Source organism: Aethalodelphis obliquidens, unplaced genomic scaffold, assembly GCF_003676395.1.
Source record: "Aethalodelphis obliquidens isolate GAN/ISIS:26980383/991018 unplaced genomic scaffold, ASM367639v1 scaffold38, whole genome shotgun sequence".
In the NCBI taxonomy this organism is placed as follows: domain Eukaryota; kingdom Metazoa; phylum Chordata; class Mammalia; order Artiodactyla; family Delphinidae; genus Aethalodelphis; species Aethalodelphis obliquidens.
The window spans coordinates 11,063,937-11,131,737 of record NW_020837982.1 but is presented as its reverse complement, the minus strand read 5'-3'; the positions used below and the strand labels follow the sequence as shown (position 1 = coordinate 11,131,737).

The 67,801-nt window shown below is 53.3% G+C and overlaps 4 protein-coding genes and 4 non-coding genes across 11 annotated transcripts in view; 3 read left to right on the top strand and 5 right to left on the bottom strand.

Moving 5' to 3' along the window:
• HES7 (hes family bHLH transcription factor 7) overlaps window positions 1-1,232 on the top strand; it is a 1,728-nt gene extending 496 nt beyond the window's left edge. Inside the window, 3 exon segments of the mRNA XM_027130270.1 lie at window positions 357-439; window positions 754-1,090; window positions 1,092-1,232. Coding sequence (XP_026986071.1) covers window positions 357-439; window positions 754-1,090; window positions 1,092-1,229 — 558 coding nt within the window. The 3' untranslated portion in view covers window positions 1,230-1,232.
• Window positions 1,233-1,797: 565 nt separating this feature from the next.
• Window positions 1,798-1,884, bottom strand: TRNAR-UCU (transfer RNA arginine (anticodon UCU)). The gene is given in 2 exon segments: window positions 1,798-1,833; window positions 1,848-1,884. It is a non-coding gene; the product is annotated as a tRNA-Arg (tRNA).
• A 511-nt stretch (window positions 1,885-2,395) lies between these two features.
• TRNAL-UAG (transfer RNA leucine (anticodon UAG)) lies at window positions 2,396-2,477 on the top strand. Its single transcript has one exon. It is a non-coding gene; the product is annotated as a tRNA-Leu (tRNA).
• A 433-nt stretch (window positions 2,478-2,910) lies between these two features.
• TRNAQ-CUG (transfer RNA glutamine (anticodon CUG)) lies at window positions 2,911-2,982 on the bottom strand. The gene has a single exon. It is a non-coding gene; the product is annotated as a tRNA-Gln (tRNA).
• Window positions 2,983-3,559: 577 nt separating this feature from the next.
• Window positions 3,560-3,632, bottom strand: TRNAK-UUU (transfer RNA lysine (anticodon UUU)). Its single transcript has one exon. It is a non-coding gene; the product is annotated as a tRNA-Lys (tRNA).
• A 297-nt stretch (window positions 3,633-3,929) lies between these two features.
• On the top strand, window positions 3,930-24,925 carry ALOXE3 (arachidonate epidermal lipoxygenase 3). The gene is given in 21 exon segments (XM_027130746.1): window positions 3,930-4,162; window positions 4,484-4,526; window positions 4,528-4,609; window positions 4,715-4,952; window positions 5,559-5,771; window positions 6,841-6,918; window positions 7,461-7,476; window positions 7,478-7,584; window positions 7,886-8,011; window positions 10,588-10,691; window positions 11,229-11,401; window positions 12,126-12,192; window positions 12,195-12,262; window positions 12,392-12,595; window positions 12,689-12,738; window positions 12,740-12,773; window positions 13,188-13,357; window positions 13,913-14,034; window positions 18,633-18,733; window positions 19,306-19,476; window positions 23,989-24,925. Coding segments are annotated over 21 exon segments (2,598 nt in total). The 3' UTR covers window positions 24,187-24,925.
• A 4,876-nt stretch (window positions 24,926-29,801) lies between these two features.
• LOC113633041 (arachidonate 15-lipoxygenase B-like) lies at window positions 29,802-40,241 on the bottom strand. Of its 3 annotated transcripts, none has more exons than XM_027130973.1 (14): window positions 39,526-40,239; window positions 39,223-39,466; window positions 38,882-38,963; window positions 35,560-35,682; window positions 35,160-35,263; window positions 33,698-33,870; window positions 33,314-33,460; window positions 33,010-33,213; window positions 31,890-31,976; window positions 31,343-31,512; window positions 31,033-31,154; window positions 30,835-30,935; window positions 30,587-30,757; window positions 29,802-30,176 (listed from the first exon to the last, which is right to left on the bottom strand). In XM_027130973.1, exons 1-14 carry the CDS (start codon window positions 39,670-39,672, stop codon window positions 29,997-29,999), a joined length of 2,055 nt encoding a protein of 684 aa, XP_026986774.1. In that variant the 5' UTR covers window positions 39,673-40,239; the 3' UTR covers window positions 29,802-29,996. The 3 variants fall into 3 exon arrangements, with proteins under 3 accessions (XP_026986774.1, XP_026986775.1, XP_026986776.1); XM_027130974.1 differs by having other exon boundaries at window positions 39,223-39,445; window positions 39,526-39,923; XM_027130975.1 differs by lacking the exon at window positions 33,314-33,460 and having other exon boundaries at window positions 39,526-40,241.
• A 5,393-nt stretch (window positions 40,242-45,634) lies between these two features.
• Window positions 45,635-59,963, bottom strand: GUCY2D (guanylate cyclase 2D, retinal). Of its 2 annotated transcripts, XM_027130972.1 has the most exons (19): window positions 59,192-59,963; window positions 58,805-59,109; window positions 56,541-56,892; window positions 55,873-55,957; window positions 55,504-55,606; window positions 55,000-55,101; window positions 53,361-53,441; window positions 51,786-51,992; window positions 51,531-51,687; window positions 50,840-50,989; window positions 50,089-50,237; window positions 49,416-49,579; window positions 49,128-49,320; window positions 48,718-48,892; window positions 48,320-48,418; window positions 48,127-48,221; window positions 47,928-48,013; window positions 47,683-47,794; window positions 45,635-47,357 (listed from the first exon to the last, which is right to left on the bottom strand). In XM_027130972.1, exons 1-18 carry the CDS (start codon window positions 59,946-59,948, stop codon window positions 47,701-47,703), a joined length of 3,354 nt encoding a protein of 1,117 aa, XP_026986773.1. In that variant the 5' UTR covers window positions 59,949-59,963; the 3' UTR covers window positions 45,635-47,357; window positions 47,683-47,700. The 2 variants fall into 2 exon arrangements, with proteins under 2 accessions (XP_026986773.1, XP_026986772.1); XM_027130971.1 differs by having other exon boundaries at window positions 45,635-47,794.
• Window positions 59,964-67,801: the final 7,838 nt, after the last annotated feature.

Below are 67,801 nucleotides of genomic sequence, written 5' to 3'. Positions count from 1 at the left end.
ATTCCCGGGGGTCAGTTTCAACCTTTGGGTCTGTAAATTCTCCCTCCTCCTCCCCCACACTCTCCGAGATAGCCAGCAAGGTGGTTAATTTCATTCCCCGGGTTTTCTGTTCAAATCCGCTCCTCACACTGTGGGTTGGTTTCATCTCCTCGGGTTGGACAGTTTCGTCTCAGGGTGGGCCAGGACCATTCTTGGTCATCTCCACTCCACATTCGGTAGCGCGCTCTGTGGTCCGCGCACAAACGCGATCCAGGGGCACCCCCAGCTCCCGCATCCCCCCTCCCTTCTTCCCCCTGCCACTTTCCCCCTCTCTCCCCACCCCTTTCTGTCTCTGCGCCCTCCCCTCCCATCTGTAGAACCTCCGGAACCCGAAGCTGGAGAAAGCAGAGATACTGGAGTTCGCCGTGGGCTACTTGAGGGAGCGAAGCCGGGTGGAGCCCCCGGGTACAGCGCGGGGGTGGGGCAGCGGAGGGAGGGAGGGGAGAATTCACTGGGGCCCGGGCCGGGGTAGATGGGGCGGACCCTGTGGTGGACGGTGGGCTTGGGGTGTGGCATGCTCCGCTCCGAGGCGAGGTTAATAATAACACCCGCGCGTGTCTGTCTCTGTCTCCCCCTCATTTTCTCCCTCTGTCGGTCCATCTGGCTTCCTGACTCTGTCTGTGCGCCTGTCCGGCCTCGGTATCTCTGCGCCCCGCCCCTTCCCCCCCCCCTTCTGGGACCCCTGCCCTGCCCTCCCGTCCTCCCGCCGGCCGTACCCGCTGCCGCGGCTTCAGGTGTTCCCCGGTCCCCAGCCCAGGACGCCGAGGCGCTCGCCAGCTGCTACTTGTCCGGCTTCCGCGAGTGCCTGCTTCGCCTGGCGGCCTTCGCGCACGACGCCAGCCCGGCCGCCCGAGCCCAGCTCTTCTCCGCGCTGCAAGGTTACCTGCGCCCCAAGCCGCCCCGGCCGGAACCGGTAGATCCGAGGCCCCAAGCGCCGCGCCCACCGCTGGACCCCGCCGCCCCAGCGCCCGGCCCCGCGCTGCACCAGCGCCCCCCAGTGCACAAGGGCCTCCCTAGCCCGCGCTGCGCATGGTCCCCGTCCCCCTGCTCCCCCCCGAGCCAGGGATTCCGGCGCGCCGGCCCCCCTCACCGGACTGCTGCCGCCGCCGCCGCCGCCGCCTCACAGACAAGACGGGGCGCCCAAGGCCCCGCCGCCCCCGCCGCCCGCTTTCTGGAGACCTTGGCCCTGAGCTTTGGGGGGGTGGGGGTGGGGACGGGGGCTGGGGGGTTGGGGTAGAGACTCCAGCCCGAGCGCAGCAGAGGGACCCGGGCGTTGGGGTGAGGAGGTGTTGGGGAGGGCGGCGGGGCGCGCGTTCGCAGCGCGCGGGTGAGATGTGGTCTATATTAGAGTATCTATATAAATATATATTTCCCTGGTTCCTGTCCCTTCTCCCTGCCCCCTTTGCGTCTAGGATTGTACCCTCTCTGCCCCCGGCCCAGCCCCAGTCCCTTCCCCAGTCCCTAGTGCATGGAATAAAGTGGTTATTAAATCCCCGTGTGTCCCCGAGCCAGGGGCCTGCCTTTATCTCGGCGTCCACGCCCACTTTCCCTCCCATTCTGTCTCCCGCCCCCCCCCCCAAGTCCTGCTCTCCTTGGCCCAAGACCCGGGGCAGACAGGTAAGTAAAGAAGAGCAGAGCGGAGGCTGAGGTTGGAACTGAAACCAGATGGAAAACAGATAGGATGGGGGAGAAGGGATGGGAGCCTTTAAGAAAAAGCCGGATAAAGAGGAAAGGGAAAAAAATAAAATAAAATAAAATCGACTCTGGTGGGATTCGAACCCACAACCTTTGAATCGCTCTTTCGTCACTAGAAGTCCAATGCGCTATCCATTGCGCCACAGAGCCACCTGGCGGGCGGCGGCGTCCGACGGCTTACGGGTACTAGAATGGGAAAGGGGCGGGGGGAGGGGGAGGGTTGTGAGGGAATTGGGCGGGGCGTGTGACAGAAGCGCGTGGTTTGGACCTCAGAGGCTTGCCTGGAAGAGGTAGCGTGCGCAAAGCACGTGAGCCAGGTGGGAGTGCGGGAGCATAGGGGTGGAAGAAACTGGGAGACAGCGCAACTGAATATGAGCGAGCGAGTACAGAGCTCCAGCTGCCCTCTTGGGGGATGCTTCCAGTCCAGGCGCATCCCACTCCCAGATGTGGCCCCACCCATAAGAATAAACTTGTTTTGTTGGAAATTTTCTGTGTCTCTCTGTTTCTTCTGGTCTCTCTGCCTTCCCATCTGCTGCTCCGCTCTCCGAAGGAATCTCGATAGTTGCCAAAGAAGACCAGCCAATTTAGCAGAACTATTTGTAGCTCCACTCCTCCTTTCTAGTCTCTTAGGAAGACTGCGAGGAAAGGTTTCCCCCACGCAGGTAGCGTGGCCGAGCGGTCTAAGGCGCTGGATTTAGGCTCCAGTCTCTTCGGAGGCGTGGGTTCGAATCCCACCGCTGCCAGACCAGAGTTTTTCTCGAGGCTTAAGCACTCTTTAATTCATAAAGTAAATTACTTACTTTTATGAGAACTCCTGGTAGCGGTCTCACCAACGTGTATTCCAGACAGAACTTAGGTCTGCCTCCCAGCCCCAAACCAATACATAATGGAAACTGCCAAAGAAACCTCGGACCTTCATAATCGATCTCCACTTTAACATGTCGTCAAATAACATTCCTATCAAAATTAGTGCAACTTGCTATATATTTAAGTGACTTACTGTATGTTCTCCTGACGGTGTGCTACAGGCTCGAATTACCTAGCCTGAAAAGCTCAGAAGGTAAGACCCTAGTTTAATTTTCTTTCCAGATCCTTTCAGAACATAAGAGAATATCATACATGAAGCTAATGAATAATATAATAGAACATTGGTATTGAGTGAAAACGAAAAAGGAAAGGTTCCACCGAGATTTGAACTCGGATCGCTGGATTCAGAGTCCAGAGTGCTAACCATTACACCATGGAACCCATTCCCTAAGAAAAGCTTCTGACAGTATATATATTATTGTACTTCCTATTCTGTGCCTTTACGTACTTCGCCATTCATAGAAGACAAAAAAGAGTTGTCGGATTAGGGTGGATACCGCTATCGAGCACCTGAAATATGAATTTAAATGTGCTGTAAGTATAAAATACACACTGTAATTAGTACAAAAAATGGTTAAAATTTCATTAATAATTTAAAAATATTGATTACATGATAAAATAAGATTTAGGATATAATGGGTTAAGTAAAGTGTTATTAAAATTAATTTCAAAAAAATTTCACCTATTTCTTTGTACTCTTTTTAATGTGTGGCTCCTAGAAAATTTAAATTCGCATGTATGGCTCGCATATGCACTGCTCTAAAACATCTCCGCTCTCCCTCCACTGTCATTCGTTCTGCCTTCTGAAAAATACCCTGACGCACTTAATACCGTTTCCTCTTAACACCAGGCAGCAATATTTGCGTTACTCTTTTCCTCTGTTATGTTTGAATGAATACAATTATTTACTCAAAAATATTCTAAAGATTTTCATGTACCGGTGGAGAAAAAGGGCAGACGCCCGAACAGGGACTTGAACCCTGGACCCTCAGATTAAAAGTCTGATGCTCTACCGACTGAGCTATCCGGGCTCTGCTACACAAGCGCTTCTACTTCCTATAAGAGTTTCGCATTTACGAAAATGCTGAGGATAAGCGGTATCCTATGCACGCGCGCAGGAGACTACAGAACGCACCTCGAGGAAGCCGGTGAAGCTAATGGCGGATGATTGCGCTTTATCGGACCCCCCTCCGTACAGCGGCCGCACCTGTTAGGACGCTGGGGGCTGGAGCGCCGCGGAGGCTAGGTGGGTGCGGTGTCGGTATCGGCAGCACGGGGGCGCTGCCGGCCGCGGGCTTCCCTCGAGGAGAGGTTTCCTCCCAGTCCGGATGACCGAGACCCCAGGCACCCCACGCACCTGGGCTCTCCCGCCTACCGCCCCAAGGCCAAGGGCGGCCCGGAGCGGAAAGAAGGCCACATGGGGCCTTCAGATGCTGTGCGCCCGGAGACCACTTCGGTCCCCAGACCGGCCCTATTCCAAGCGAGAGACTGAGATCGGGCGTGCCAAGGACCGGGGACACAAGAGGGCCGGGCTTGCGGGTGGTGGTGCCGAGTTTAGGAGGTGACAGGAGGGCTGTTTCTGACCCCTGTGCAGTGTGCAGAGATGCGTGTCCGACTCGCGTGTGGCTGTAGTCACGTGTGATTTACGGCTCACTTGTGTATAGTGATTCACATGGATGATTCACAAGTAGGAATGCGGGTGCCCTGTGGCCAGTTCTGGCTGAGAGGGAGGATGAAAGAGTCTTGGGGGAAGTTGGGGAGTGGGTGGACAAGGGCCCCAGGGCATCAGTCGGCCCCTGACCAGGAGCAGATCAGTGTCCCAGTCATACAGGCATCACCTAATCCCTGTCTCCCTCTCGGCATCTGGTCCTTCCCTTCCCAGTGGGACCCGGGCTCCTGACAATCATCTGGGTGAACCTGGTCCTGCCAGTCAGAGGGACCGGCTGTGCCAGATGCAAACAAACAACTATTAGGGCGAAAGGCTGTGGGCGGGAAGAGGGAGCCCTCAGCTAGCAGCAACAGAGAGCTTCTGGAGCCAGCGAGCCAGCGAGTGAGCCCTAGAGCATCCCAGAGACAGCTGGACTTTTCCTCAAAGGCCTATCCTGACCCCCAGGCTCTGACACAGCGGCTCAGCAGCCCAGCCATGCCTGGCCTGCGGCTCACCTCCTCCAGGCCGGCTGCCAGGGGCATCCTTCCTTCCCTCCCATCAGGGCCGTGTACCGCGTGTGTGTGGGCACTGCTCCCTACCTGATGGCCGGCACACTGGACAACATTTTTGTCACACTGGTGGGCACATGTGGTGAGAGCCCCAAGCAGCGGCTGGATCGCATGGGCAGTGGCTTCGCCCCTGGAGAGAGGGAGGAGCCACCCCGAGGAGCAGAGCGGACAGGGGACCCTGAAGGAGGAGAGGGTCTTTCCTCCAGAGCTCATCAAATCCTGCAGAACTCAGGATGCCGGTCCTGACCTCATCACTACCCCTATTCTGGTCTTGTCTTTTCTGGGGATCATAAACCCTATCCAGGCAGGGCTGTGGAGAAGAAGCCCTGGGCAGTGGCTCCGGAGAATTCCACTGGCTTCCTAGCTCCTCCTCCAGTAACTGAAGGTGGGCTTTGGGGAAGGCGCTTGCCCTCTTTGAGCCTGGGTTTCCTCTTCTCTGGAAGGGGTCCACCTGCCTCTGCCAGGCCCCAGGATTGTTTGCTGCTGGCCTACATAAGGTGAGGGCTCCACGGAGGCTAGGGAGATCCAGAATCCACTCTGCTCACACAGGACTCCTGCAGCGCCGTGGCTGCTACTGCCTGGATGAAGGATGCCTTTTTCTAATTCATGCAAAGGCACCACATGGGTTACTGTCAGCTCGGGTTTATATGTCAGACTAGGTGTCGGTGTAGTCGCACTTTTCAAGGTGCAAGGATGACGTTGGCAGTTCCTTGCCTCTCAACTGCTTGCTCTCTTGCCCCCCAGGTGCAGAAGTACAAGGTACGCTGCTCAGAGGAGCTGGGTGAGCTCTTGCTGCTGCGGCTCCACAAGGAGCGCTACGCTTTCTTCCCCAAGGACTCCTGGTACTGCAGCCGTATCTCCATCACTACCCCTGGTGGTACTCTTTGCCACTTTCCCTGCTATCAGTGGATTGAGGGCTACTGCACCATAGAGCTTCGACAAGGAACAGGCGGGCCAGAGGCAGGGGCTGGCCTGGGCTGCAGAAGACATCTGCTGGGATCAGGGGGAGCTCTCACAAGAGCCCAGGGTGTAGGGAATAGGGCTGGAATTAGGGTAACTGGAACTCAGGGCTCCCAAGTAGGTGCTTTCTGAAAATATAAGCCTCTAACGCCCTGAAATGCAGGGGCTTTCTGGGCAGTATTTACCCACCACCCCCCAGACACACAGAGACTAGGCACACACACACTTACATACACTCACACCACTCAGAAACACACACACAAACACACAGATATGTGTGCTCACCACTGACACCCTCTGCCCTTCCCCAGAGCCAATTCCTCTGAGAGGAATTAACCTGCAAGCTGAGTTACTGAATTTCAACAGGGGGAGAAGCCCTGAATGTTTAGAGAATTTAGCTGGAGAGGCCCTGGCCACTACCACTGGCTTTTCTGGTATGGATGAAGTCCCTGTGAGGGGCTGTTCAGATTCTTTCTTGAATTTGGGGGACGTTTCAAGGTTGCTGGGCTGAAGGTCCTTCAGCCCCTGGACCCCCATATCTCCTGAGCAGCTCTCTCATCTGCAGAGGCAAGACTAAGGCGAGTCCGAGCGTGGAGATGAGTCTTAGGCATGAGAGATGATGTTCTAGGTCAAGGTGAAGCGAGTGAACATCACCCTTGCTAGTACTGTGAGTTACTCATAGACTTCACTCTGAATCCCCATCTGTCATCACAGCACATCCACCCATCACTTCACAAAATATACTCGTTCATCAGTCCTTTGTCAAGTGCATATTATATGCACGGTGCCAGGCACCATGCTGGATGCTGGGAATACACAAAATGAATACGACGTGTCTTCTGCCCCCAAGGAGCCAAACATGCAAACAACTAGGAAGATTGTTCTAATCTGGGGGTGAGGTTGTCCTGAATCCCTTCTACTGATGAATGCACAAAGAATGTGGGACATCCATGTCACTGAGGGATGGGGTTCAAGGGTTGGGGGGTTCAGGACAGGCATGCTGGAGGAGGTGTCATTTGACAAGAGACTTACCAATGAGTAATTTTCATTTCTCACGGCAAGAACTATTTGTCAGGACTCCCTTCCCCTCCTTCTGGATCACAGGAAATGGGAACTCCAGGCCCGACAGGAATGCTACCGGTGAGGGTGGCCTAATTTGACCTCTTTGCTATCTTAATCTGACCTCATCCTTAATCAGACTGGTACTAACTCTAAACTCAATTCCAACTTTGGCGGCCCAGCTCTGATCACGACCCTCATTTAAACCTAACCTTAATCTAATATTGACCCTGAGCCCAGACCCAAAATGCCAGTACTGACAATTGTCCCAACAACATCAATGAACCCACACTCAACCCCAGCTGTCCTGATGTGACCCAGATACCAGACATGACCCTAGGATTGACCAACTTCAGCCCATCCTCAGCCTCACCCCCAAACCAGCCATGATCTTGATCTCAACACAAACCCAACTCTAAACCAGTGTGGACATTCATGTCATCCTCAAATGCTACCCTGATCTGAAGCTTAGTGCCTTCAGGAAAAAAAAACAAACTTTAATTCTTTGTCATCTACCCAGAAAATGGGTGGTTTCTGGGAGTTTTAAAGTCATATCTTTGAAAGCTAAGGTTCCTGTTTACCCTAAGCTTCACTTGCCACCTCTGACCTCTTTCCCCTGGAAGCTGGAAAGTCTACGCCTGCCCCTGGCTTCCCGGGCATTGTAGACGTCAGCAGCTTTGAGGAGGTGGAGTCAGATAAGAAATTTGCTTTGATCAAGAGGGTGCCTTGTGCAGACCAGGGCGACAGGTGAGGGTGAACTGAGATTTGGGGAAGAAGCTGGAGGGGAGTGAAGGGTCTGTTGTGAGGACTGGGTGGGCGGCCTGGAAAGCAGCATCGGTGACAAACGCAGTTTAATTCAAGTGTCTGGAGAAGAATGGGTGGGGATGGTCCCTGGGGTCTGGCAGAGAGGAGGGGAGAGGGCAGGGGAGGAGCCTGGAGTGAGGGGAGGCCTGGGGATTCTGGGGGAGGAGAGAGGAGAGGAATTAAGGGGAGTGGGCTGCAGGTCCCTCTGACTGGTTTCTGTCTTTCTGCTCCCTCCACTCCCCAGCAGTGGGAATAGGTACCTGCCTGGCTTTCCCATGAAAACTGATATCCCGTCCTTGCTGTCCATGGAACCCAATATTCGCTACTCGGCCACCAAGACAAGCTCGCTGCTCTTCAACGCCATCCCTGCGTGAGGCCACTGCCCTCTCCGCACTCCTGCTCACTCTTCCTTCAGCCTCTGTCCCTTTGATGCACATCCATGTCTCTGCCCCCAGTCTCCCATCTCCCTGTCTCCAGTCTCCCCTCTCCTTGTCCCCAGTCTCCCCTCTCCCTGTCCCACCACCCCGTCTCCGCTCTCTCTTTAAGCAACTCCATTCTCTAGCTCCCCATCACCACCTCTTTGCTCTTAATTATCCCTTCTCTTTCCATTCCTCAAATCAATAGAATTAATTGAGCACCTACTCAGAGCAGAGCATGGTCCCAGGCACTGTTGGTGGGACCATGTTGAGTAGGACCAGAGAGGCCCAGCCCTTAAGATTTAAGGAGGTGGTCAGGCCACCTCAGGTTCAATTTCCAGACCAAAACTTTCTAGCTTTATGACCTTGATTTTCACTTAGCCTCTAAACCGTTTTCTCATTTGTAAAATGAAAATAATATTCATATCTACCTCATAGGTGTGGGGGAGACTTTAATGTGCTAACATCCAGCACAAAATAATCTCTCAATAGAGGTTACTGAGTAGTATTAGGATAGAGTTTTGGCCAGGAGGAACTCACAGTCTCCCTCGGGAGACGTGCAGCACAGTTAATCAGCAATCGGAGGGGTCACAAGCAGCTCAAGTCTGAGGCTGTGAGTGTGATGTGGCTGGAGGGGGTACAGCTGACATCTAGTGCACAGAGGAGGCGGGTCAGCGGGGCTCAGGAGGTGGTTGCTGGGGAGACACGTGGGATTGAAGCTTTGGGCGGGGGGCGGGGGGGGGGGGGATCAGTGAGGGGAGAGCGGGTGGGCTCTGGGCAGACCCAGGTCAGTATGGCAGGAGGAGTGCAGGGCTCGGCCATCTGCGCAGGGGCTGCATTAGGAGGCCCAGAGGCGGCCAGGGCGAGGAGCCGGATCCTCGTGTTCTGGGCTTTGGTGCCAGAACGGTTCTTCTGGAGAAGCACTAGTGGGAGGGGATGCAGAGGTGAGGCGGAGTGTGGAGCTTGAGTGTGTCCACAGTGGATTGGGGTGCACAGGCAGACACGGGGGCTCAGGCTTCAGGACAAGGACCCGCTGAGAGGCCCTGGCAGGGCTAAGGGACCAGGGGAGCATCCCGGAAGGTAGAGTCACCTGAGTTGGTCCCCGGATGGATATGCGGGTCTAGGCAAGGGAGGGCCCAGGAGACCACGTGGACAGCCTGTGTGAGGCTCAGAGAAGGGCCCATGGGAAGAGGAGCTGGCGTTTGGCAGCCATGTGGTCATTTACAGAGGGGAGGGAGTCACTGGGTTTTAGTGTGAGGTGACTGCAGGGTGTCCTGAAGGACATGTGTGGCAGGCCTTGGAAAAGGAAGGCCTGTTCTTTCTTCTCTCTTGCCTCCTCAGCCTCTGCTTTAATGACCAAGCTCCCATCCAGTTTTTCCCATCCCCAGGTCCTGAGCGGGCAGGCGCTCAGCAAAGACCCATGGAAGGAGGAGTGAGCGGCTTAATGAGCACGTAGGAAGCTGCCCTTGGGCTTGTCAGGTTACTAAGGCCCCTGCGCCCTCTCCAGGTGCCCACACTCTTCATGGCACATCAGCATCCTTCCACAGCCTACCTTACTGACCAACTGCCATAACCTCCTAACCTATGTTCCATTCCCTTCCACTTGACTTGGCCTAGCTAGTGAGCAATTATTATGAACTGGGTATGTCAGGCATACACAGCCCAGTCCTGGCCCTAAGGAGCCCACAGTATACTAGGAGCTGATTTGAGTACACTGTAGGATAATAAAGGGAGTGATGTACTTAAGGGTTTACGATGGAACGAAGGAAGTCATGGGTACTTTGTGAAAGACACACACAAGGCGTGTGTTTGGGGGGCCATCAGGCCATGCTTCATGAAGGACTTTGCATCTAAGATGCACACAGAAGAACAGATAGGTTTGATACTAGGTGGAGATGTAGCAGAAGGTTTTCTAGAAGAGGCACAGCTTGAACAAAGCCCTGGACAGGGGAGAAAGCTGACTTCATTTCAAGCATTTTTTTCTGATTATAAAATAGTACATGCTCATTGTAAAATAATTAAAACAGTACCGACATCCACAAAGTGAAAAGTGCCGGCCCGTAGGTTGGCAAGCCCACTTTTACTGGTTCAGTGTACAAAGTACATCTCTGGCTATGTTTAGCAAGAAGGCTGTGACTGGATTGGTTAGTGCAAAGGGTGGGAGAAAAAGCTAGAAAGGTTGTAGAAATCAGCTGGTGGGGAGCTTCCTAGGCAGCCTGAGCAGTTGGGGCTTTGTCATGTGGGTGGAGGGGGACCAGGGAAGGTCTGTGACAAGCTGAGAGCTTGGAGAAAGCAGGACGAAACACCAACGAGGAGACTTGTCTGCACCCTGCACGCCACCTTTGCACACACATGTGGAGTCACCCCTACAAAGCCTCAAGTAGTCTCTAGACTTTTCTCCCATGTGGACTGTTAGGTACCTCTTCTCTGGGCACTGACCTCGTCAGATCCCTCCAGGCCTCTAGGCTGGGGGCACAGTGCAGTTGGCAGCCCCTAGCCCCCCTGCCCACCCCCACTTCCCCTCCCACAGGTCCCTGGGCATGAAGGTTCTGGGTCTGCTGGACCGTAAGGGCTCCTGGAGGAAGCTGGATGACATCCGGAATATCATGTGTTGCCACAAGACCTTCACCTCAGGTGTGCAGAGCCAGGCAGAGATGTCCATCCTCCACCCTACCCCATACTCAGACCCCTCCGCCCCATCCTGGGAAAGGGCCTTCTTCTGGCCCTCTCAGGGGGACTGCTGGATCCCAGAGGGAGGGGCTCCTGGCTTCACTGGTGGCAATCTCCCAGATTCCCCTCAGGAACCAATCTCTCCTCCCTCTGGGAGGGGACAAGAATAAGTGAGTGGGGACAGAGAGAGGGTCACGGGTCACTTAGGAGTCCTGATCCTGATCAGATGCACTTGCCTTTCTTCCCCTACCCCTGCCACCAAGAGTTCTGGGCTTTGGGGCCAGACTTTGGTTCAAATTCCTGCTCTGCCACCCAACTGAGCAAGTCACTCTACCTCTTGGAATTTCGGTGTCCAGTGTTAAACTGAAGATATAATTATACCTACTCTCATAGGATTGTTGGAAGGAAAGGCTAAACCACGGTGATGAGCAAAGGGCTGGGTTGAGCATGATCTAGTGAAGCAGTTTCCAGCTCAACTGGCCCCCCTCTGTTGTCCCCTAGAGTACGTCACTGAGCACTGATGTGAAGACCACTTCTTCAGATACCAGTACCTGAACGGTGTCAATCCTGTCATGCTCCACTGCCTCTCCAGCTTGCCCAGCAAGCTGCCTGTCACCAGTGACATGGTGGCCCCCTCGCTGGGACCAGGCACCTGCCCGCAGACAGAGCTAGAGGTGGATGAGTTGTCAGTAGGGAGAAGGGATGGGTATGGAGGGTAAGGGTGGGATGGCTGCATCCAGCCTGCAGGCCTCGTCCCCCAGCCCTGCGCCTTTAAGTAGAGCAGATATGGGTGAGAGCCAGATGGGGCTCAGGCTTGAGGCGTGAGATGGGGCCTGCTGAAGTGGTATGAGTGAGCATGACAGCCTGGAGGAGGAGGCCCTGTCCCTGTTCTGGGGCCTCCAAGATCCCAGGTGCTGAGGCCTGAAGAAGGCTGTTTTAGGACAGGCCAAAGGCAGCACCACTAGAGGAGCAAGAATGATCCTTGAGAACTAGAAACTCCGAGGGTGTGGGAGGAGATGACGGCCCAGTCAAGCCCTCAGGCATCCTCCAGGAGGCTGGAGATGGGGTTGGTGGATTCCCCTCCTGTGTTGATTTTGCTGATACTGGATACAATGAAGTCATCTCACTTGAGAGAATAGGAAGGACCAGGTATGGGGAAAGGGGGAGAGGATGCCAGCTTGTCCAAGCTGCTGGGAAGCCAGGTGAGAGGCTGCACAACGAAGGACTCAGCTGGACCTCATTCCGGACATTTTGGGAAGGGTGGGGTACCCAACACTAGCCTTTAGTGCAGGCACCAATAATTACTGAGACCCAGGCTGGAGTGGGAGCGGCCAGAGAACGGAGGGAAGCAGAACGCGGGTGGGGAGAGCACTCTAAGGCTCCGTGCAACTTCCCCAGAGGGGGCACATCTTCCTAGCGGACTACTGGATCCCGGCAGAGGTCCCCATCCCCTGCATAAACGGCCGCGCGCAGCCTCCCCACTCTGCCTGTTGTGGCTCAACCCCCAGGGGACGCTGGTGCCCTTGGCCATCCAGGTGAGCCTGGGGCCGGGCTCTGGGGGGTTGCGGGGGGGGGGGGGGGGGCGCGGCGAGGCTGCGGGGGCGGGGCCTCAAGGGGCACACTAGCAGTCTAGAGCCTCAGCCCCTTATTATTCCTGGACGCAGCTCAGCCAGACCTCCGGGCCAGGCAGCCCCATTTTTCTGCCCACTGACTCCGACTGGGACTGGCTGCTGGCCAAGACGTGGGTGCGCAACTCGGAGTTCCTGGTGCACGAGAACAACACGCACTTTTTGTGCACGCATTTGCTGTGCGAGGCCTTCGCCGTGGCCACGCTGCGTCAGCTACCGCGCTGCCACCCCATCTACAAGGTCTGGGTGACCCCCGGGCGGGGCCAGAGGGAGCGGGGCCGGGGCAGCCTTCTCCCCTGACCTTCGGCTCCTGTGATCTCAACCCGCTCGCAGCTCCTGCTTCCGCACACTCGCTACACGCTGCAGGTGAACACCGTCGCACGCCACGCTGCTCAAACCAGAGGGCCTTGTGGACAAGGTGCGGCCTCCCGGCTCCCCGCCCGCCCCTTCCAAGGGGCTCCTTCCCGAGGGCACCTTGCCCCGCCCACAAACCCTGTCTCCCTCCCTTCGATCCCACCCACCGGCCCCACCTCCTCGGGCTCGGGTTCCAAAGGCTCCTAGAGTTGCACGAGGCACCCCGGCCTGAGCACCGGCCTGCCCGGCCTTCAGTTATTCTTCTAGTTCCCACGTACCTAAGGATTACCGCCTACGCACGTAGTAAGGCCGCAACCTGCGCAGCCCATGTCGTGCTCTCATGGGTGTTTGATCCTTGGTCTTGGACTGCTCGATTAACTAAAAAATGCCCTCTGCTGAGTCACTAGACCAATCTCATCCCCAGGCACTGGGGTGGGGCATGGGCCGGTCCGGGAGCCCACCTGTGTTCTGTCCTCAGGTCACGTCCATCGGGAGGCAAGTCCTCCTCTACCTCATGAGCACCGATCTGGCCCACTTTACCTACACCAATTTCTGCCTTCCAGACAGCCTGCGAGCCCGCGGCATCCTGGATACCCCCAACTACCATCACCGAGACGACGGCCTGAAGGTCTGGGCGGCCATTGAGAGGTGTGGGCCCGGGACCTGCAGCCAATCTGACCCAGGGGCAGGGTGGACCCGTGTACTCGTGCAGGCTGGGGCACTTGATGCTGGGGGTTTCAGGTGTCCTCAGGCCCAGCGTGGGGCACCTCAAGGGTGAGAGTTGCGGTTGGGGTTCCTTATGAAATGGCAGGTAGCCATGGGCTGAGGAGGGGCTGGGCTGTGTGTGAATGAGCAGAGGACCGGAAGGACGGGCCGTCCAGAGGAGCCAGGGCAGCAGCAACAGCTAGGTGTGGGCTGGGGCCTTTAGGTGGGCAGGTCTTCCCTGCTCCTGGGTGCTGAGTGGCGAGGGGACACAGCATGTCAGGCTCTCCTCGGTGGCCTCTCTGGAGTGGGGGTGAGACTTGAGGCAAGCCTGGGCACTGGGGTTCCAACTGAATCTGGGGGTCCCCACTGAACCCCCATGGACTCTCAGTGGAATCTGGGCAGCTGGCTCTCCCTGGCCTGAGCAGCACTGGGCCTTGGTTTTCAGGCGAGGCCGGAGCCCAAGGTCACTGCCGTAGCAGGGACATCTCTTTCCTACAGTTTTGTCTCAGAAATCATGGCCTACTATTACCCCAGTGATGCATCTGTGCAGCAGGATTCGGAGCTGCAGGCCTGGGTTGGAGAGATCTCTGCTCAGGAGTTCCTGGGCCAGGAAAGCTCAGGTATCCCCTCCCCATCCTCCAAACCCACCGTCCCCCTTGGCCCTACCATGACCCAGTTCTTATTCATTGACAAGCCTTGGAAGTACATGCTGTTGTTAGCCCCACCAGGCAGATAAGGAACAGGCACAGAAGGCTGCACAGGTAGTAAGTGGCAGAGGCAGGATCCAGAGCCAGCGCCCAACATCTCCAAAGCCCTTGCTTTCAGCCACTACATGGTGCCTGTCTAGTCCCTGCTCGACCTTTACCACCCATTCACCTCCGCTTGCTGAGGTCTGAGGATGAGTCACATCATGTGGTAGGAGCCATCTCCAGCTGCAAGTACTAAGGACTCTGGACTCCTCTCTCATACCCTCTTACGCCCGTCCTGCCGGGTGGCCCCTCCAGCCCAACCTCTCTCACTTTTGGCTTCATGGAGTAGCTTGGTACTGCTGTTGCCTGATTCCTCCTTATTTACACCTGTCACTGGCCCCTAACTCTCCCCTCTCTTCTGACACTGCCAGAGTGGCCTCTGAGACCCACCAACACCAGTGGCCCCCTCTCAGGCCTCCTTTGCTTAGTCCTCCCTTCCTTAAAGTCTTCCCTTTGCTCCACGGAGGACGTGTCCTTCAGAACCTCCCACTTCTTTCAGGCCTTCTGCCGCCTCCCCATCCCAGCCCTGGCCGGAGGGTGGAAGACTGTCACTGCCTGGGATGTCTTCTCTTGGCAGGGATGTGACTTTTAGCTGACTTAGCACTTTTGATGGTCACCCAGAGGAATTCCCGTCGGGAGAGACCCAGGAAGGAGGCGTGGTCTCAGGTCACCAGGAAACAGAATGAACGGCTGGTGTAGCCCTACCTGTAATGGGCTCCAAAGGTTTTTTTGTGTTTTTTGTTTTGGCCACTCTGTGCAGCCTGTGGGGATCTTAGCTCCCCGACCAGGGATTAAACCTGCACTCCCTGCATTGGAAGAACAGAGTCTTAACCACTGGACCATCAGGGAAGTCCCGGCTGTTTTTTTTTTTTTTAAACAAAATTTTGAACATACAGAAAAGTATAGGATATGATGTAATGAACACCCATTTACCCACCACCTAGACACAGTTCCTAACATCTTGCCATATTTGATTAAGCTGTTGCTTTTGCTTATTGCTGAAGTCTTTTAAGGTAAATTACATACATTTCATATTTTACCCCTAATTGCTATGCATCTCAAAAAAAAAACCCAAACAAACCCACGATGCCGCTTTTCTACACAACCGCAATGCTGCCATCATATTTAACAAAATTGACAATAATCTCCAACATCACCCTCTTACCAGTCCATATTCAAATTTCCTCACTTGTCCCATTCTCCCTCAGCTGATCCTGCTGATTCTGGAGCCAGTCAAGGACCACATGACACCTTTGTTTGTTTTGACTCTAAAGCCTCTCTCACTTTAGCACAGGCCCCTCCACCCTTTCTGAAATCACATGACATCTCACAAGGGCTACTGAAAAGCTAGGACTAGTTGTTCTGCAGAATGTCTCACCTTCCAAATTTATCTAATTGCTTCCTCATGATGTCATTCCTCTACCCTCTGTGTATTTTGTCAACCGGAAGCAATACCTAAAGGTTAAATGTTTTGGGCAAGAGTATTTCTCCAGTGATGCTGTGTTCTCTGCATCGCATCATATTGGGAGGCATGTGACGTCAGGCTGTCTCACTATGAGTGATGCCAAGTGTGACTTCTGGGTTAAGGTGGTGACAGCCAGGTCTCTTTTGGATCTTTTAAAGGGCAGCCCCTCCCTGTGCTTTGCACCCCTACTATTAATCAGGGGCGTCCTGATCCTGACTGCTTCTCCTCCAGGGACAGCTATTTTTCTCTTTGGGGTTATCTGTTTCCTATTCAAGACCCAGAGCGGGATCAACTCTCTGATCTTTCTTTATTCAACTTGTCTCTGATTTAATACATCAGGACATCCTTCAGATAGACAAACATCTCTTCCAAACAGCCCAAAGTAATTCTAGACTCATGTTTTAAGGTAAAACACATTCATTCATTAACCTCAGTCAGCATGCCTCTTGCTTCCATATTTCAAAGGGAAAAAACAAACAATATGCACTACAGAAAAATGCCCGTAGACGGTCTGTCTTTGCTTTTTTATTCTAGCCACCATGAACAGAACATTCAGAAAATTCCCACACACTCCCAGGCAGACAGACACCTGGTCCTTCCTCCAAGCCTCTCTGCTCTGTTGCATCAGCCTCTTTCCTGTCATCCTGACTCCAAACCCTGGAGCCATCTTGACTCATGTTCCCCGATGTCTTCCTCTCTCCCTACATCCAGTAGGGTGGCTAATCCTATTGTCCCCATCATTTTCTACTGTCACCGTCCGAGTCCCAGTCCTCTCACTACTCGTGCGTTGTGGCAGCCGCCTCTCAACCCGTCCCACCCCTCCCAGCCTCTCGCTGCTCGCCTGCCAATTCAATTACTGGGGCCACTGCCCCAGTAATCCTCTGAAACACTGCCCAGAAACTACCCTGCCTGGCACACTGCTGCAGCCTCACCTCCAATTAAGTCTGCTCCTTTTCCCTCACGTTGTTTATGCCTCCGTGCCTTCCCACTCTGGCTTCCTACCCTCTCACGCTTTCACTTCATTCATTAAGTACTGTTAATATTTATTAAGTATTGTTCGAGGTGCTGGGGTTCAGCAGTGAACGTGACAGACAAAAATCCTGGCCTTCATGAAGCTTAACATTCTTGTGGGGAGATACAGATAATAAACTAGCAAATATGTCAGGTGGTTATGAATACTAAGGAGAACAAAAGAGCATCAGGGGATATAGTGGGTCGAGGTAGGGGGGATTATTTCAGGTAGGTGGTCAGGGAAGGCCTCTCTGAGGAGGTGATTTTTTTTAAAAATAAATTTATATATTTATTTATTTTTGGCTGTGTTGGTTCTTTGTTGCTGCTCACAGGCTTTCTCTAGTTGCAGAGAGCACGGGGCTCTAGGTGTGTGGGCTTCAGTAGTTGTGGCACGTGGGCTCAGTAGTTGTGGCTCGCAGGCTCTAGAGCACAGGCTCAGTAGTTGTGGCATATGGGTTTACTTGCTCTGCAGCATATGGGATCTTCCCCAACCAAGGCTCGAACCCATGTTCCCTGCATTGGCAGGCAGATTCTTACCCACTGCGCCACCAGGGAAGTCTCTGAGGAGGTGATGTTTGACAGAGATGTGAAGGAAGGGAGAGAGCTAGTTCTGTGGATAACCGGGGCAAGAGTGTACAGGCAGAGATGGAGTCAGTGCAAAGGCCCTGAGGTGGGAGTGTGCTGGTGTGTTTGAGGAATCAGAAGACCCATGTGGCTGAGTAGAGTCAGAGGGAGAAAAGTAGGGAAGGAAATTAAGTTGGAGAAGGAATGAGAGCCAGATCAAGCAGGGCCATGGCGAGGCAAGTGAGGTGGGAAGCCCTTAGTGGGCTTTAGCTAGGGGTGACCTAATTGGATTTATGATTCTAAAGGATCACTCACTCCAGCTGTCACGTGAAGAACAGGCTATCAGGGGCAAAGGCGGAAGCAGTCAGATTCATCCAGGAGCGAGATGCTGGAGACAGGGTGGCATGGAGACTGGAGGTGATGGGACGAGATTGGTTTCTGCAAGAATTTGCTGACTTGTGCGGTATGAGATAAAGAGAGGAGCCAGCGCACGGATTTTGGCGGGAGCACCTGGACAGAGAGCACCGAAGTGGGACCACTGGTGGGGGAGGGGGAGATGGGTTTGGGGAGCGTGCGGGGTAGGGAGTTAAGCATTAGGCTTGGCAGGTGTCAAGTCTGAGATGCCTCATAGACACTCAGGCAGAGGTATCAGGTAGTAGCTGACACCCACTGCTGAGTCCAGAGTTCAGCGGCCAGGAGGAGGAGAGATGTGAATCTGGGAATCCGCAGCCAGTGGGAGGTGCTTCAAGCCACAGTCTTGAATGAGACCACTAAGGTACAGAGAAAAAAGGACCAAGGGCTGAGCTTGAAAATGCCTTCCTCTGTCTTCTTTTCTCCATTCAAAGCTCACCCATTCTTCTACCCAGGGAGGCCCTTCTCTTCCTCCAGGAAAGTCACCCCTAACCACGCCAGCCCCAGTGCCGAGCCTGCCCTGCCTGCCCTCTCCTCAAAGAGCCAAGCCCTGGCCTTAAAGCTTCCCTCTGCTTCTACCACTGCAAGCTTATAAGTAGCACCCTCTCTGGCCATCTGTCTCTGCCACTAAACCCAGCAGTGGAGGATCTGCTCCTGAGCGCTCAGACAAATCGTGGTGAGCTGGGCAGAATTAAGTCATTAAGCACTACTATGGGCGGCAGAAAGAAGTGCCTTGGTGTTCAAGGAGGGGCAGCTTGGCTGTCACGCTGAATCCACTGGGCTCTTCGGTTGTGAGCTCTGCCAACTGGGCATTTTCTGGTCCCGTCCCAGTACCCCCTTCAGAGACCACACCTTGGTGAAGACCATCCCTAACCTCAGCCCAACCCTAATCCTTGTCTAAAGACAGTGGTGGCCACATGTTCAGTACGCACGGCTCACTCTCTGCCTGCGGTGAACCCCAGCCCTGGGGAATCTGGTCCCCTCCATCTGCACCCTCTTCCCTTCCTCCCACACGCAGGCTTCCCATGCAGGCTGTGCACCCCGGGAGAGCTGGTGAAGCTCCTCACTGCAGTCATCTTCAACTGCTCCGCCCAGCACGCCGCCGTCAACAGTGGGCAGGTGAGGCTGCGGAGGGCGGGCCTGGGGGGCACTGGGTCACGCGACATTAGGCCCAGCAATGGACATGAGGCCAGAGTTCGGGTTGAGAGCATGGGAGGGTCAGAGCTGTGATGGGTTTATGAATAGGGCTGGGCACTGGGGCTGGATGATGACTGGAGTGGAGCTGGGTCCAAGCTTGTAATGGTGACTCGAGTTGGGTTGTGGAGGGAGTGGAACTTAGGGGCTGCTGTCTCGGATGGGCCGCGGCCAAGTGGAGTAGCAGCCTGCTCTGTGTGTGGGGCCAATGCAAGACCCGTTTCTCGGATGACCTCTACTCTGGGTCTTCCTCCCTCCTAGGTGACTCACTCCACCCAGTCCTGGAACATTGGGTGGGGAGTGACAAGGGGTGACCCAGGCTCCTGCCACCCTTCTGGAACTTTCAACCTTATACCCTTCCCTCTCTTCCCTCTCCATGACCCCCTTATTTCCCAACTGCAAAATCTGGGGTGGCACGTGCAGGAACAGGGATGTTGAGGAGGGAGAGGGTCCTCTTCCTCTGGCCAACCAACTCCACTGGGGTGGGGTCTCCACAGCATGACTTTGGGGCCTGGATGCCCAGTGCCCCATAATTCATGAGGCAGCCCCCACCGCAGACCAAGGGGACCACCACCCTGAAAAGTTACCTAGACACCCTCCCGGAAGTGAACACCACCTGTAGCAACATTCTCCTCTTCTGGTTGGCCAGCCAAGAGCCCAAGGATCAGGTGTGTTGGGGGGTGTCTAGGGGTGGGGGGAGTCTGCAGGGCCTGGGCAGTGGAGGTGGTGGCAGCTCTCCCAGGGAGTTTGGGAGCCGATAGCTGGCATTTATGCTCACTGCTGAGCTGCCTTGGGTTCTTCAGTTTCTTCAGGAAATGACAGTTGGTCCCCAAAGACATACACCGAAGCAAATACCAGTTTAGTGGCCGGGGCACAACTTCCATCTAATTCACCAGTTTACCAATCTATCCACCTATCCATCCGTCTATCCAACCACTTACTCGTCCGTCAACCACTCATCCATTCACCCAGATATCCAGCGCACATCTGCTGGATCCCTCCCATGTGTCAACGCAGTGCTGGGCGCCAGGCTCATAAAGCTGGGTGAGAACGTCCTGCCTTCAAGAATCCTGTGGCCAGGTTGAGGAGACACACAGGAAAATGGAAAAGGGCACCACCGTCTTGTAGGAATTATTCATGAACCCCTCCATTCAATCAGGACTTCCTGAGAACCTGCAATGTGCCAGACACTGGTGGACAGTTATGAACCTTGATGTCATAAGCTTACAGTCTAGTGACAGAGGTGAGAATGGGGCCCCAGACTTGGGAACCTGACCAAGTCTGGGCGAACCTGGGACAGCTTCTTGGAGGAAGTGACATCTCAGATGAAACCTCTGGGATAGGGAGGGGTTTGGCAGACAAAAGAGGGGCAGGATTAGTTTCTAGGCAGAGGGAAGGACTCTACCAAGTGAAGCCAAGTGAAGGTGAGTTTGTCGGTGGGTTTGCAGGACCATAAACGGCTCAGTGTGGGTGCGGTATTTGTTCACAGGACAGAGGGGAACCATTGAAGAGTTTAAGCCTGGGGGTGACGTGGCTAAATTTGTGTTTTAGCGAGGGTGCTTCTGTGGCTGTGCGGATGGATGGGAGCGGCAATTCTGGAGGCAGGAAGGACGGCAAGGAGGCTGTGAGTGAGGCTGGGCCAGGGGAGCAGCCCTTTAATCACCAATTACTATCACCTCCATTTACACACCACGTTACCAGTCATGTCTCTGCCCTCCAGGTCGTGTCCCCAAGCTTTCTGACATTACGTGATATCCTCATCTCTCCCGCTTGCCTCCATTTGGCACAGAGGGTTTATCTCTCTAACAAGTTTTAACTTATCTCATGCCCGGGAATGCAGGAACTTGTCCCTGGAGGCTGCTTCTCTCTGGTCCCACCTCCCAAGGATCTGGAGACACCCATTTCTGTCCTTATAAAGGAAAAGCTCTCTCTGCTTTTTGTCTACTCACAGAACACTCTGTGGGTACTCTCGATACTCTCAACTCGATTTTTCCAGCCAGAAAATGTGTGTGAGTGCTTCCCACCACCCCAAGCAGTTCTCCGAAACCAGCTGGGTGTCCCATGACTTAACTCGGTTCTGACACTGTCCACCTGGAGATAGTGTCAGATCCCACAGGTCAAGGGCTCAGTCCCACAAGACTGCTCCTCCACTCCACCACCCTCACCCCCTTCAGGTGCCAATCGCAAGTCCAGCTTGTCATCTGAGCTTCTGACCAACCAGCTATAAGAGGTTTCTATGACCCCCTCCTCAGTTTTGATCATTTGCCAGAACAGCTCACAGAACTCAAGCCAAGTTTACTGACTAGATGACGGGCTTATGCTAAAAGGATACAACTCAGGAACAGCCCGATGGAGGAGCTTCACAGAGCGTGGTGCTGGGGAAGAGGCGCGGAGCTCCCCTGCCCTCTCTGGGTCCACCACCCTCCCAGCACATCCACGTGTGCAGCAACCTGAAAGCTCTCCAAACTTGTACGTGAGGGATTTTTATGGAGGCAGCCTTACCTAGGCATGATTGATTAAATTATTGGCCATTGGGGATTCATTCAACCTTCAGTCCCTCTCCTCTCCCCTGAGGCTGCAAGGGTGAAACAAAGTTCTCACCCTCTAATCACAAGGTTGATTCTCCCGGCAACCGGCCACCCCAGGGGCTTTCCAGAAGTCACCTCATTAACATAAGCTCCGGTGGGGTTGAAAAGGGCTTATTATGAATAACAAAAGACACCTTTAACATTTCATCACTTAATGAAATTATAAGGGTTTTAAGAGCTCTGTGCTAGGCACAGGAAGACCAAATATACATTTCTTATTATAAATCACAATGTCACAGTACAGAGAGAAGGGTATACAAGATGATGAGAGTGGAGAGTTCCCTTTCTCATAAGCCAGTGGGAAGTTCAACCCAGAAAGTTCTAACAACAACAACAACAATAATAATAGCACCTATCACTTTCTGAGGATCTACCATGCCTCCGTCATTAAATCAGGTATCTTGTGTACACTATTTCAAAACACAAAATAAATAAGTAGCTATATTTAAAATGCTTAAGACAGTGACTGGCATATAAGCGTTCCATAAATGGCAGCTCCATTTTACAGGGGAGAAAACTGAGATTCAAAGGCACCAAGCAGTCTGTCCAAGGTCACAGCTAGTAAGTAGGCTTTGAACCCAGTCTATCATATTTCTGTGTTCTGCTTTATCAGTAGTGACACTATAGTTTTGGAAATTAGATGTCAATCTGGTAAGTAAGACGTAAAGCTGATTCTTTGAGAAGACCGATAAAATAAAGAAACCAGAAACAATTCAAATCAAGAAAAAAAAAACCCCATAAATGTACAACATCAGGAATGTAAAAGGCATATAGCCACATATTCGAGAAGACTGAAAAAATTTAAAAAAAATTAAAAAGGAGAAGAAAATACTTAGTTTTATGCAAATAAATTTGGAAACCTAAATGAAATAAGTGATTTTTTTAAGAAAACCTAAAAAACAAAAAAACCAGAAGAGGTGAAAACCATACATAAATGAAAAAGGTTGTGAAAGATCTGATCCCTCTCCTTGTAAATGGACATTCTATTAAACCTTCAAAGAACAAATAATTCCTAAATCATTCAAACTGCTTGAAAGTGCAGAAAAAAGTAGAAGCTTCCCAAATCATTTTACTGGGAACCCTGATACCAGCACCTGGCAAAGGCAGTGCTCCTGAGAAGTGAGTCTCAGGTAGAGGGTTCTAGTCCCAGATCCACATTTCCCACCTATGTGACCTTGGATATGTAATCGGGCTCTCTAAGCCTCAGTTTCTTTATCTGTAAAGTGGGAATGATAAGAGTACCTGTCTTATAGAATTGTTGTGCCGTTGTGATGGTCCATGTAAAGCCCTTGCAACATCACCTGTAATTAAGAAAATAAAATTACAAACTCATTCCACTTAGCTACAACAATCTTAAAAATATATCAGTAGTCCGTGAAGGCCAACAGTAAATAGTAAAACAATAATACATCATGATGAAATCTAGTTTAATTTAGGAATGAAAGGTTGATTCAACCTTATGCAACCTAACAATACACTTCCTTACATCAATAAAGAAACACCATATAATCATCTCAGTATACGCTGAAAAAACGTTTGATAAATGAGAACAGCCATTACTAATAAAAACTCAGTATAAGATGAAACTTCCGGGACTTCTCTGGTGGTCCAGTGGTTAGGACTTTGCCTTCCACTGCAGGGGGTGCGGGTTCGATCCCTGGTAGGGGAGCTGGGATCCCACATGCCTCACTGCCAAAAAAAAACCCAAAAGCGTAAAGTAGAAGCAATATTGTACCAAATTCAATGGAGACTTTGAAAATGGTCCATATCAAAAAAAAAAAAATCTTAAAAAAGATGAAACTCCCTTATGGAGTTTTGATAAAATATATTTCGGAAAACATTGTCCTCATGGTGAAACCATAGAGGTCGTTAAAGTCAGGGACAAGAAAACAAAGCTGTGATTTAACAGTGTTTTGCGAGGCTTCACTGGCGCAATAAAACAAGACAAAGAATATTTTAAACAACAGGATTGTTGGCAACAGTTGTATTGTATGAGCAGTGTGTGCAGGTTCGGAGACTGGCCACAGGAACCGTGATGGCGAACTGGTTGTGCACTGCGGTCAAGCCCAGATGGGCAGTTCTGCTCCGCCACAGGATGGCACTGACTGAAGTTCACTGCGCTGTTTCTTGACTGTGATTGGCTACGCTGTAAAGCACGAGTGTATGGTGATGCTGCTCATGCTGGCAACATTGGTTGACTGGGAGATGCCTCAGACCTGGTTGTCTTCAGGGGTTTCCATCTGTGAAACTGTGAGGTAACAGGTGTATCCTTGGGCATAATTGCTCGGGCGTGTTTACGTTTGATTTCAGGTGTGTTCTGAATGTGGTTGTATTTAGTTCATAGAGCGGTGGCCCAGGGACAGGAAGGGACCTTTTTAGGGCCCCGTGGGCTGCGGGTGTCCAGGCTGCTCTGCGCAGGTCGCTGGAGTGGTGGTTTGGAGGTTTGAAGGGTTTGCGTTTACAGTAGCCGTGGCTGCGTCACGCTCGCCTTTACAAGCCACTTTGACTGTATTTGCTGGCAAATGTGGTCCTTCATTATTCTCCATCCCGTCCTGAACATCATCCTGACCCCGCACCTGATTTTTCTCCCAGCGGCCCCTGGACACCTACCCGGACGAGCACTTCACCGAGGAAAGGCCTCTCCGGAGCACCGCCATCTTCCAGAGCACCGCCATCTTCCAGAGCCGCCTGGCTCAGATCTCGCGAGACATCCGGGAGCGGAGCGGGGGGCCTGGAGCTGCCCTATACTACCTGGACCCTCCCCTCATCGAGAACAGCGTCTCCATTTAACCCCTTCCTCCTACCACGCGGAAAGCCCAAGCGTGAGGAGGCCCAGCTTCTCAGGGTCCTCAAGGCTCTCCCGTCTTCCCTGTTCTCTGTCAGCGTGAACTTTCTCTGCACGTGGGGACCTTTTCCACCCACGGTGGCTCTAGCATCCCATGAACTGGGCCCTGAGCTGCCAGTACAGCGGTGTCCGGGGTGAGAAACCGCTGGCTAAAGTCAAATGCACAACAGGCCCTTCAAAAGGAAGGAACCCCAACACCCCTTGCCCTACTTTGGGCAGGCTCCTGTGCAAGCCTAGCCTACTCCCGCCTTCTGTGAAAACTCTTCCTCCTCCCATTGGGCCCAGGTTGGGACTCTGAGGGCGCCTTCCCAGTCCTCCCCATTCCAAAACTCCTTCTCCTACTTTGCCTCTTTGTTTCCACTTTCCTCCCATCCTAGGACCAACCCAATGCAACTTCCTTCTTTGGAAGAGCCTGGAAACTGGACAAGGAAGGATGTGTGCCCTGGATCTGTCATGTGGTCCACTTTGACCCCAGCATCTTTAGGGAGAGGGTTACAATTAGAGCCCAGCTTACCTGTACCTCTAGCTGTAGTTCTCAGGGCCAGGCTCCCTGGCTTGTGTGTGTGTGTGCGTGTGTGTGTGTGTGTGTGTGGAGTCTCTCCCCAGCTCTTTCCTATCCCCACTATCATTCCCCACCATTTTTGTCCTTGAGCCCAGTAAGTTCAATAAAAATCAATATACTTGGCTCCCATTTCATTTTTGTTTTTGTTCCTGTGTGCACGTAGGTGGGTGGGGAACCAAGGGGTTAGAGAAAGAAAGAGCAGCAATGAATCCCTGGATCACCTGCTCTGGAGACAGGAAGCCTCCCAGCTCAACCCACCACCTAGCCAGATCCTACATTCCTTCACCTCCCAGAGTGTGTTATCCATCAGAAGGTGAAGGGATATCCAGACTCAAGGGGCCGATACAAAAAAATGGGTATTTTGCAAAGCCTGAGAATCCAGCTTCTGGGTGTGGGAGTTGTTAGCATTGCCACTGAGATTTGGTTCCTCTTCTGGACACATGGAGGATTCAACCTCTGGCTCTCTTGTGCATGGGTGGAGTCATGGATGAGTTTTGGCCAACAAGCTATGAGCAGAAGTGATGTGGTCATCTCCAGGCTGGAGCATTTAACTGCTGGCATGAGCCCACCAGAGTTCTCTGCTCTCTACCTCTCTGTTCTAGAAGCATGTGATGAGATGTTGCTTCCATCAGCTTCTGTCTCTGAGGGACTAGAGCAGAGCCCCGTGATGACCTGAGCTGGGCATGGAGCTGAGTGAGAAATGAACTTTTGCTGGGTTAAGCCATTGAGATTTTGAGATTATTTGTTGTTGCAGCATAATCTAACCCACCCTGACTGAAACAGATGGTAATCTGGGGGGTCTAATGTTCTCCCTTCCAGACCTGTAGCCCTTAAAAATTGAGATTTGTGCAGCCCTCAAGCCAGTCATCCACATCTTTCTCCACAGCCACCCAACCTTCCCATTTTCCTGCTTCCCTAGACTTCAGATCTAGCCCCCCTTACCTATTCTGCCTCCGGAGTCAAATTTTGTACCCGACCAAACCCTGGTCACAGTGTCTTTGGGGAGTGGACGTGGGGCAGACTTTGGCTCTGCCAAAGATCGGATTTTCACTTCCTGAACATGTGATACTGGGAGAATAGGATCCCCATGGCATTGTGCACGAAGAGGCGTGTTTGGGGATGTCTCACCTGCAGATTCCAACCTAAGAATTTAGCCAAAATCACCAGTTTCTGCTCGCCTTTGAACAAAATCAAGGAATAAGACATACCCAACGGCGCCCCCTTGTGGCTAGAATAACTATAGCAGAGGCTGGATGTGCCATCCCCGTAAACCTGGGCCTTGACTTAGAACAGCAGGACCGGGATACGCTGGAAGGATGTCAGGGCACAGTCAGGCAGCTTGTCTTTCCAAGAGGACGGACACTCCTTGGCCTGCACCAAAGTTAGCATTAGAAGACATGCCTCGTCTGCAAATGTCCCAGAGCCAGAGAGGGTGGAACCAGGGGGGATCACCGGAATCTGTTTCCCCAGAAAGCCAGCTTGGAGGGAGATTTACTGGGGAGACACACCTGGCCACACGTAGGATCCTCCGTGGGCTCTGGAAGCCTCTGGGGACAGGATGTGGGGAGGGGGCCCATGTAAAGCTCCAGCCTTGTCAGACAGGTGGCGTCCCTCAGCTTGCACCCTGGACCCCCTCTGTGCTTTTCCGTAAGTCTGGAGGGCAGCTGGTATGGTGTAAAGAGAAGATACCAGCCCTCTTTCCGAGTCCCTCAGCCTCAGTGGCCCAGATTTTTCAGATAAATGGGAGGAACGTGAAGACCAGGAAAGTCCCTTCCAGCACTGACGTTCTGGGGTCTGCTTGCCTCATGGCTCCTGTCTCCCTAGACAGTATGTGGAGAACGCGGCTGTCAATTCCCCTGGCATGACCCCTACTTCAACTGGCTTATGGGGGCAGACAAAAAACACATAAACAAACACATAAACAAATACATCCTTTCAGATGGTTGCAAGTGCAGTCAGGAGATGAAACCAGGTGGTGTGTTAGCATGACCTGGGTTGGGGGGAGCATTAGATGTGGTGATCAGGGAAGGTCACTCTGAGGAGGTGACAGCTGAGTTGAGACTGGGGGGAAATGTGTTACAAACAAGGACAGGGCAAGTGCAAGGGCCCTGAAGGGTGTGCGTTCAAGGCCCGAGTGGCTGCAATAGGTGACCCAGGGGTGGATGGAAGCTGAGTCATGCACGATCCTATAGTCCACAGTTGAGTCCTTGGATTTGACTCTAAGGGAAACACGGTTTTAAGCTCTGGCTTACAGTAGGGGAGTGACCCAATCTGATTGTTTTCCCTCTGTCTTGGGGGGCGGGGGGCTCCAGGGGTTGCTCCCCTGCCTTGCAGAGCTCTGGGTGGGGCAAGGTGGGGGTGGGGTGGGTGCCCCAGCAGTGAGGGCTCAGCTTCCTGTGTGGGTGGCTCATTGTGAGCCAACCCAGTGAGCTCACATCCTTCCCTGGGGCCTCTCCTGCTCTCCGGGTCCACCCCTGGTCAAGGAGAACCGGTTCTTCAGCCCAATGAGCACCTACCCAGAGTCACGCATCCACATTTTGGTTGTAACTGGGGAGCGCTCCATCTACATCCTCGTGCCTAATCCCATCCATGTCCCCGGCCACATCCACGTCCCCACCATCCCCATCTCCATCTGTTTCCCTTGGGAACCTAATTTCCACTCCAGACTTGAGCCCTGATCAAACCTGGAGCCACCACTCCTACTTTTTTTGGGACAGAGGGGTTGGCTGGGGGACACCTATTGAGAATGGATTGTGATTTGGAAAATGGCGCCCAAACTCTTCTACACCATCAGCTCCCTCCCCTGTTTCTTCCAAATCCCCTCCCACAATCCCCTCCAGGCTGACTGTGTGCCCCTGCCTCCTTCCCACCTCCACAGAGTGATGCTACTGCTTGATTAGAAGGTTAAGGCTGGGCCTCTCATCCCTGCTCCTCCAGGACCCAGCATCCCAGAGGGGCCTGGAGGTGCAGTTTCCCAAACCTCTGAGCCTCAATTCCCCCCTCCACTGGCCCTGCTCCTTACAGAGCCTTAGCAGCCCCCTGGGGGCACAGTCTCAAGAGAAGGGCAGTGGCTAGAAGGCAGGAGGCTGGGTAAATTTTCATCTTAAGATGCAAATTTGAATCATCAAGTTCCTCGCATCACACAAGGGTCATCAGGGTGGCTGAGCAGAGCCCAGGAGGGCAGGCCTGACCGGCCTGACAGCCCGTGAGAGTACTGTGACCAGGCAAATGAGACAGCTCTGCCAGTCACAGAGCATGTGCATGACCTTCATCCCCAGCCTCTTCTCTGTCCTGCCTCCAACCCCTTAAGGCATTCCCCGCCCTCACGTCACTTCCTACCCCTCATCTCATCCTTACTGAATATTCATCCTAATTCCAATCCCATCATTGATCCAGTTCCCAACCCTGATCTTGTCCTCATCACTAACCCTTGTTTCGAGAATCTCCCAGTTACCAGGTACTGTGCCTGGAGGTGGGGAGAAAACCAAACCAAATTACAGACAGTCTAATCTAGTGGAAAAGAAAGATATCCATCCATCTACAGTGCTCTGGGAGCCATTAAGAGTTAAACCTGGTCTTTCTTGATGAAGCAATTATCAAGCTAAGATCTGAAGGAAGAGGAAACATTAACCAGGTCTAAGAGGTGGAGAGGGAACAGTATGTGCAAAGGCCCTGTGGTTGGAAGGAGTCGACCACACTTTATACCTTTACTCAAAAGTCCCCTTCTAAAGGGCTCTTACCTGGCTACTCTATATCTAAATTTGCTCCCCTATACTTTATACAGTAAGTCCCTTACATACGAATGAGTTGTGTTCTGAGAGCACGTTCATAAGTCCAATTTGTTCCTAATTCCAGCAAATTTAGCCTAGGTACCCAACTAACACAACTGGCTGTACAGTACTGTACTGTAATAGGTTTATAATATTTTTCACACAAATAATACATAAACAAACACAAAACATAAAGAAAACATTTTTAATCTTACAGGACAGTACCTTGAGAAGTACAGCAGTGCAGTACAACAGCTGGCGCTTCTCAGCAGTACCAGCTACATCACCACTGCTTCTATTCTTGCTTCCAGACATCCTGGTCTTGAAATAAAGATGCTGTACTGCTGTACTCTATACAGCGCTGTACAGTAAAGTACACAAAAGCACAACCACTTGCAGAGGATGCAGGGACATGACAATATATACCAGACACGGGAGCTAACTTAGGTGATTGGATATGCGAAAGCATGTTCGCATCTTTAAAAGTTGGCTACTTGAAGGCTCGTGTGTAGGGGACTTACTGTATTATCCTTCCCTGCTTTATAGCTTCTCTTCAGCACTTATCACTTTTTAATGTAGTATTTATTTATTTTTTAAATTAAATATTTATTTATTTATTTACTTTTGGCTGTGCTCAGTCTTCTTTGCTGCGCGCAGGCTTTCTCTAGTTGCGGCAAGCGGGGGCTACTCTTCGTTGCAGTGCACGGGCTTCTCATTGCGGTGACTTCTTTTGTTGCGAAGCATGGGCTCTAGGCATGTGGGCTCCCGTAGTTGTGACACAGGCTTAGTTGCTCCACCACATATGGGATCTTCCCGGACCAGGGCTCGAACCCATGTCCCCTGCATTGGCAGGCGGTTTCTTAACCACCGAGCCACCGGGGAAGTCCCAGGGTATGTTTTTTTTAGAAAGCATATGTGGGCACTGCCTGCAAGTCCCCGGCAGTAGGTCTTCCTTCTGCCTTGCTTCCCATGGCCCTTTCTCAGTGGGTTGTTCATTTTAAAGTTGGGACCATAGGTCACCATCAATCTCTCGAGCAGTTTTCAGGCGGGCCACGCCTTATGCTGCTGGATGGTCTGGAAGAGGGCTGCCCTTGAGCCGCATGACCATTAGGTCCAGTCAGCTGTGGTCAGTGGGATTGGGGGCAGGACTGTGTTCCCCCTATGGTACCCTTCCAGGGGGCTGTGGTTGTTCAGGACTTTGAGGCTTGGAGTCTTAGTGGCATAGTGGTGCCGTCCAATGAGCTTTTATTCTCTGGGGTTTTTTTTTGTTTCTGTTTTGCGGTGTATTGGGGATGAGTTACACCAGACCCAGCAGGGGCATATGGGGGCCTGGTTTTCTGGGGAGTCCTTTTCTCTGGGTGGCAGGTAGCCTAGAGCTATGGGGTCAAAGGGATGTCATGTGGGGCCCTTTTCCCCAGGGGATTTAGATGGAGACGCTGTTCTCAATGATGGGAGGGTCCAGGTAGGTGTAGGGGAGCTCCAGGTCCTGGTTTCTCTCCTGGATGTCTCGCGAGATCTGAGCCAGGCGGCTCTGGAAGGCCGCGATGCTCCAGCACGGGGCCGCCTCCGTGAAGTGTTCGTCCGGGTAGGTGCCCAGGGACCGCTGGGAACCAAACACAAGGCTGGGTGGAGGGGCTGCTTTGCAGCCGGGACCCGCCTTAGCCATCCACCCTGGGGGACCTGAAGCAGCCTACAACTGAGCCTCACCCGTGCCCCCTCCCCCTGAACAGTGATGATTACTGCAGGCAGCTCTCGGGGATGAAAGCTCACGTGAGAGTTTTAAAGGGGGCGGCCTCACTGGAACATATCACACGTTGCCCTTGCAGCTAAGGGTGACTCTGCATCATCTCATTTGGCCATTTGACCCCTTGTGAGATGTCCAATGCCCTCGTGTCCTCCTGGGAAGACTCACCGGGGTCTCATGGCACAGTGGGGTGTGGGTCAGGGAGAGTAAACAGTGTCGCCTCCCTTACCCCAGGGCTGGCCTGGTCTGGCTCCCAGCCCCACACTCACTCTGTCTCCAGGCTCCTTGCTCAGTGCCCAGAGGGCAACGATGACATCACATGTGGCATTGACTGGTGGGAGGGTGGCTATGAACCTCTCCGGGCTTGCCTGGCCTTTAGAGGTGGGCGGTGGCAGCTGCATGGTAGGTGGCAGGTTGGGCATCCAGGCACTGAAGTCAAACTGAAGGCCTAGAGGGCAGAGTGAGGCTAGGAGCCCGGCCCCCTCCGTCCCGCCACCCTGGCATTGACCCTTCTCACCTGCCCTGTACCGACAGCGGAATGCTTGGCCGAGCAGGTGAATATCACCATAGTGACATACTGTATCAGGGCTTCCCGTGTCCCCAGGGAGGAGGGTACGCCTGCAGGGAGAGCTGGGCTGGGAACGGGGCTACCAGGGTCCTGAGGACAATGCCGCAGTGGCCTGAGGGTAGAACCTAAGAACCGAGGTCCCCCTACCTGAGCTCTCCCGGCCTAGGAAGCCCTCGGAGAAGATCTCCCACACCCAGGCCTGGAGTTCACTGTCATCGCGGACAGACTCATCGCTCAGGTAGTAGATGCCGATCATTTCGGAGACAAAGCTGCAAGGTGCACGGGGTTCCATCCCAGCTGTGAACCCCGACCCTCTCTGAGGAGTGCCCCCGCCTGGTCCCAGTGCTATGAATGTCCGGCCCTCCTCCTGGTGGACGCCTCCCTGGGCCTTCCTTCTCCTTCCCAGTCTTCCTTCCTGTCCCCCAAGGCCCCAGCTCTCTGGGGCTGGCCCCCTCACCATTCCACTGCACCCCAGATCTGCATCCCATCATCCCGGTAGTAGTAGCCTGGGATGTCTTCAACTCCTCGGGCCCGGATATCCTCAGGCAGACACAGGACGGAATAGTTCAGCTGTTCCATGTACCTCTGTATCAGCTCAGAGAAACCTTCAATGCCAAGGCCTGTGGACTGGGAAACGGGACTCCTGGGTACCACAGCCCTTGCCCCAGAAGCAGGAGGTAATAGTGGTTGGGGAGACAGGGCCACTCCCACCCCAAGACACCAGATTCTTTTTTTTTTTTTTTTTTTTGCGGTACGCGGGCCTCTCACTGTTGTGGCCTCTCCCGTTGCGGAGCACAGGCTCCGGACGTGCAGGCTCAGCGGCCATGGCTCATGGGCCCAGCCGCTCTGCGGCATGTGGAATCTTCCCAGACCGGGACACGAACCCGCGTTCCCTGCATCGGCAGGCGGACTCTCAACCACTGCGCCACCAGGGAAGCCCAAGACCCCAGATTCTTTACACTGCAGGAATATCCCATCCCCACCCTCCCTAAAGCAGTCCTTACCCTGTCCACCACCTTCCCAGGGGCAATGAGTAGCTCACGGGCCAGCGTGTTGATGTGCAGGGTGTACCGTGTGTGTGGGATCAGCAGCTGTAAGGGCCAGAGAAGGCAGAGCTAGGCGAAGCCTGGGTCTCTGTGGCCCCAGACCCGCCCCCCCATAGAGGAACCCAGGCTTGTCAATCACACATGGAGAGAGATGACAGGGACAAGGGGGCAGCCTGGGATAGGGATCAGGGCTCCAGGCCCAGTGATGGGGGCTAAGGTCCACCAGCATCCTGTTCTGTGACCTTGAGCATGTGTTTTCCTCTCTCTGGGCATCAGATCACTGGGCAAATGAGAGGGCTGATCTGGACAGCACTATGAATCCCTCCAGCTCTGGCCTCCTGTGATTTCCTAACCCCAGGCAGGCAAAGCACCGTGATAACCAGGGCCTGCGGGCCTGGCAATGTGAAATGGTCCCCTAGAGACCACGTCTGAGTGCCAGGCCCTGGGAGCTGTAGATTGTCAGAAAGAATCAGCCTGGATTGAAGAGGACAGAGTAGGGCCTGCATCAGGACCCAGGAGACTGTCTAAGGAAGAATCAGAAAATGTGAGTAGCTGTGGACCCCTCATCTTCACAGAGGAGATGCTCCAGGTCCCTGGAGGAAATGAATCTGGGCCATCTGAAGGCTTAGCAGAGCCCACCTTAGAGACACGGGTCTCCCTCCCAGGGCTCCCCACCCTGCAGCTATCTGCAGAAAACCTGTTGGTCAAAGCCATGTTCACACTTTGGCATCTCTCAGCCCCAGGTCTCTCCTTTCCTAGGAGCTGGGCTTCTGTGATCGCTGTTGTCTTGAGCTCCCCTAAGAAGAGAATCTCTCTGGGGCATAGCCTGCTGTCACATGCGGTCCTCTCCCTCGCGCCTGTCCTCATCACCTCACCCTAGCTCAGGGCCTGCTGGAAAGCAGCCTCTCAGGGGAATTGTGCAGGGAGATGCTGCTGAGGCAGAATGGGGGCTCAGCATCTCAGCCTGAAAGGACAGGGCCACGTGGGGACAGGCGGCATAGGACCCCGAAGGGCAGGCCCAGGTGCAGCGACCTGCAGGCTTGGGGCACAGTCTGGGTCGTCTTGCTGGGCCACTGACCTTGAAGAGTGGGTGGCAGTGAGGCAGCTGGCGCAGCGTAGCCAGGGTGAAGACCTCGGTCACCAGGTGTACCTGTAACAGGTGTGTGAGGGCCTCGTGGATGGAGAACTCAGCATTGCGCACCCACGTCTTGGCCAGCAGCCAGTCCCACTTGTCGTCGCTGGGCAGAAAGATGGGGCTGTCGGGCCCAGGGGTCTGGCTGAGCTATAGGAGAGGCCAGTGGGGAGAGGCAGCCTTGAGTGTCTGCCAACCATTTAGTCAGACCTCTCCCTGCCCCTGCCCTGTCGCCTGCCCGGCTGCTGACCTGGATGGCGAGGGGCAGCAGGGGCCCACACCCTGGGCGCTGGTATAGCAGGGTCATTGGGGCCGCGGAGAACTGAGGCCTCCTATTAATGACATTGGTGCGGATGCCAGAGAGGATGCCGTAATCCACCAGGAACAAGGACCCTTTCTGCGGGAGAGAGAAGGGGAGCCAGGGCTGCCATCTGGCTTTCTAAAGGCAGAAGGTGGGGAGTAGGGGGGTGGGGAGAGGATTCAGGGCCAGGATACTGTGCATGGGAGAGGGTGTTCCTGGCACGTAGCACACAGTAGGTCCTTAACAAATGTGAGTGTTATTCCTCTCCAGTAGGGGATGGGCCCAAAGCACTGAGATGGGGGTGTGCAGAGCCAGGACTCCTGTGCCCCTCACCTCCAGCTCAGCCTGCAGACTCGTCCCGGGGCCCAACACTGGGGCCACCATGGCATCAGTGACAGGGAAGTTCTTTGGGAGGTGGCGACAGCGGCGGATCAGGACCGGGTTGAGGCCATTCAGGAACTGGTAGGCGAAGAAGGCATCCTCCTGCCAGTGCTCAAACACATACTCTGCAGGGGGGCAGGGGAGATGGGACCAGTCACCCCAGCGCCCAGGGGTCTCCCCCTGAGCGCCATTGTGGCGTTTCTCCTGCGTCCATCCTGTGCTCCCCTCTCTTCTCATGCAGTACTTCCCAGGGTGACCTCCTCTGACCCCTTGGCTTCAGTTCACCAAACAGCAAACCTTAGTCCCCAGCCCACCAGTCCCACCATCTACCTGCCATCTCCAACCCCATGACTCAAACACAGTATATCGGAGGCTGAACATGGGCTCCTGCTCTAGCCCAGTCCCCAGCCCATTGCCTGGCATCCCGGGAATGGCACCTTCATCCACTGGATTGCAGGTGGCAGAGCCCGGAGTCCTCTCGGCAGCTCCCCCCATCCTCCGCCCATCGAGTCCCACCGATTCTCCATCCTCAGTAGCTCTTGCTCCACACGTCCACTCCATCTCTGCTGTCATTGCCTCGCTGAGGATTCCATCCTCTGCTGACCACAGCCAGAGCCTCATAACTGGTCCTCCTGCTTGCACTCCTGTCCCCTAACAGCCCCCTCCCCACGGCACATCTGGCCACAGTACTCCCCAGCTGGCAGCTGGTTGAAGGTCCCACTGCCCTTAGGAAAGGCCCGAGCTCCTGCCACGGCCTCCACAGTCCTGCACGGCCCAGGGCCCATGCACGTCTCCTGCTTCGCCTCCTGTCTTCCTTCCCTGGCTCAATCCCCTTTGGCCACAGCAGCATCTTTCCCCTCAAAGGTCTCCACTCCTTCCATCTTCAGGGCCTTCACATGCACCGGACCGCCCCCCCTGAACCTGAAGCACCCTCTGCGCTCACACACCGTGCCTGGCGCTGTTGACACCTCCCCACTTTGAGGTCTCAGCATAAAAGTCACCTCCGTAGAGAGTTCCCTAGCTGGACTAGGCCAGGTCCCCCTTTTACACACTCTCACTGGAGCTGATGCACAGGTTTCATAAGCGAAACTCATTATTTGCCTTTGAGCCTAATGTCTACTTGTCTGCTCAACTGGGAGCCCTGTGGGGGCAAGGACTGTGTCCACAGTCCCTAAGCGAGTGTCTCATGTGTAGTAGCCCAACAAGTGTCTGATGGATACAAGGCGTTAGAAGGTCAGAGGTGCCCCCACGACACGTCCTTTTCTGTGTCTGAGGAGAAAGTAAGGTCTCGTGGGAGTCAGGGGCCTGCCCAGGGTCACACAGTGAACTGGCGCTTGGTTTTCTGAGATTCCTGACAGCCAGGAGAGCTGATACCCCAGGGAAGAGGTCTGGAGCCCCGGCTGGAGCCCCTCACCCACGGCTGGGGTCTTCCAGAAGTTGAACACACTTCTCATCTCCTCCAGGCTCTTCCAGAGCCCCTTGCGGTCCAGCAGCCCTTTGAGTTTCAGATGTGCCAACCTGCCAGAAGATGTGAAAAGTGGGGAGAGGGAGGCAAGAGGCCCTGGGAGACCCGCCCGCGTTGGCTAAGCTTATCCATCTTGGGGTCCTGAACCAGCCTCCGGGGGGGACCGTGGTAGTCACTGCCCCTGAGGTCATCCTCACCTTGTTGGAACAGGTGGTGAGCAGAGGCCGTGCCCTGGGCTGGGCTGTGTGACCCACATCCCTGATGGTGGGGGAGCTGAGTGGGGGAGGGCAGAAGGCAGGGGTACCCGTACCCCTGGGGCCCAGGGGCAGGAGAGGGTGGGCATCCTCACATCGAGCTGCCTCGCAGGTAGAAGGTGATGTTCTTTGCCAGAGAGTATTTGATGTTGAGGTCCAGGTTTTTTATGGTCTCCTCGTTGAGGCAGCGAGGCCAGCCTGGGATGTAGGTCTTCCAGCTGGAGGGAGGACCAGGGAGGCAGTTAGCAAGAAGCCTCAGGGAAACCACTGACTAGGGAGAGGGAGTGGCAGACCCCTTGGAGGCCCTGGTCACGGCCAGCCCCCTTCCACAAGCAGGGGTCTTCCTGGGCTCTGCCCTTCCCCTCCACCCTCAAGGCCGCAGGGAGAGCTGCCATGTTCCCACAGCCATGTTCTCCCCTGGTCAGTTGATTGGTCCAGGGTTGGGCACCTGGCCAGAGCAAGGCCAATCAGAATCCTTCCCAGGGAATTGGAGATTGGGGCTGGACCAGAGGTCATCTCTCTCTGGATATCTGGGTTATAGCACATAAACACCAGGACTGGGAGACTTCCCTGGTGGTGAAGTGGTGAAGAGTCCGTGCTTCCAATGCACGGGGCCCAGGTTCGGTCCCTGGTCAGGGAACTAGACCCCATGTGCGTGCCGCAGCTAAGAGTTTGCCTGCCGCAACTAAGAAGACTGCCTGCCGCAACTAAGACCGGGCACAACCAAATAAATAAATAAATTTTTAAAAATAATTAAAAATAAAGGAGTTGCTATTAAAAAAAAAAGGCCATTTTCCACTGTGTGGACTGGGAACCAAAGAAAGCTGTTCTGCAGGGAGAGAGGAAAGTGAAGCCAGAGAGAGAAGCATCTAGGGGGCTCCAGAGACAGGAGGAGAGTCACCCTGGCTTCTGGCCCGTAAGATCTGGCTACGCTTCCAGCCCTCACTTCTGTGACCTGTTGACGCATTCCCATTTTTTCTGTCTGCTAGCTGGAGTCTGTTATCGTTCTTGCAACCACAAAACTCCTGACTAACACAGATGCATCACAGAGCGGAGGCTGTCCTGAAGGTGGGAACACAGGAAGGCGTCAGTTGCCTTTGGCAGGCATCCCGTGGAGAGACACTTCAGCCTCCAAAGCTTGGGGGAGCCCAGAAATGTACTCTGGCCCGGCCTAAAGAGATCTAGCCTCTTTAAATCCCTTTATCCAGCAAGCAACACAGCCTGAAGACCTTTAGGTGAAATGGTAAAATCATGTCCCTGCAAAGCTGAGGACCCCCAGCCAGTCATCCTCTCATTCCCTCCCTCATTCATTCTTTGGTTCATTCCGTCATTGCCTTTGGGTTTGAACAGGCAACTTCAGAGCACAATTTGCAGTTAAAGTACACTGCCACCAGGTGGTGGCCAAACCCTGCTTCTCCAACTTTAATGCACAAAAACTTAGTTCCCCCAGGGATCTTGGTAAAATGCAGATTCTCATCAAGTAGGTTTGGGGTGGCCCAAGACCCTGTATTTCTAACAAGCTCCCAGGTGATGCCGACCCTGTGGACGTGAGACCTCACTCTGAGTACTGAGGGCGTAGCCACTTGGATCAGAGGTAACTGAGGGGCATTACGAACCTCGGTACACACGTGTGCAGGGCTTTGCGGCTGACAAGCTACATTCTCAACCATCTTCTCATTTGTTTTTCCTAATAACACAAATCAGCCTGGTATTCTTAGCTCCTTTTGCAGAAGAAATTAAGGATCAAAAAGGTTAACTAATTTGCTTAAGATTTCACAGCTCCTTTCGGCAGGGCCTAGGCTGGCCTTGCGTCTCCTGACTCCTGTGTCCTTGTTTTGCCAAGAAAGGAAGAAAGGCCACTCCACAGACACAGCTCCCGCCATCTGTTCCCTCACCTGGGGCTGATGCTGGCGGATTAGGCGCCATGGTTTTCTCTGGGATGTAATTCACAACGCACGTGGAATCACCAGGAGCCAAGTAAGCCTGCAGCTGCTGTGCCCCCAGAGACCTAAAGCGCAAGCCTGCAGCCCGCTCTTCAGACAGCAGCCCAGTTGGCCAGACCATGACCTTTCGAACATTTGCTCGCGCGTGTGGTCCCTGGCTTTCTGCCTTAGAAGTCCTCGCCAGCGACCCAGAAAGACTCCAGCAAGAGTGAGGCATTTAAAAGCAGTGGGTTTCAGGCCTTCCCTGGTGGCGCGGTGGTTGAGAGTCCGTCCCCTGCCGATGCAGGGGACGCGGGTTCGTGCCCCGGTCCGGGAGGATCCCACATGCCGTGGAGCGGCTGGGCCCGTGAGCCATGGCCGCTGAGCCTGCGCGTCCGGAGCCTGTGCTCCGCAACGGGAGAGGCCACAACAGTGAGAGGCCCGTGTACCGCAAAAAAAAAAAAAAAAAAAAGCAGTGGGTTTCAAACTTCAGTGGGCATGAGTCATCTGGAAGGCTTGTTAAAACAATATTGCTAGCGGAACTTCCCTGGTGGGGCAGTGGTTAAGACTCCCCGCTCCTAATGCAGGTGGCTTAGGTTTGATCTCCGGTCAGGCGCAGCCCCCCAAAAAAAACAACCAAAAAACAAAAAAAAAACCCAATATTGTTAGCAGCAAGGATTTACTGTTATCGCTACAGGGAATTATATATCCAGCGTCAACTACAATTTGGCCCTTGCCATCCTCCTATACAAGGACAAGGACTAAATCATGTGTTGCTGCAGTTGCTGACTTTCAACTCCCAAAGGAGTTCAGGGTGGGGAGCAGAAATGAGGCATTCTGTGCTCTGGGCAAAACGGGCAGAACAGGTTTTCAGATAGATATGATTTTATGAACCCAATTCTCGTATCTCCTCATATCCAGAAAAGCACTAAAATCCTTCATGGTGACGACTGCTCTTCATGACTATTAGAAACCTTCTGCAAAACAAAATATGTGCTCAACTGCAAGAGCTCTCCCTTCACCAAAATCACATAGGTACTGACTTTCCCCACTACCTCTGTGGAGCAGTTTCTCAGAGCTCTCTGAAATGCCGTCTCCTGGGCTGTAGTCCTCATTTTGCCCCAAATAAAACTTAACCCACAACTGTCATGCTGCACATTTTTATTAAGCTGACGCCAGTATCTTGTAATAACATATAGTGGAATATAATCTGCAAATAAACAACCCAGGGCACGCTGCTGTACACCTGAAATGGACACAACGTTGTAAATCAACTAGACTTCAGTCAAAAACACCAACACTGCTGCCCCTCACCCTCAATATCTGATTCAGTAGCTATGAGGTGGGTCTGAGAAACTGTATTTCTAATGAGTTCCTGGAGATGCTGTGATTGGAAAGGACAGAGGACCAGGCAGGGACTTCAGGCCGCGTCAACACCAGCGGAACGAGGCTGACCCTCGGCAACCCGCCTCCCCCCCAGTAACCCCCTCCTCACCTGTACGTCTCCCGCCTGGCCTGCAGCTCCTCCTGGCGCTGCTGCTGGAGGGTGGGGTGGCGGTCCTCCCAGGAAATCTTCGCTGTGGGAGCAGCGGAGCCGGTGGGGAGGACAGAGAAAGCCCCCTGACCTCCGGCCCCAGCTGCTCTCCCCTCCACTCCAGCCACCCCTTATCAGATCCCCTGCCCCCATAAGTAGTTTCTCCCACACCAGACTGCCACCCCACCCTCTTCCCCCAAACTCCCTGTCCCTCCCCCTCGGCCACACCGGCTCACCTCTCCACTCCCCTCGCCTTTCCCCCCAATACACCAGCCCCTTCCTCCCTCCTGTGTCCCCCTCACCTGTCCCTTCCCGCAGTACCAGGCTCCCCTGGTCCTCCAGCCACTGGTAGCAGGGGAAGCGGAGGGGGGCGCCCCGGGGCGGCGTGAGCTGGATCCAGCGGCAGAACCAGGCGTCCGAGGCCAGGGGCCAGAAAGGACGGAGCAGCGTGGGGGGAGTCTTGTGTACGCGCAGCAGCAGCACCCGGCCCACGTCCTGGGGGCACGTCACCTTGAAGTCCTCCTCCTGGGGGGCAAGTTTAGTATCCTAGAGCACCGCCTCTCCTGCTCCCTCCGCCGCCGCCCCCACCCCCACCCCACACTCACAGCGCCGGCGCTGAACTCTTTGCCGAAATGGTCCAGGGGCAGTGGCAGGGTCTCTCCTTCGGTCCCCACGATGATGACAGACATTTTGTCCCACGTGCCAGCCCCGAAGGCCTCCCCAGTGGATACCCTCACACTGAACTCAGCCATGGTGACAGCTGGAGTCTGGCTCTCTGCTGCTCATCCGACGTAACTGCACAGCCCAGAGGCTCACCCCCAGGGACAGGCACGGCCCCACCCTGGCCAGGCCTTGTGGAGGTAACTCAGTTCCCACGGGGCCCATTACCACCCCCAAAAGCAAGAGCTGGCTCCGGGCAGAGAGGGCGTGGCTGAGAGGCAGGAAGGGAGGGATGCAGATGGGGGTTGGGGTGCTCTGAGACGTGAGGGACTGGGCGTCCTGAGGTTTGGGAAACAGAACATTTCAGTGATGGGTGGGGCCGGAGGGAGTTGGGATCCAGTGGAGTTCATGGGTTCGTTTGTCCCCCTCTTAGTTTCTTTGCCTCCTTAGCCTTTAAAAGCCTAGGCAGGACCAACTCCCCACTTTCTACAAGTCTTCTTGGCCTGCCTTCATTATTTTATTTGATTCATGAATAATTTTGAGAACCTGCTCTGTGCCAGGTATTATGTTGGGTGCTGTGAGTATGGCCCCAGGCAAGGCCCAGTCTTTGCCCTTTTGCAGGTTAAAACTCAAGCGTGGAGGGCTTCCCTGGTGGCGCAGTTGTTGAGAGTCCGCCTGCCGATGCAGGGGACACAGGTTCGTGCCCCGGACTGGGAAGATCCCACATGCCGCAGAGCAGCTGGGCCCGTGAGCCATGGCCGCTGAGCCTGCGCGTCTGGAGCCTGTGCTCCACGACGGGAGAGGCCACAGCAGTGAGAGGCCCGCGTACTGCAAAAAAAAAAAAGATATCAGGGTGGCTGTATCCATCGTAGCCACGTTGGTGATGATGATGAGCTGTGAGGGCTGTGGGGATTTTTCGGAAGTATGTGGGGAGGTCTTTTCTGGGCAATAGAAAAGCCCAAACAATAAACATCCCCTAAATAATTCAAGGAAAGCTTCTCATAGGTGGTGAGTTTTAAACTAGTGATGAAAAACTGATACAATTTTAATAGGCAGAGATGAACAAACAGGATAATCTAAACTCAAACCAGCCCGATAAAATATGGGAACATATTGGTTTATGTAACTGGAAAATTCAGGAGTAATGGCTTCAGGCCTGGATGGATCCAGGTGCCCAGAACATGTGTCAGGAATTGTGCTTCCTCAATGTTTCATTTCTGCTTTCTTCTGTGTTGAACTGTGTTAGCTCATTCTCAGGCAGACTTTTCCCAAGTGGTAGCAGAAATGATAACCAGCAGCTCTGGGCTTCTATCCTTCCAGCTTAGCAACCCTAGCACAAAGACGATGTCACCCGCTTACTGCAGATGTTCTGGGGCTGACCCTCACTGAACTGGCCTTGGTCACAGACTCTGAAGCTGGGGCTGGAATTAGTCCCATACAAACTATATGGATTGAGGGTGGAGATGGGTGGATCCCCAAAGGAATTTTAGATGTGGGAAGAAATAGGCAAAAAAAAAAAAAAAAAAAAAATGTGTTTATTCTACCTTTTCTGGGAGAAGTCCCTCTCAGAAACCTTCTGTCAGCGGATCGCTGACCTGAGTTTTTCAAAACTCTCAACCAAGGTTTAGAGGTCTTCTGAAATGGAGAGCTTGTTCTGGTTATCCATTGCTGCATGATAAACTACACTAAAACTCTCTCTCTCTTTTTAAAAAATGTATTTGTTTATTTACTTTTGGCTGCGTTGTGTCTTCGTTGCTGCGCGCGGGCTTCCTCTAGTTGCGGTGAGTGGGGGTTACTCTTCGTTGAGGTGCGCCGGCTTCCCATTGCGGTGGCTTCTCTTGTTGCGGAGCATGGGCTCTAGGCGCATGGGCTTCAGTGGTTGTGGCTTGCAGGCTCAGTAGTTGTGGCGCACGGGCTTAGTTGCTCCACGGCCTGTGGGATCTTCCCGGACCAGGGCTCAAACCCGTGTCCCCTGCACTGGCTGGCAGATTCTTGACCACTGCGCCACCAGGGTAGCCTCGTCTTTATTGAATTTGTTACAGCATTGCTTCCGTTTTATGTTTCGGTTTTTTGGCCAAGGCATGTGGGATCTTAGCTCCCCGACCAGGGATCGAACCCGCATCCCCTGCATTAGAAGGCGAAGTCTTAACCACTGGACCGCCAGGGAAGTCCCAGCTGCTGCTTTCTGCCTTCGGTGATGAAGAAGGCTGGGGAAGCTACTCCCCAACCCCCAGGGGACTACACCCAGGATGGATCCAAATGTTGTGGGGACCCTCAGCTCATCCAACCTTTTTTTGTTTGTTTGTTTGTTTTTGGCCGGGCTGCGTGGCTCGCGGGATCTTAGTTCCCCGACCAGGGATCGAACCTGGGCCCCCGGCAGTGAAAGCACAGAGTCCTAACCACTGGACCACCAGGGAATTCCCAAGCTTATCCAACTTTGAAGGCCCTCTTTAAGAAAAAGAATAGACAATTGGGTAGCGAGGCTTGGAAGGAACTTGTGCGGGTGAGAGATTGTGAAGTTTCACCTTCATCAGCTTTGCAGTGAAATCGCCTCTGCACAGGTAGAGAGGACGGCATCTCCAGCCAGCACCAGCAGCTGCTGAGCCAAAGTGAGACCAGGGGAATTTTCCTGATCCGGCAACCAGTTAAGCTGCCGCTGTATTCCTCCTTTGAAGAATGAGGGGGTGGGGGTCCCAGGATCAAATGATGCCCCTATGTCCCTCCTCTCCTGATGGAGAAGCCAGAGTTGGCGGAGGAGGGAAGGAGCAGGCCTGCTCCTTCCCTCCTCCCCCACTACACCACCCCCCCTCCCCATCAGGGCCCTGACCGGCGTGGTGAGGAACAGACTTTCAGAGCAGATTAGGAAATGGGAGTTTTCAACTGGACTGGACTTTGGAAGGTACTGGTTGGAGAAATGTAAAATGGGTTCATGTTCATATCCCACCAAGTCAAAAGTCTTTAAGAATCTGATTACACAGACATTGGCTTGGAGTTTAAGTCGTGCTCTTGCAGAAAAGAATCAAGGGGTCACAAAGCAGGGCTGCCTGTGAGAGAAACATCTCCAGAGCATCGCTGAGAGGCACCCCAAGGCCCAGAGCCTGAACTCCTGGGTGTGCTTCCTGATCCCAAGATTTGCTGCAACTGCGGTGATCGACAAGGCTTTTCACCACTGGGAGCCTCAGTTTCCATGTGTGTCAAATGGGTTGTGTGAGGATTAGGGGTCGTATATGGGGACGTGCTTTTTAGGTGATGGGATCGATGTTCCCTGTGACAGAATGGGTAAGTACCAGTGTGGCATGCCCTTCTCTGGGTCCAGGACCAGAGACCCAGACGCAGGGGTGGGTGGTAAAGTGCAATGTCCCTGGTGGAGGTGACAAAATGGCTTTAGTTTGGATGCACGAGTCTCTAGACTGTGACAAACAAGCTCCTCTCTGTGGGAACCTGGGTTTTCCAGACATCGCAGTTGTCCTTCTCCCCAATTTCTCTGCTCCCTTCCCCCTCTGGGAGCAGGGCAAGCCGCCTGTCCCACCCTAATCTCCTTGTCAAAGTCTAGTCACTAACTCACGAGGATGTTGACAAGCGAGATGCGCTGATCTTAGAGACATCACTTCACTCTCCTTTGCATCGTCTCCTCTGGGGCAGGACCTGAAAGATTCCTCCACCTTCTAAATGCTGAGTCAGCACGAGAGTCCCGACAAGGCTACCAGGCTGTGCGCCTTTCCTCTCACAAGGTCCTAACCTCTGCGTGGGTTAGGTTCCCCCGTAAATGGAATTTCAGGAACAGTCATACTGCAGGGAAGGGCCCGGCCTGACTCTCGGTGGAGTTGAGGCTTAGAGAGAGACATCATCTCTTGTCATTCATCCTTCACTCCCTCCTCCCTCCAAATTCAGTGTTTATCTCCTTTTCTTTCCTCTTAAACCGGTCCAACCCCCACTGCTTCCCACAATCCTTTTGAGACACTTTTGACTGCAAAGAACAGAATACCTGATTCAATCTGGCTTAAGCAAAGAAAACAACTTGCTATCCCATCGTACTGGACTAGCAGGAACTGGTTAAGCCTAGTGAAGGGTAGAGGCTCAAACAAGTGGCAGCAGGACTTAGTCACTGCCCATCTGTCGGTTCTGCTCCTTCTTTGTGGTGGCAAAACCACTCAGAGTCACATCCTCTCAGCAACCCCAGAGAAGAGATGCAACTTCTGCCCTTGGCTTCTAGCAATGTCTCAGCACGAAGCCTTGTTTGCTTCGACTGGGTCACCTGCCTGTCCTTGAAGCAATCCCTGTGGCCAGAGGGATGGAGCGATTGGGCAGGACTGGAGGGAGGTCTGGGGTCAGTTCCACAGGGACTGAGAGTGGGGCAGGGATGGTTGCCCATCATGGAGCAGACGGTTGCTAGGAAGGCAGAACACCCGACGTCCATCACGAGTCATCATGTCAGAAACATTGAGCCTGGGGCCGGGATAGCTGGGCTCAAAGAAAATAGATGACCAATGGGCTGGTCACCCATGGGTGGCTTTGGGATGTTCTCTCCTGTTCTAATGTGCCAGTGGTAGGCTCTGGAAGGGTCGGAGGTAGAGTGTGGGTTTTGGTGAGGTCTTGTCCAGAGATCAGTGGACCTCAACTTCCCCATTTGGGGGCCCCCTTCCCTCAGAATCGGACTCTGGCCTCCACGGTTCCTGGGTCCTGGCCGTAGACAAGCTCTGCTCTTCTTTTCCTTCCTCTCTCCTTCCTATGACCAAGGGATGAGGCCACACCACCCATTTCCAGAGCCTCAGAGACCCTGGTCTTTTCTAGAAGCCTGAAAGGCCTGTAGCTTCCCTGCTTGGTTCCCTCAGAGCAGATCCCCTGAGCAGAGGGGTTTCTGGGGGGGGGGTTGCTGACCCCAGTTCATCTCCCCCTGCCTGGGTCATCTCTAAGGTTCACCCCTTATCTGAAGCCCTCCATGGCGATGCCAGGTTCGAGCCCTCCGGGGATGGGGGTGTTCGGGCCACCCAGGCCAAAAGGACCACATAGCGTGGACTGGAAGAAAGCACACCTTTATTCCAGCCCCCACCCTGCCAGGACCCAGCACCACGGCACATGGCCTGGTGTCCACAGCGCACAGTCCAGATCTCGGTGAACGCGGTCCCACAACGCAGTGTCACAGGTCCCCCAAAGGGGGGTGTCGGGGGTCCACTGCAGGTGGGGATGGGGAGCAGGGCCCCGACCCTGAGGAGCAGCACAGACAAAGGGGCCAGGTGAGCCCTGGGTCAGGGTGCGGCGTCCCGGCTATGGGATGGAAGCAGCAGCAGAGCTGCGGGAGGTCCCTGCTTCGGCCAGCGCTGCTCCTGGCGACAGAGCCATCCCGAAGGCAAGGCCACCCCGAGCGTGGGCTCCTGGCACAGGCCAGCTGGCCGAGGTAGTGTAAACACGTCTGAGGGTGAGGGGTGCCTAGTGGCCAAGCTGGGTGCTCTCTGGGCTGGGAATTGCCCGGGTCCCCGGAACAAGAGGGGTGACCAGGTGGAGAGGACTTGGGTCTGAGGGCAGCTGGGCTCTAGGAGACTGACTGGGCCCAGGAGAAAAGGTTCCACGGAAATGGAGGAGAAAGGCAAGGAGAAACTGCCCGGCAGAGAGAGGAGACTAAGGGCAGAAAGGAGACTGGGGCTTAGCTGTTTCCCTCCTCTTCTCCCACCAGCTCTCTGGGGCGGGTGGTCCTGCGTTCTCCTGGCTGGGGAGGAGGACAGGCCTCTCCTTTACCAGCTCCTCCCCCCTGTCACTTGCCTTTGAGACTGAGTCCCAGGAACAAGGCTGAGTTGAGGGTGGGAAGGGATCCACTCAGCCCTGCCCGCCCCGCCTCTGCCCCAAACTGGGTTTGGGCCCCAGGTCATACTCCTCCCCCTCTGGGGGTGCCTTGCCCCAGCCTGTCCACACTAATCCTCCTGCACCTAATCCCAGGCCAATTCTTTCCCGAAGCTCCGAGCCTGCCCTTGATTCCTGGGGCCTAAGTACAGAGAAAATCTGAAGAGAGATGTTTAAGAATGTACATAATTTAAAAAATATCTTGTGTGTGTGTGCATCAGGGTTTTTAAAAAAATCTTTAATTCATCATCTCTGAACTCGGTTAAAAATGTTCTTTAAATTATACTATATTACTCACTATAGCAGCACCACCTTAGTAACCAGAACCTACAAGTGCTGGATTCTAGGTATCTTGTCTGTTCTTCCTCTACCTTTAGGAAGGAGGGGCAGACCATTGAACTTGTGGACTTTACGAGCCAGGCAAAGCGATCTCCAGCAGTGCCTGTAATCCTAACATCAGCTACTCCAGAGTCCTGAGGTCTAACGTCTACAGGCTCTGGACAGGTACATAAGAGATGTTCAGAAAATCTTGGTGTCTCGGAGTCCACGGGGAGTGGTGGGCACTCCACTCCCCGTGGTGAGAACAGAAAAGCGAAACCCTGGAGAGACGGGACGTGGGGACGGTTGCTCTTTCGCTCCAGCAGGAAGTCAGCAATCGCCCCTGCGGGGCTTTGATTTCAGAGAAGAGGGAAATTTGGCAGCCATGTTTACAATGTGGTACCTCTTGATTTCTAAATGTTAGCTCAAAACAAAAACAAAACCACTTCATTGATCAAACGAAACAAGTCTCAGGGCTAGTTTCTAGGCTGGTTTTTATGAAATCTTAGCAGTTCTGAGATTTTAGGGATCCTAGGATCCTTTAGTTCTCTGACTCAGAAACTTTAACGTGCATAGAAATACTCTGAAGGAACTCTGTTAGGGTGTAGATTCTGTTGCAATACGCCTGGGCCTGAGATTCTGCGTTGCTAACAAGCTCCCAGGCGATGTCGCTGCTGCTGGCCTACCTACCACACTGTGTGGTGAGGATTTAGTTCATCCTTCCGCCTAGGAAGTCCCTCTGACCGTTCTCTCCCTGCTCAAAGAGGTCTCCAGTTCTGCTTGCACATCTCCAGGGACTGGAGGCTCACCACCTAGTGACAGCCTGCGTTGGCTACAGCTGCTGCTAACTTCTGCCAGGTTCTGCAGCAATGGCGAAGGCCACCCAGAGTCCAATATGCCAAGGCTCAGGCTCTGGGACATCAGAGTTCCACAAAAGAAGCTTTACCTGGGGACTTACTGGGATGGGAGGGGTTGATACTTGTCGCAAAGATCTAAGCTGGGAGGATTTTCTGTTCAACTGCCTGCTCAGCGGCGCCCGGTTAAACAGAGAATACTACTATTCCTGGGTGTTCTGGTTAGGAGAGGTTTTATGGAGTTTGTTTACCTTCGTTTCCCCAAAGCTTTGCAACAAGCTTTTCTCTGCACTTGGGCAAAGTATGTGGTTATGCCACAGAAGAAGGAGGGGGATGGAGAAGCCCTCAAATCCTCAGGCCACACGACACCCCTGCTCTGGTGGAATAGGTGGTCTCCACCTCCTCTGGGGTTGGGGCATCCAATCCCAGATCCTCCTTCCTGGGGCCTTTCTGATGGGCTCAGGGTCACTGGGGCTGGAGGCCACGTGCCCAGTGCCCTGTACCCCAAGGCCAACCATTCTGAAGGCCAGCTGTCAGGGCCGGAGGGTATGGAAACCACCTAGGTAGGCCACTCTTCATTTTACCACGGAGGGGAAACCAAGCCCAGAGAGTGCATGAGACTTTCCCAGGGTCACACAGCTGGTTTGCAACCAGCTCTTGCAAAGGCTCAGAATCCTTTGAGGCAGAGCTGGACGGAAGCCACTGGTATTAGCCAGACTTTTGGTCACCTACAGCAGCAACTTTCAGGAAAAGGACCTTCTGGAATAATCCTGAGGGAGAGAGGAGTGTTTCAGAGGGAAACCATGGAAAGGGGTCACGGGGGTTCACCTCAGTAGGGGAGAGTCATTCTCGAGTCTGGACTCCTGGCCCACTCCAGACCTACCGAACCAGGGTCCCTGTGGCTGGGAAATCCCTGGGTTTAGGAACCAGCCTGGGCTCACCAAGTCAGAGAAGGATGGGGACACCTGGCTTGAGTGGGACGTTCTGCAGGCAGGCAGGGCTAGGTCCTCAGGCTGGGGAAGAGGTGCCCGTCCTCCAGGAAGCATGTGTGTAGCCCCCGGGGTCTGTGGGGCGTGGGAGCCAAGGGGGTAGTACCTTGTCCCAGGCCCAGCCTCACTTTCCGGAAAACTGGCCCGGCCTCGCCTTCTCCAGCTTCTGGCGCCGCTCAGGCGGGATACTCTGCAAGCTGATGCCGTGGTTGCTGGCCCTGTGGCGAAGGGAGGGGCGGCCTCATGGAGGGAGGATAGGCAGTAGGAGGGTAGGGTCCAGTGCAGGGCAGGAGGGGAGGGAGGGCATGGAGGGACCAAGTCGGTCATGGCGCGTGAAGGCCGGATCCTCACCCCGGTTGCAGGTCAGGCGGTTTGGGGATGGGCTTGTCGAAGCCGCGTCTGCCCACCAGCCAGTACGTTTCCTCGCAGCCCTTGCCCTGGGGAGACACGGGGGAGGGAAGGACTCAGGCGGACTGAGGTGAGGGCCGGTGGATCTCGAGGTCTCAGTGGAACCGGGCGTGGCGAGTTGTGTCTTCCAGCCCGGCCTCACCTTCAGCTCCGTGCGACCCCGCACCTCGGTCTGGAAGCCCTCGTTTAGGGCGCAGAGAATCTCCACGGTGCTCCGGTTCACGTGGATGCGGTAAGCTGGGACGGCAGGGGACACCGTGAGCTCAGAGGACACCATGAGCTCAGGACACCCCTCCCGCGCCCCCTCCCCGCCCCTCCCGCCCCGTCACACTCACGCAGCCCGGTGGACTCCATGCGCGAGGCGGTGTTGACCGTGTCCCCAAACAGGCAGTACCGCGGCATGGTGAGGCCCACCACGCCCGCCACGCACGGGCCTGTGGAGACACGCTGCGTCGGTGGGCTGGCTGGCCTGCGCTGAAGCTGGCCTGCTGGCGGCTGGGTGGCATCTAGGGCTCCAGGGGGCCTTTAGCACTGCATAATCTCCACTGGCTTCCCAAAGAAACCCTCTCAAGCGTACCCTCCCAATTACAGTGCGGTGCCTGCTGTTAAAAGGTGGCTTCAAGACAAGTCCCCGCCCCCACCCACTCCACGAGTTTGCCTCCCATCTAGGAAACCTGGAGCCCGGCCCTAACGAGGGAGATGGGCTGGAGAGCCCGGGAAGGCGCGGAGTTACCCGAGTGCAGGCCGATGCGGATGCGCACGGGCACCTCGGGCATGTGCCGCATGCGGAAGGTGCCCACGGCACTGAGGATGTCCAGAGCCATGTTGGCGATCTCTGCTGCATGCCGCTGCCCGTTCCGTTGGGGCAGCCCTGAGGCCACCATATAGGCGTCCCCGATTGTCTCCACCTGCGGAGAGAATTCAGTACTGAGCACCCCGCCAATGCCAATGTCCCTTGTCGGGAGGCCTAAACTGGGGTGAGTGCAGAGATTCTGGGGAGCCTTCCAGCTGGGGGACTGAGCTGGGGACCGGCAGGGGAGAAAAGGGACAGGAGGGCTGGGAAAGAGGATCGTGCTGGTGACCTCGGGCAGGGGGCCGGGGGCCGCAGAAGCTGAAGGAGGGCTTGCCCCCTACACACCCCACCTTGTAGACATCATGGGAGCCGATGATGGCGTCAAAGAGCGTGTAGAGGTCATTGAGCAGGTCCACCACTTCGATGGGCTCACTCATGGCTGAGATGGTGGTGAAACCCACAATGTCACTGAAGTACAGTGTCACCTCCTCGAAATACTCGGGCTCCACAGGTGTCCCCATCTTCAGCGCCTCAGCCACAGACCTGGGGATGGCAGGTGGTGAGCTCACCTGGAGGCCACCCCAGTCTGGCTGGATTCCAGCTGGCCTCCCCACCCACCTCTCCCCATAGGCACCCACGGAGGCAGCATCTGTGTGAGCAGCCGGTCTGTCTTCTGCTTTTCCAGCTCCAGCTCCTCAGTGCGCTCCCGGATCAGGTCCTCCAGGTTGCTGGAGTACTGCTCCAGCATCCGCAGCATCGAGTCAATGATGTTCATCTTCCGGCCCTTGTTGATGCTCTTGAACTAGTAGGAAGAGGAAGCTGGTGGGGCTGCTGAGGACCTGGCCTGCCATGCCCCTCTCATGGGGCTGTATTATTCCTGATCCTCCGCCCCCACCCCCTTTCATCTATACCCATCAAGCCCGTGCTGCCCTGTGCTGGGCACTGTGTTTTCACACGTTATTAGGAGGTCACCTGTTCTGTTAGCAACTGACAAGGCGCTGGAACCAGCCCAGTCTTTGGACTCCCAGGCCAAGGGTCCTTCTCCCTCACTAGGCCAAACACATACTCAATAAATGTCATTTGAATTGAATTAAATATTTCTCCCGCCCAGAGATCCATCTTCCACTCCAAAGGCCTCCACAGCCCCCATTCTAATTCTGTCCCCACCAAACGCTTAATCCTCAGACGACCCCTTAGGAAGTAGCCTGGAAGGTCAGAGATCTGCCAGCTTGCCTTCCTGCAGCCTCCCCTCCCCAACCCCAAGTTGTTGGCAAACGGCCAGCCCAGTCCTTGCCCAGCCCAGCCCCTGACCAGCTCGAAGGTGCGGTCCATGGAGGGCCGAAGTTCCGGCTGCTCTGCCCAGCACTGTTTCATCAGCTGGATGCACTCCATGGGCGCCTGGTCCATGGACACCGAGGGCCGACACAGCGGAGGGGGGCTCTGTACCCTCTTCACCACTTCTGGAGGCATGAAGGGAACAAGAGAGGGGGTGTGCCGGAACAGAAGCCACCTCTGACTCTGGCCTGATTGTTGAAGCTCAAGAGGAGGGGGCTGGAAGGGGAAGCTTCAGTAGGTGGGGAAGTGTAGTGTGGGAGGTGTTGCTGGGAGCAACAGGACCCTGAACCCTGGGGGCCAGGGGGCAGTAGGAGGGGCCAGGCAAAGAGACTGACATTTATTGCACATAAGACAAGTGAGGGTTAGAGTGATCGAGTAGCATGCTGTATCCTACACGTGATAATATAGATCTGAACCAGATCCGTCTGCTCTGTTTCCCCCTTCCCCCTATGGTGCTGCCTCCCTGGGGCCCCTAAGAACCAGAGAGGAGCTTGCTACCACCGTTGGGGCAGCAGGCTGGGTCCAGGGTCGGGACAGAGGAAACCACTGACGTCTGGGTGCTGGCCGCCCCTCCCATCCTGATGCTTGGCTCTCTACAGCCCTGACCCTTCAGAACTCAGCTCTAGGGAGTCCCACATAAGTTAAGTCTCAGCACCGAGCGAGGCTGGGTCTCTGCCTAACAGCAGGGTGTCTTTCTAGTCCAAAGGCCAGGCGAGGGCGGCCGTACCCTCGGGAGTCAGCTCCAGCATGGCGTAAGGGGCGCTGCGGCACACGACCTCTTGCATGATGATGCCCAGACTGAAGACGTCGCCGGCCAGCGTTCCCCGGCGCTCCAGGGCCGGGTCCCGAAGCAGCTCCGGGGCTGTCCATAGCTGGTCTGGGGTCGGGGAAGGGGGCGTGGGCACACGGAGGGCCATAGAGGCGCTAGGGACAGACCCCCCCACACCCTCACCAGAAAGCCCAGGCTCGCACCCGCTCAACTCCCCAGCCTCAGTCTGGCCCTGCTGCCTGCAGTGATCCCCAGGAGAAACTACCAGAAACCCAGAGCAGGTCTCAGAAAGCCGGGCCCTCACAAATAGGACCCGCCCTTTAGACAAAGCGGTGCCGAGAGCAGACTAGGTCCCTTGGGCACAAGCCCCGCCCTTAGGCAAAGCCCCACTAGAAGCAGACCCCACCCCCAAAGGGCAGGAGCTCCGCCCCTCAGGCACACGTCCCGCCCCCTAACGACTCCCCGCCTCCCCAGTCACGGAGCCTGACCCCCTTCATCTCAGAGGTCACAAGACCTCCTCCGCGGCAGGAGTCCCGTCCGGTGGGTGTGGGATGGAGAGAGTGCGAGGGAAGGAGGAAAGGAGAGGGCCTTGAAACAACGGGGATGCGGGGGCTGCTCGGCCGCCCGGGAGGCAGCCGGGGAATCCTACCCTCCGCGCTGGGAGGCTCCGGTAACACCCTCTGCGCTTCCAGCAGTCGCCCATGACCGTGGTCGGTGACTTTAAGCACGAACCTCCCGTCCACCACGCAGTTCCGTGACTTCAGCCGCCCGTGGGCCACGCCTCGATGGTGCAGATACCTTATTCCCTGGAAGGAGTGGCGTCAGGGGCAGCCTCAGCCCACGCGGTTCCCCCCGCCGGCTCCTCCCCGCCGCAGCCCACCCGGTCCCACCCCGACACGCACACCTTGATGAGGTCCAGTAGGAGGGAGGACTTGAACATCCAGTCCAGCTTTATGTCTCTCTGAGCGAGGAGGTCTTGGAGGGAGCCACGGGCACAGTGCTCTGAGACCACAGCCAGCATCCCTTCCCCGGGGGCCGCGGCACCGCCAGCTCCCCCGGCCAGGAAGAGCCCCAGGTAGAGGGCCACGTTCTCATGCCGGAGCTCCCGGATCTGGGGGAGGGGGTGGGAATTAACAGGCATTTGCTGTTTTGGGAGCGAGGTGGGGAGGAGGCTGTTCTTCAGGTCTGTTTTTGATTGGAGGATGGGGTAAAAATGGTGAGTGCAGAGGTCTATAGGGCATGTCGGGGCTTCCTTCTACAGATACCTTCTCTCTCTAGGAAAGACAACACAGTCAAAGGCCACCGTGCAGACGCTGAACGTGGTGTTAACTTAAAGTTATGAATGAAAAGACAATTTTGCGCTGGCAAATCAGGACCCAGGCAGTTTCTGATTTATTAACCATAAGACTTTGAACTTCCTGGGTCTTAAGGGAAAACACCTCATGAAGGAAAAGCTCCTGGTACTCACCGCCCCCCACCCCCAACTTCTGATATAACCGTCCCTTGGGGGGAGAATCAGGCAGACACTGCAGTGCTTTCAAAAATCACCAGAAGTGGCTTATGCTGGTGACTCAGCCCAGGGCTGCTTTGCTTGTTACATCATTGTGCCAGATAGAGGCACCCCCCCCCCCCCGCCCTGCCCCCCGCGACGTTAAGGAAGAAGGACTAACTAGTTGAGCTGTGTCCCAGAGGAGCCAGCAACAAGGCCACACCCACTCGGTGGGACAGAGGCCCTCGCAGTCTGGCTGGGAAAATGAGGGCTAGTGGGTGACTGGTGCCCTTTCTAGTTTTTCTTTGGTCCAACAAGGGGCTTCTTTTCAACTTAATGCCTGTTGTTAAACGGTGATTTAGTCCGTTGACAACTGGTAGCCCACTTAATGACTTAAGTCATTCTGCAGCTGTGACCAAGAGCTTCTGTGGAGGCATCCGGGAAGGAGGCCAGGCCAGGGCTGTATGGTGTTAGGGGTAAGGGGGGCACTAAGGTTGGAATGACCAGAATAAGCCAGTTTATAGCCTCCTTGCCAACTTTCCACGTCACTCAGTATGCACCAACTAGGCCATTCTGTGCAAGCAGCCTGACAGAACTGGAAACCCATTCATTTTCTAGCATTCACTCAACAAACATTCACTGGATGTCTCTAATGTTCCAGACACTGTGCTGGGTGCTGGAAATATTAATACAATGGAGGGGGAAGGGGAAAAGCCCTCACTCAGCTTACAGTGCAGGGAGGGAGGCAGATAAGAAATAAGCAAGCACACACAGGTGAACAATTACAAATTATGATCAACACCTCCAAGGAAAGAACTAGTGTTATAGGAGAGCATGATAAGAAACCTGCTTTAGAGAGGAGGGGACACTTCACTGAGAGCTCTTCGTCGTCCCTGCCACAGTGGGGTCTACTTGGACTCAGCTGCAAAGAGAAGGCAAGGAGGGAGGAAACGATGGCCACCTCACACCCCATCACAGGCCCACTCTCACCTTGGAGAAGGCCATCTTGGTCGCTGGGCGGATAGCTATGTGCTGTTCCCCCGGGAATTTCTTCAGCCAAACCCAGTCTCCCTGGAGCAGAGACAGGAGTAGGGAACTCGGTTTCTCAAAACCCCATGATGTGAGGAGCCGTAGAGAGCCCCCGTGTTTCCCTTGGCTCCCTGCCCCAGAACCCATCTTCCATGTGACAAAGAGCTTCAGGAACAAGGGGTATAACGTCTGCCAGCCCACTTCACAGCCAGCTGCGTGAGAGCCCGCCCGTGGGAAAGAGAGACGCAGAGGCTGTCCTCACCACGCCAGATGCGCTCACCAACAGCCCTATTAAGTGAGCCATCACCACCACAAGTGTCATTGAAATCACAGCCCTCATCACCACCCGCTGCCATAAGAGAGCACTGTGGTGGGCGTCAAGGAGTCTGGGTAGATCACGCGTTATTACAGACTAACGGTGAAGGATAGACAGCTCCCCTGCAGGCTCTGGGCCTCACTGTCCTCAGCTGTCCGCAGGGCCAGTTCATGGGCGTGCGACCCATGCAGTCCCCCAGGGCCTCGTGCTCAGAAGGGCCTGAGCTTGGCTCAGTGATCTGCTGCTGTCATCCTGAATGAACAAAGGGCACCTCATTTTTATTTTGCCCTAGACCTTGCAGATTATGTAGTTGGCCTTGCCTGTTGATAAAGGATTTGGACTAGGAGGGAATTCTGGGGGTTTGGTACTGACCCCTAAAGAAGATTTGGAAATAAATGTGGAGACATTTTTAATTGTCACAAAAACTGGGGGCTGTGATCAGTGGACAGAGTCAGAGACAAGTGGCGCTAAACATTCTTCAAGGCATAGGGTCCTGCCCCAAACGACAATAGTGTTCTACTGGGAAATGGCTGCAATGGCCTCTAGGTGACATACTAGGAGTCTCTGCATTCTCTCCACGACATGACACCCAAGAGCTCTACATCTCCACTCCCTCTTCATTAGTGGAGCTCTCTCCCAGCGCTCTCTGAATCTGTTCTCATTATCTCCCACCCATCCCACCACATTCAGATCTGCTGACCCCGTGGTTAATGTCCTAATGCCCTTTTGTGACTTTCTTTTTCCCCTCTAAGTCTTGCTGCTCCAGAGTGTGATCTGATTGGGGTAGAAGTGCTGGGTGGGGCCAAGACATGGGTCTGGCTTGCGTCAGAGATTAGCTCAGTCTGGAAGCCCCTTCCTGAACAATCCAATCCTGGAAAAGTCCTCTTTGTGACCATGAGATCACTTCCCAGATGAACCTCTGTCTCAATCTCTCCAGGGAGGCCTGTGCCCTTCAGTAACCCAAAGGCTTGGAGCACTGAGGGGGAGGACGATGACCTCAGTGGCCTCTTCAGGCTACATGCTGGTCCCATCAAACTCCCCACCATCAGGCCTCTAGTCTTTAGGCCACTGTGATTAGCCTTTGAAGAGCCCTCACCCGGATAATGGCTAAGGGAAAATCCCCCAGCAGGAAGGATTCCCAGATGCTCCCCTTTGAGGAGGAATCCATGAACTCTCCCTAGTTCCCATTCTGGGCTCCTATTCCCATTTCCTGGACTCTGCAAGATACGACGCAACTCCAGGAATCCAGGAACGGAGCCTGGCCTGCCCAGGTCTCAGGCTCACCTCATAGAGGCCAATGTTGGTGTAATCCGGGCTCTGGCTGTGGATGCTGCGAACGTCTGACAAGCTGCGGGCGGCCAGACTCCATCGACTCCCCTGGGCCACCTGGAGGGTAGAGGTCAGTGCATGGGGTCAAAATATACCATGGGGTCAGAGTCCTGGGTTGAGGTCAGGCTTAAATCTGGGGATTAAAGAGGGGAAGGGAAGAAATCTTAGTTCGGGCAGGTGATAATGACATTACTTCCCAAGTACACGACACTTCAGAGCTTACAAAACAAACACATTCATTTTCTGTTGGAGCTTCACCCTATCCAAGGAAAGCGGTCAGGACAGGGGCTGTTATCCTCATTGCACACATGAGGGCGTTGATCCCAGCACTCAGACCTGGGATGGAGCGAAGGCAGAAACCAGGCCTTCCCAGGTGGGGGCTGGGGTGAGGGCTGGCCCAGGCAGGGGACCGAACATATAGGGGAGGACAGCTGGGTCCTGGCTCCCCTCCTCCCCTACCTTCCGAGAGCTGCTCCTCTGCGGGGGGAGGAAGGTGACGTCATCCAGAGTCAGGATGATCTTGTTGGGGCCGGAGACCATTTGGATGTGAAGTAGCCGGTGCCTGGTAGAGAAAGGAGGTCATCTTCGCAAAGGGGACCAAGGTCCATGAGAGGAAGCCAGTGGGGGAAAATGCTGGCTCAGGGGAGGGCAGTCATCCGCAAACCAGACCCCCTCCCTGGGACTCTGCCAGCCCTCCAAGACTCCTTCCTTCTCCCCCTCTCCAAAAGACATCCTCCCTCCTTCTACTCTTGAGTGGGCCCAGCCTGCTGCACAGTTGCATTTCTGGCAGGTGGAGAGCCAAGCTCCTCTCCTACTTACCCTACTCACCTAAAATAATGGGCCAGGAAGGCCCCTGTCAGCCCCATCAAAACCACCAGGAGGAAGCCGAGAAAGACGACGCCGGGCTCCACCCCTGGAGGGGCAGTGAGAGGAGAGATGCTGAGGACTGTAGCAGAGGGGAGGCATCCTCTCTAGCAGAGGTCCCCAGCCCCCGGGCCGCAGACCGCTGCTTGTCCGCGCAGCCTGTTAGGAACCCGGCCGCACAGCAGGAGGTGAGCGGCGTGAGTGAGCCAAGCTTCATCTGCCGCTGCCCATAGCTGGCATCACCGCCTGAATACCCCCCCGCCCCGCCCCTGTCCGTGGAAAAACTGTCGTCCACGAAACAGGTCCCTGCTGCCAAAAAGGTTAGGGACCGCTGCTCTCTAGGGAAGAATGCGGTCACGTCAAATCTTGGAGGCTCCAGAAAAGGGGGATGGGAGCCCATAACAGGATCTAGGGAAAGGTCATGGGGTCCTGCAAAGGGCGGGGCGGGGGGTGGTCTGGGAATGCTAGAAAGGTTCCAAGAGGGCTCCAGGGGCTCGGCAAGACAGGGGTCTCTGAGGAGGACCTGGAAGGGCCTCCAACAGGAGTTACAGGATGAGAGTTCACTCTCTTTCACCACTTTGTGGAGGGTTCATGGTCACTGTCCCAGTGTGGGCTGGGATGTTCGCCCTCACCTCCGTTGCAGATGACGTCTGGGTCGAACCAACACGAGGGGTCGGGCCCAGGCCCCCGTCCCCCTCTAGGAAAATGCACCGGGGTTCCGGCGGAGCGGAAGAAGCCCCGGGTGGGGTTCAGCACGTATGTGGTGAACAGCCGGTCCCCAGCTGCATCCGTGTCCAGCAGCACAAAGGAGGGCTCCTCGGCTCCTCCCAGGGCCCCACAGAAGCCGGGGACCTGGGCATCCCGGACGTGGCGGGCCACGGCTGCTCCGGACACCCAGCCGCCACCTGCGGCCGCCCGCGCTCGCGCCACGCCCCCGGCCAACAAGAAGACCGAGTCATAGATGGTGCCGAAGAGAGGGGATACCTGGGGAGGAAGGGTAGGGGGTTCAGGTTTCGGGGTCACGGCCCGTAAATAGACGGGGACTTACTGTCTCCACTTATCCTTTCATTGGGCCCTTCGAGTCCTTCAAGCCCTGTGTGTTTTGACTGTTCACACCTCCTAGTTAGTGGTTCCATATCTCTCCTCATTGGCTCTCTCTTCCTCTCTCCCCAATTGTCTATCCCACCCCTTTTTACCACTGCCCTTTCCTCTTTTCAGTATTCTTACGCTCTTCTTATCACTTGTGACTTCTAACTCCAATACCTACATCACCTCTCTTCCCTCTCCTTTTGGTTGCCCTGCATATATTTTTAAAATCATTACCTACCATTCATTGAAAGCCTTCTTTCTCGTCTTTTGGTTGGCTTCTATTTTCTATCTTTAGGTCTTTTCTTTTCCCCAAGGCAACCACCTGATCTCACGGAGCTTCTCTATTATTCCCAGTTCCCATCTCTCACAGCGCCAGGCACTGTGTAGAGCACTAGGGATATATCACGGTACAAGACAGAGTCCCTATCTCGAGGAATCTTTCCTCTAGTGGGGAGAGACAGACAGGGATGTTAATGCAGTGTAAGGAGTGAGGGGAGGGGTAACTGAGGGAGCTGAGGAGACAGAAAAGATGCCCAGCCCAGGCTGGGGGAGGAGGAAGAGGCTTCCAGAAGTGACCATCCCTCAGGGGACGAATCCGAAATATCTGGGGGAGTGTAGGGACAGGAGAGAGGGAACAGTACACCCAGTAGCACAGAAGCAAAAGAGAAGGTCACATCTGGGGAACCCAAAGTAGCTCGGTCTGGCTGAAGTTCAAGAAAGAAGGAAGAGAGAGGAAGACGTGAGACCTGATAAACCAAGTGAAGAGACCTGTATCTATCCAGGGCAAGAGAAGCCACTGGGAGACTTTGGATGGGGGCGTGACACAGTCAGATGTGTCAGATTTCTGAAGTTCACTCTGATCGCTGGGTGGAGAAGGGCCTGGGGTAGGTAAGTGGTGAAGCAGAGACCACTTGGGAGATTTTATTTGGGGATTTGGACCAGAGGTGCTGTGGCCTGAATCAGGGGTGTGACAGTGAGGATGGAGAAAGTAGATGGATTCAAATGACCTTTGGGAAGCAAAAGTGACAGAACTTGGTGTCTGGATGTTGGGGGAAGGGTTAGAGGAATCAAGGGTGACTCCCAGGGGTCTCACTTGGGCAGCTAGGTGAAAGGCTATGCTACTTACTGAGAACTGAAGAGGGTTTTCCCCACCATTTCCCCCACCTCTATTTCCCCACCTGTCCTCCATCCCATCTCACCACTGTTCTCAGGGAATCCTGGATATTAGCTGCTTGATGGGAATAAGCTGTGATTCTAGATGGTTATAGAAGCCCTTGCTCCACCTAGGGACCTTTCTGCTTCTCACAAGTTGTAAGGCTCTCAAAAAGTTAAGACCACTAGGTGAAGCCCCAGAGGAAACACCTCCGAACTGGGCATGGAGGCTGGATCTGTATTCTCCCTCCTTCCTGCTCTCTTAAGAACACCGGTTGTTTGATACAGACTGTATGTCATGGCCGTGTTGGAAGTGGGTTTACTTTGAAGTAGACTGCAAAAGATGCTGCAGTGCAGAGTTTGTTAGCGTTTGCTCCTCGGAGCTGACCTTGAGAGGTCTCATTGCCAACTCTCTGGAAGCAATTCCAATACACAAAGCTGCTCCAAGCAAGGCCAGAGCCTTTACATCACCCAGGACATGCAGAGCTGCTGGTTATTCTCTCCCTGCTGGCCTCCTACTCCCTCCTATTGACTGCATCCTCCTCTCATTCCATCGACTCTATCCACTTCTCTTCCCATTGCCTCCGGCCTCCACCTCCCCTTTTTGGCTATTCTCTGCTCTCTTCCCCTCTTCCCTCCTCCCTGGTCCCTCTACCTGCTGCAGATTGAGGTCAGGGGGCAGCTCCTGATGCTCTTGGGCCCTGCGCAGACTGTCCAGCACGCTGCCTCCCGGGGGACAGTGACGCGTGAGGGTGAGCACAGCATCGTGGGCCTTGCGAAGCTGTGAGCTGTTGGCGAGCACGGCCAAGGCGTCCGGGCCTGGAGACAAGGCGTAGTGCAGCGTGTCGAAGGGCAGGAAGACCAGGGACCCATCAGCCAAGCCCAGCTCCTCTGCAGCCTCCAGCAGGCAGCGCTGCTCCTCACCGCCCAGCAGGACCGAGTGCATCACCATGATCACTGCTGCGGACAAGAGGCTCCGCTCGGTGCTCTGTCCTTTTCTCGCTGGACGGCCGACCCTCCCGCATCCTGCAGGGGAGCCTACCTCTGACTCTGGGTCCACCTTGGACCCTCCTCAGGGCCTCCCGGGCTCCAGACAGGTCCGAGGGCTCCATAGAGGTCACCAGGGCAACGGGCAGACCCCGGGCCCTGAGCGCCGTGGAAAGTGCGCGTCCCGCCTCCACCCACAGGTCCTGGGGGGCGGTGACCACGGCCACGTGCGCCCAGCGGAACGCGCGCAGGAGGGCGTAGAGCGCATCCGCCGCGGGCGTCACCGCGGGAGCCGTGGTGCCCGCCGCCCGCATTCCGGGGCAGCCCCAGGGAACCAGGGCGATCCCCGCCTCTTGAGCTAGTAGCTGCGCCGGCCGGCAGGCTGCGGGGTTCACCGGCCCCACGAGGCCCGAGACGCGGGTGAGCGCGGAGGATACCGCCCCCAGCGAGCCCGGCGTCCGGCACGGCTCGGGCAGCAGCGCGACCTCGAAGCGGGGGCCGTCCTCCAGGGCAGCTTCGTGGTTCAGGCGGGCGGCGGCCAGGCGGGCGGCCAGGTCCGGGCGGGCACGGGCGAAGATGGGGTCGCAGGCCCAGGGGCCCAGCACCCCAACTGTGAACACAGCGGAGAGGGCGGGGCGCGGCAGGAGCAGCAGCGGCAGCAGCAGCAGGGGGCGCAGCAGAGGCCGGGGCCGGAGCAGAGGCCGGGGCCGGGACGGCGTCCGGGGAAGGCCGGGCGGAGACGGAGTCTCCCGCGTGGGGGCGCAGAGCCCGGGGTCCCGAAGCCCACCCGCGAGGAGGGCGCGGGCGGTCATTGCCGGCTTCTGAGAGCATAAACAGAGCAGCATGAGAGGACGCGACCCCCAGGGCTCTCTTAGGGCTCTCCGCAACCCCCAAGGTTCTCAAAGCCCAATTAACCCACGGCTTGTCTATGCTTCCACACCCACCTCCGCGGGCTTGGACGACTATATGGGGTCAGGGGCATAGCCTGGAAGCACCCCCTTTCCCCCCCGTTTTGCTCTGCTTCCCGCTCCCCCTTGTCTGCCCCTCTCCCCCTCTTAGAGCTGTCAGGGGTCAGTGGGGACACTCCCATTCCCTTCCATGGTCTCTTTCCGGCAGGAAGGACCTGGAGTCCGTGTGGAGGGGGCTCTGCCACTCACCGGAAAGTCCGGGGCTCGGGCCAGAGCCGGGGCTCGGGGTCACAGGGCCGATCCTTCTGACGCCCTCCCACGGGTCTCCTTTGCCAGGGCCCAGGGCGGGGGTGTGGGAAGAGCCGCCCAGAGCCCTTAATCTCCCCAAGCTGATTAGGGTCTCTTAAGCAGGCAGGGAGGGGCTGGTGGAGGATGGGGCTCCCTGGGGTGGGTTCTGTCCTAGCTTCCAGGCAGCCAGCCAGATTCTTTCCCCTCCCTGTGTCCCAAGCCCCCCACCATAACCCCCAGCATAAAAGCAGCCGCAGGTCCCCCTGTCAGGCTGCTGCCACATTACCCTGCTCAGCCTGGGAAACAGCAAGATGTGCCCATGGAGACCTGTGGGTGATCAGTCCTGGGGTCCCATTTCCTCCAATCTTGTTTCCAGTTCTGCCAGCCAAGTCAGAACCAAGTCCCTTGGCTGGCAAAGTCTACACCCAGAGACCAAACCCAAACCCAGTCTGATACCTGCCTTCTCTCACCTGCCCACACTTGACTCTCTGACCTCCACTTCTCCATGCCTAGGTAAGCATCCCTTTGGCTTTGGGTAGGCAGAACCCCAGGAAGAAATGGAAAGAACTCTGACCTTGGGCAGGCCTGGGTTCAAATTCCTCCTTATTGGCCTTGTGACCTTGGGAAAGTTTCTTAATCTCTCCCAAGATTGTTGTGGAAATTATCTGTGACAATGAATATAATTGCCAGGAAGACAAAAATGGAGAAGACAATTTTAAAGAAGAATATAATGGAATACTTGCCGTACTATATATCAAAATTTATTACAAAACTATAATAATTAAAACACTGTAGTATCGGTGCAGGGATAAACAAATAAACCAATTGGACAGAATAGAGACTACTGAAACAAACCCAGCTAAAATGGAAATTTGGTTTATGAAGGAGTGGACATTTCTTATCAGCTTTTCCACAAATGGAGCTGATTAGTTAGCCATACAGGAGGGGGAGGGAGGAGGTAGAATTTGATCCCTATCTCACACTACAAAATCAATTCCAGGTTAAAAACATACATAAAAACACAATTTTAAACTTTAAATGAATCATTTTCCAACTATCATGGCAAAGATTGGATCAGGAAAGAATCATCAGTGGATGCTAACGCTAGGAAGAAATTTTGATGAGGAGCAGGATATTTGCATATCTTTTTTTTTTGAAATATGTATTTATTTGTTTGGCTGTGTGGGGTCTTCGTTGCGGCACAGGGATCTTCATTGCCTGCATTGCTGCCAGCGGCATCTAGTTCCCTGACCAGGGATCGAACCTGGATCCCCTGCACTGGGAGCGTCGAATCTTAACCACTGGACCACCAGGGAAGTCCCCAGAGTATTTGCATGTCTTAAGGTGTCTCCCTACCGATTGCTTATGAGTTTGGGGGAGCAAAAAAATAAAAAGCAGTTATTAGGGCTTCCCTGGTGGTGCAGTGGTTGAGAATCTGCCTGCTAATGCAGGGGACACTGGTTCGAGCCCTGGTCTGGGAGTATCCCACATGCCGCAGAGCAGCTAGGCCCGTGCGCCACAACTACTGAGCCTGCACTCTAGAGCCCGCGAGCCACAACTACCGAGCCTGCGCGTCTGGAACCTGTGCTCCGCAACAAGAGAGGCCGCGATAGTGAGAGGCCCGCGCAGCGCGATGAAGAGTAGCCCCCGCTTGCCACAACTAGCGAAAGCCCTCGCACAGAAACGAAGACCCAGCACAGCAAAAATAAATTAATAACAATAAAAAAAGCAGTGATTATACAGTGGAGAAATTGGACAACACTTTGACTAGCATTGGTCAACCAATGAGGGGCAGATAGACATTGTGTACCTCCAGACATCATAACCTGAGAAAGATACAATACTACATCTTTGTAATACTGCACAGATGCAATACTGCACAATATTCATCTATGTATGTTCCAGCCGAGAGTGCATTTCATCAATCTAATCCCAAGGAAACAGGAGATAAACACAAAATAAGGAACATTCTACTGAAAAGAGGGGAGGGGCCTGTATTCTTCAAAAATGTCAATATCATAAAAGACAAATAAAGGTTGAGGAAATGTTCCAGATTAAAGGAAGCTAAAAAGATATGACAATTAAATGCAATACCTGCCTCTAGTTTGGAGCCTGTACAAAGGGTTTTTAAAACTGCTGTATGGTTATAGAGTTCATAGGATTATAAAAATGCTATAAAGTGTATCAACATCAAATTTGTCAACTGACGAAACTGGGATATGAACAGGAGCTTTGATAAAAGTATTTTATCAGTGTAAATTTTGAACTGTGCTATCCCTATTTGTAGGAAGTACACACAGAAGTATTTAGCTGTAAAGCACCATAATGTATGTAACTTACCCTCAAATAGATCAGAAAAAATATATGTACATGTTTTATGTCATATGTATTACATACTATATGTTGTATATTATACTTATCAAATGATAAACAAATGTGATTAAATGTTAACACTATCTGGGTAAAGGGTATATGAATGTTCTTTGTACTATTTTTATCTTTGCAGCATTTTGTAAATTTGAAATTATTTCCCAATAAGAATTAATAAAAAATTTTTAGATAAAAAGAGAATGTCTTTATCAATTCAGAGTAGGAAAGAATTTCTTAAACAAAACATATAAAGTACAAACCATAAAGGAAAATAATCATAAATTTGAAAATATTAAAATTAAAATTTCTGGTCAAAAAATCATATCACAAAGAGAAAACATGAGCCACCAACAAGAAGAAGATATTTGCAAAACATTAACAAAGAGTTAGTACCAAAATATATATTGGATACTATAAAAGATAACCCAGTAGAAAAATGGGCATAGGAAAGGAACAGGCAAGTCATAAGAAAAGCCTAAGGAAAAATGCCCAACCTCACTAATAATCAAGGAAATGCAAAATAAAACAGTGAGATACCATTAACATCCATCAGATTGGCAAAAATAAGAAAGCATGATAATTTCAAACGTTGGTATGAATCTGAGCAAACACAAAACCTACATATTTGTGACGAGGGTGTAAATTGGTGGGCTGTTTGGCAATTAACTTATTAGAGTTGAAGCAATTCCACTTGTAGGAATTACCCTAGAGGAACTAACATTTATTTGTATATGAAGAGACATAAGGATTCATTTACTCATTCAAAAAAAACTCACTGAGTTTCTACTATGTCCCAGGCACTGTTCTAGGCTCTGGGGATACAGCAGTGAATAAAGAGTTAAGATCTCATGGAGGTGGACACAATCACTATATTTAGGGATTTTTCTGTATGTTTGAAATATTTGATAATTTAAATTTTTAAAAAATGTTAATAAAAAACGTTTATGTCTGACCTGTAGTAGAGTCTCAAAACCTAGTAGGTATCAATGTTTATTTATATAGTCCTGGGCTTCTTACTTTCCGTAGGGGTTATTTCCCCCAAGTCTCTCCTCTTCTAACACAACAACTCTAGGAATCATGGATTCTCCACCCAACCCTTCCATTTCACAGATGGTAAGACTGAGGCCCGGAGAGTGATTTGGCTTACTCCATAATCTCCTTTTTTTTTTTATTGGGGTATAGTTATTGGGGTAACTAACAATGTTATGTTAGTTTCTACTATAGAGCAAAGTGAAGTAGAGTTCCCTGTGCTATATAGCTGGTTCTCATTAGTTATCTATTTTATACGTATTAGGGTATATATGTCAACCCCAATCTCCCAATTCATATCACCCCCACCCCCCCCACCCCGGCTTTTCCCCCTTGGTATCCATACATTTGTTCTCTATGTCTGTGTCTCTATTTCTGCCTTGCAAACCAGTTCATCTGTACCATTTTTCTAGATTCCACATATATGTGTTAATATATATTTGTTTTGCTCTTTCTGACTTACCTCACTCTGTATGACAGTCTCTAGGTCCATCCACGACTCTACAAATGACCCAATTTCATTCCTTTTTATGTCTGAGTAATATTCCATTGTATATATGTACCACATCTTCTTTATCCATTCACCTGTTGATGGACATTTAGGTTGCTTCCGTGACCTGGCTATTGTAAATAGTGCTGCAATGAACATGGGGATGCATGTGTCTTTTTGAATTATGGTTTTCTCTGGGTATATGCCCAGTAGTGGGATTGCTGGGTCATATGGTAGTTCTATTTTTAGTTTTTTAAGGAACCTCCATACTGTTCTCCATAGTGGCTGACTCAATTTACATTCCCACCAACTGTGCAAGAGGGTTCCCTTTTCTCCACACCCTCTCCAGCATTTATTGTTTGTAGATTTTCTGATGATGGCCATTCTAACTGGTGTGAGGTGATACCTCACTGTAGTTTTGATCTGCATTTCTCTAATAATTAGTGATGTTGAGCATCTTTTCATGTGCCTCTTGGCCACCTGTATGTCTTCTTTGGAGAAATTTCTATTTAGGTCTTCTGCCCATTTTTTGGTTGGGTTGTTTGATTTTTTGATATTGAGCTGCATGAGCTGTTTGTATATCTTGGATTTTCCTAGGATCCGTGAAGTGACAACTAATGTAGATAGTGATGAGGAGCGAATTTTTTTTCTTTACTTTTAAAAATTGTGGGAAATATGCATCACATAAAATTTACCATTTGAGCCATTTTTAAGTGTATCATTCAATGGCATTAAATATATTCACATTGTTGGACCACCATCACCACTATCCATCTCTAAAACTTTTTCATCATCCCAAACTGAAACTCCATATCCAGCAAACAATAATTCCCATTTCCCCTCCCTCTAGCCCCTGGTAACCACACTTCTACTTTTTGTCTCTATGAATTTGACTACTCTGGGTGCCTCATGTAAGTGGAATCATACAGTATTTGTCCTTTTGTGACCGGCTTATTTCCCTTAGCATAATGTACTCAAATTTTAAGCATGTTATAGCTTGTATCAAAATTTCCTTCCTTTTTAAGGCTGAATAATATTTCATCATATGCATAGACCACATTTTGTTTATCCATTCATCCCTCCCTGGACATTTGGTTTACTTCCACCTTTTGGCTATTGTAAATAATCCTGCTATGAACATGGGTGTACAAATACCCGTTCCAGTCCCTGCTTTCAATTCTTTTGGGTATATATCTAGAAGTGGAATTGCTGGATCAGGTGATTTTTTTTTTTTTTTTTTTCGGTACGCGGGCCTCTCACTGTTGTGGCCTCTCCCGTTGTGGAGCACAGGCTCCAGACGCGCAGGCTCAGCGGCCATGGCTCACGGGCCAAGCCGCTCCGCGGCATGTGAGATCTTCCCGGACCGGGGCACGAACCCGTGTTCCCTGCATCGGCAGGCGGACTCTCAACCACTGTGCCACCAGGGAAGCCCCAGGTGATAATTTTATGTTTAATTTTTTAATTTTTTATTTGGAATTGCAACACTGTTTTCCCCAGAGTCTGCACCAATTTATATTTGGGAAGGGGGACAGAATATTTTAAATCTGTGCTGGTCCTCATGCCAGGATCATACAGCCAGACTTCACCCTCCCTTCCAGACCCATACCAGAGCTTGTCTATGTTTCTCGTCTGTTGCCAGCTAAATTTGTATTCAATCTATAAAGTACCGAAGCAAAATATCCTCTTACACAAAGGGGAGGGGCCAGCTCTTAAAGTAGCTGTTCTGCTGGAGTTACCAGAGGGCAGAATTACATTTAAATCCAACTCTATAAATAACCGCAGCTACAGGTGGAGTGCCCCTCTGGCAGGTCTTGGTTCTCCTTCGTTAGAGGGCAAGGTAAAATGTCTTTCTTCTGGGATTTTTAGTCCTTCCCCCGCCTCCCATAAAGTCATTAAATTTGGGGCTGACAGAAGGAATTAGAAGCCTCTGTTTGTGGAGTCACTGCAGCAGCAGACCAAAAAAAAAAAAAAAAAAAAAAATTCCTTAAATTTAAATGAGGCAAAAGGACTTTTGAAACCAATCTGGCCTGAATCTCAGAGTAGCCTGGGGGAGTCTAAGTCTTAAAACATAATTCCAGTTGAGTTTGAAAAGAACACTGAATCTAAAAAAAGAGAAGGTGAAAGCCAGGATTGCATTCAACTGCAGTTGTAACCGTTAAAGAATAGAGAGGAGGGAACATACAAATATATCATTTTTCCCTATTCAATTAGAAGATAAATTTTAAATCCCCACTTTTGTTATTTCTGATAATACATGTTTCTTGTACAAGTGAAAGCATACAAAAATGTGTAAGTAAGGGCTTCCCTGGTGGCGCAGTGGTTGAGAATCTGCCTGCCAAGGCAGGGGACACGGGTTCGAGCCCTGGTCTGGGAGGATCCCACATGCCACGGAGCAACTAAGCTCGTGCGCCACAACTACTGAGCCTGCGCGTCTGGAGCCCGTGCTCCGCAACGAGAGAGGCCGCGATAGTGAGAGGCCCACGCACCGCGATGAAGAGTGGCCCCGGCTCGTTGCAACTAGAGAAAGCCCTCGCACAGAAAAGAAGATCCAACACAGCCAAAAGTAAATAAATAAATAAAATTTAAAAAAAAATGTGTAAGTAAAAAATGAAAGTCTTGCAATAATAACCAATGTTAATAGCTTTTAAAAATGCATATATGAGAAAACAAATCATTCTGCGTACTGCTTTACAATCTGCTTCACTCCTTAAAAATATTTTATTTTATATTTTTGATAAAAGATAATACACTTCCCTGTTTAAAAAATAAAATAAGGAATTTTCTGGCAGTCCAGTGGTTGGGACTCGTGCTTTCACTGGGGAGGGCCCGGGTTCGGTTCCTGGTCCGGGAAATAGGATCCCACGGGCCACAAGGCATGGCCAAAAAATAAATAAATAAATAAAATTAAAAATTTAAAACATAAAATAAATAAAAAAGAGTACAATGAAAGTCTCCCTCTCACCCTTGTCTCCTGGAATCTCACTGCCCCAAAGAGGCAACCATTGTTAGATTCTTGTCTATCCTCTGGAGGCCCTTCTGCATACACAAGCAAATAAAAACATATTTTCATATAGTTCCCTTATCTTCATAAAAGATATTACTGTTCTGTACCTTGATATTTTATTTTAATGATAGATCTTGGAGGACTTTCCATTTTTTGTTTCATAGAGAGCTGATTAGAGCTGCATAATATTCCATTGAATGAAGATATTGTAACTTGGCTGACCAGTTAATCTTGCTATTACTAGCACTGCTCCAAAAAATAACCCTGTCCAGACCTCATTCTGCTGTGTGTGCAAGCACACTGGTAGGGTAAATTGCAAAATCAAAGGGTCTATGCACTGTGAATTGGATAGGTGTTGCCAGGTTGTCCCCTACAGGGATTATAGCAATTTACTAGCAATAACTAGAGTGTCTTTTTGCCCACAGCCTGGATACAGAGTACATTAAAAAAATTTTCAATCTGCTATTTGAAAAAATAGCATAAAAATATCTCAGTGTGGTTTAAATTGGCATTTCTCGTATGAGTGAGGCTGAATATATTTTCATGTTTGTAAGCCATTTGAATATCACTTTCTGT

Coding starts and splice junctions, on each gene's coding strand:
- LOC113633041 (XM_027130973.1), bottom strand. CDS start 39,672: ATGGCTGAGTTCAGTGTGAGGGTATCCACTGGGGAGGCCTTCGGGGCT. Junction 39,467..39,525: donor AAGAGTTCAGCGCCGGCGCT/GTGAGTGTGGGG, acceptor GCGGTGCTCTAG/GATACTAAACTTGCCCCCCA. Junction 30,758..30,834: donor CCGCTGTCGGTACAGGGCAG/GTGAGAAGGGTC, acceptor CTAGGCCTTCAG/TTTGACTTCAGTGCCTGGAT.
- GUCY2D (XM_027130971.1), bottom strand. CDS start 59,948: ATGACCGCCCGCGCCCTCCTCGCGGGTGGGCTTCGGGACCCCGGGCTC. Junction 50,990..51,530: donor GGAGCCTCCCAGCGCGGAGG/GTAGGATTCCCC, acceptor CCCCGACCCCAG/ACCAGCTATGGACAGCCCCG. Junction 49,580..50,088: donor TGGACCGCACCTTCGAGCTG/GTCAGGGGCTGG, acceptor TCTTCCTACTAG/TTCAAGAGCATCAACAAGGG.